Below are 72089 nucleotides of genomic sequence, written 5' to 3' on the forward strand. Positions count from 1 at the left end.
ATTAAAAATCTCCAAACAAACAAAAGCCCAGGGCCAGACGGCTTCCCAGGGGAATTCTACCAATCATTTAAAGAAGAACTAATTCCTATTCTCCTGAAACTGTTCCAAAAAATAGAAATGGAAGGAAAACTTCCAAACTCATTTTATGAGGCCAGCATCACCTTGATCCCAAAACCAGACAAGGATCCCATCAAAAAAGAGAGCTATAGACCAATATCCTTGATGGACACAGATGCGAAAATTCTCACCAAAATACTAGCCAATCGGATTCAACAGTACATTTAAAGGATTCTTCACCACGACCAAGTGGGATTTATTCCAGGGCTGCAAGGTTGGTTCAACATCCGCAAATCAGTCAATGTGATACAACACATCAATAAAAGAAAGAACCAGAACCATATGATACTCTCAATAGATGCTGAAAAAGCATTTGACAAAGTACAGCACCCCTTCCTGATCAAAACTCTTCAAAGTGTAGGGATAGAGGGCACATACCTCAATATCATCAAAGCCATCTATGAAAAACCCACTGCAAATATCATTCTCAATGGAGAAAAAGTGAAAGCTTTTCCACTAAGGTCAGGAACACACCAGGGATGTCCATTATCACCACTGCTATTCAACATAGTACTAGAAGTCCTAGCCTCAGCAATCAGACAACAAAAGGAAATTAAAGGCATTCAAATCAGCAAAGAAGAAGTCAAGTTATCATGCTTTGCAGATGATATGATACTATATGTGGAAAACCCAAAAGACTCCACTCCAAAACTGCTAGAACTTGACAGGAATTCAGTAAAGTGTCAGGATATAAAATCAATGCAAAGAAATCAGTTGCATTTCTCTACACCAACAACAAGACAGAAGAAAGAGAAATTAAGAAGTCCATCCCATTTACAATTGCACCCCAAACCATAAGATACCTAGGAATAAACCTAACCAAAGAGGCTAAGAATCTATACTCAGAAAACTATAACGTACTCATGAAAGACATTGAGGAAGACACAAAGAAATGGAAAAATGTTCCATGCTCCTGGATTGGAAGAATAAATATTGTGAAACTGTCTATGCTACCTAAAGCAAGCCCTATATAATTCTTACTTTAAGGAACAAGTTGCTTTTATAATTTTTAAATTATTCTACCATTCAAGTATTTCCATTTAAATTAAATTCAATATCATTTAAAAAATAATCAAAAGTGCAGCCAGTATTCAATTCCTGGGCTAAATAATTTTAGAAAGCTTTGTGTTATTGAACCTACAGGGTTTTTCTGTAGTTTTAACTCTTTCTTTCTGTGATTTTTCCCATTAGTCACGTAAGTGACTGCAATATAACAGACATTGAGGATAAAGAAGGACTGAATAGAACAATCCTTGGCCTCATGAAGTTGAGAATCTAGCAAGGTAGTCAAACAACTCAATCATTCAGAGACAATTTATTGAGTGCCTGGCCTAAGATGAGCACAACAAAACCCCAGCTCAGAGGAATCATTTTAATGTGAGAGATAGATAATAGGTAAGCCAACTTAAAAAAAATTGTACTGGTTTTTCTTTAATAGTGATGCATATTTGAACTAAATAAGCACATTTTAAAAAGAGCAGTGATTGAGAAGAAGAGGTTTTTTAACTGAGTGGTCCGAAAAGGACTCCCTTAAAAAGTCTGTTTTGAACAGATTTCTGAATAATATCAGCTATGAAGCTGTGTAAAGATCTCAGGGGTGGGTGATTTTTTCCAGTCAAAAAACTGTAAAGGCTCCAAAGTCACAATACAGCTGTAAGTTTCTCTAATAAAGTAACTTCTGACAAAGGATGAGAAGAAATAACTAACCCAGGTTTAAAAGAAAAGGGACAGACTTTCTATGGAATTAATATTTAATTAAAGCTCTAAAGGACAAAAATACACTAGAGCAAAATCCTGGTGATGCTGATATACCTAATGAAAGATCATAAACAAGGTGTGGGTAGCAAAGAGTGTGTGGGAATGTTGGTAAGCACAGTGGGGAAGAGTCATCCCTGAACATGTTCTTAAATGAAGCAATTCTTGTGTTGTTTTAAAAGGTAAATTGGAGTTTGTCTAAGTGATTAGAGAAGGATGCCTCAGCTTATGGAACTTCGAAGCCATAAAGATGTGATAAACTACTGCAGATATTTTCATGTATATTTGTTGTTGCTTCTAGTACTGGTGATCTAAAAACTCCTACTTAAGACAACTAAAAATCCAGACAAAATAGCTTTTAAAGTTAAAAATATCAGAATGATTATAAAAATAAGTGAGGGATTACTGGGCCAAAATACGTAATACAATGAGAGCCTAGAGATATATTCCCTGAAGCCATTTTAGCTATAAGAGCATTTGAAACTGCTAAAACACACTGAGCTGTGTTTTTCATAGACTCTTGATACCAGAGAAACAAAATTCAAAATCCAGCAACAATCAAGTTTGAGGACTTTGGTACAACCCAAATTTAAGTTGAGATCCCCAAAGAACAAGGAGAAGCAGAAATAAGACTATAGCCTGCCTTGCCTTCTGTGTAAACTGAGAAAGTCAGTCACTGAATTTGGAGTATGATTGTCTTGTAGAGTCTCAGATATAATAGAAAATCCTGCCAAGGAGGACCATACCATTATGATAGCTCTTAATTATCCCTACTCAATAAGAGTTTCAAATATAATGTCTTGAACATAGCAAAATGTAACAAAGCATGCAAAGAAAAATCATTAACAAGATTTGATAAACAAAATGGGATTAAGTATGATATTAAAATGATCAATAAAGATTGTAAAATGGCTTGATTACTCTGCTCAAAGAAATGAGAGGGGAAGCAAATTGAACAAAAAACTGAAACTAAAAATGATATTGAGAAAGATTTTATAAATGAACCAAATGGATACTCTAGAACTTTAAAGATATGACAGCTAATTTAAGATACCACAGGGGTGCCTGGGTGGCTCACTTAATTAAACCTCCAATTCTTTTTCCTTTTATTTAACACCTTAATTTTATTTTATTTCTTTCATTTTGGCTCAGGTCATGATGTCAGGGTTGTGAAATAGAGCCCAGAGTTGGGCTCTGTGCTGAGCCTGGAGCCTGCTTAAGATTCTTTTCTCTTCTTTTTCTATCCCTCCCTGCACTCTTGCTCGCTCGCTCTCTCTTGCTTGCTAATAAATAAATAAATATATAAATATATAGATAATAGACAAAGCAAAATAAAAGCAGATTATGGAAATAAATATAAAGATTTTGAAATGAAAACAAGTTCAAAATAAAATAGAGAAGACCTACACAGCTAAAAGTTCATTCAAAAATCTACTATTAAAGAAGTCAGTATGACACAATGTTAAGATATCAAAAGATTTGAGCATGTACTTTACAGAAAGGGTAATCCAAATGGCCACTCATATATAAAAACTGTTTATCTTTATTATGAATCTGGAATTAAATTAAATTAAATTAAATTAAATTAAATTAAAATTAAAATTAAATTAAAACCTAGAATGGCATACTATTACACACTTATCATATTGGGCAACAGTAAAAATGTCTTGCAAGAATGTGAAAGTATGACAGTGCCCATAATAAAAACATTTGAGGTAAGTTGTACAATATTTAGAAAACTTAACAATAAAAATAAAAAAATATTGGTCCATTCCTAGAAACACAACATGGAACTAAATGAATATTTTCACCAGGATATGCAAACAGATGATTATAGTTATTTCATTCATAACAGCAGATCAGCAGTGGTATATTTGCACAATGTTACATTAAATAAGAGAGAATATTAACAACCTGGGAGGAGGGGCTAGGTTGTTATCATAAAGAGATCTTCTATGGTGCTGATTATGTTCTATTTCTCAAAATCTTTAAGTTAAAAAAGTTTTCCAGTTTATATCTAGATAGATAGAGAGATAGATAGATAGATGATAGATAGACAGATATCCCAGAAGCTGCAATGCTAGGCTAGGACCAGGCTTTAAAGGGCTTTTCTATACTCTACTAAATACTTTAAACCTTTCATTATATCATAGCTCAGTGTTCAAATCTCCATTGGTTTCCTCAGTTTCCTAATATTTCTCTTAAGGTGACCTGATCTAGACTTTTGATCACCTTTGTCTAAATATTTCTATTTTAACAAAGTCCTTTTTAACACTCAGAGACTGAAACTTAGAAAAATACTCTGTTATCTCACTAGAGTGGAAAATATATAGTTACCCATTAACTAATGATATCCATGTCTACATTAGATCCATGACATTTTTAATTCTTGGGAGCTTTTGGTTAAATGAATTTTTTAAGCTTCCTTTAAATGAAGCTTTAAGCCACCACCACATGAATAAAATTGAAGAACTAAATGAAAACAAGCCAAGTATTTACAGAGTAATAGAATGTGCAGTGGAAAGAGTACAATTCTGAAATCATAAAGCCTAAATTAGTGTGATGCATCTTTACTAGCCATGTAATCATAAACCAGTTATCTAAATTGTGTTTCCTCGGTTTTTTCACCCATGAAATGGTGATGATAATACTTATTATGCAGAGTTGTTGTGTGGCTGTAATGAAGCATGGAGCATGAGAGTCTCATATTCCATGCTAAAATGATAGCTATTTTTATACTTATAATAATTCTAATAATAGTAATTAAATTGTTCAAAATGATAATATTCATTTATATTGAGGCATTGTATTGACTATTCATAGACACATTTACCAAAATAAATTTCATTTTACTTTACCCCCCCTGAGGATATATATTTTCTAATTCAATATGAATCTCATTATGAATAATAATTATCATGATAAATATGCTGATTTTTCTTCTATTTATTTTTAGGGAAGTATCCTAAACTGTTGAACATAAAGAAACTTAAGCAAGTCTGTCTTATTCAAAATTTGCATGCTGCTTTCTTATGAAACTAGATTATAGAGTTGTATGAAATAAATTCATGCAGTTAAGATATTTATGTTTGGAAAACTGGGTGGTCAGTTTAGTATCTCAAAAGAAGATTTTAAATTTAAACCTTAAAAATGAGCTCTTTCAGCCTTATTTATAGACCATCCTTCATGCTTCATAAGTATTCCTTCATTGTAAACTAAGTAATAGTTTTTGTCACAGTGTATATAACTAAAATGGATTTTATATTCTATTATTTCAGAGTTAGTTGCAGTTTCTACTTCCTTACTTCCTTTTTTGAAAAATAGATTAATTCTACAAAAAGTTTTTTCCAGCTTTATTGAAAAATAATCGACATATTATAATTTGTAAATTTAAGAAATGATTTCTTATAACATTGCAAACTTTTAACATTGTGTAAATTTTGTACAATTTGATAAATTGGTATACATCTGTATTGCAATATAATCTACATAAAAATGTTAATACATCTACTATCTCATATAGTTGCCACTGTTTTTATGCATGTATCGTAAGGAATTTTAAGATCTACTCTCTTAGCAACTTTTATGTATATAGTACAGTAGAGATAAACTTCAGAGTTCTTGTGGGTTTTGTTCCAGACCACCTCAATAAAGAGATTATCTCAATAAACTAAGTCAAATTATTATTGTTTTTTTGGTTTCCCAGTGCATATAAAAAAATAAACACTATACTGTACTGTTCAAAAGCATTATGTCTTTAAAGAAAAACAATGTATATACCTTAAGTAAACTAGTTCTGAGTTTTTAGTGGGTCATAATTACTGATCACAGATCACCATAATAAATACAATAATAATGAAAAAACTTGAAATATTGCAAGAATTACCAACATGTGACAGAGAGACACAAAATGAACAAATGTTGTTAGAAAAATGGAGGCAGCAGACCTTTTTTATACAAGAATCCTATAAAATTTCAACTTGTAAGAATGTGATATATGCAAAGTTTAATAAAGGGAAGCACAATAAAAAAGTATGTATATATTATTAACTATGATCATCATGCTGTACATTAGATCCCCAGAACTTTTTCATATTATAGTTGCAAGTTTGTACCCTTTGACCACCTTACTCCACCCCAGGTTCACCCCTTGTCAACTCAACTCTAAGTTTCTATTAGTTTGCCTTTTCTTCAGATTCTGTATGTAAGGGATATCATAATACATAAATTTAAAAAATATATAAAATCTTTGAAATATTTCACTTAGTATAATACCTTCAAGATCCATCCATGCTGTTGTAAATGGCAGTATTTCTTAATTTTTCATGGTTAAGTAGTAGTATTCCATAGTATATATTTACCATACTTATTTTATTCATTCATCCATTAATGGATACTGAAGCTATTTCCATCTCTTGCTTAGAGTTAATAATTTTATAATGAACATAAGAGTGCAGATATGTCTTCGAATAGTGACTCCGTTTCCTTTAGATATATACCTAGAAGTGGGATTACTGAATCATATGGTAATTTTACTTTTAATAATATGAATCATCTCCATACTGTTTTCCATACAAATTTATATCCCTATCACAGTGCATAAGTTCCCCATTTTCCCCAATATTTAACAAAATTTTTAGTTTTAATTTTTTGGTAGTATATATTCTAATAGGTAGTAATATCTTGCTGTGTTTTCCAGAAGTAAACAACAACAACAACAACATAATGACTTTGCCCTGAGTTTTTACATTGAGCACTTTTTAATGCTCCTGTTGGTCATTTATATAACTTTTTGAAAAAAAAACTCTATTGAGATCCTTTTGCTATTTTTTAAATTATATATTTTTTTCTATTTGTATCTGTTGGTTATTAACCTCTTTTCAGATATAAGATTTGTAAGTATTTTCTTCCATTCTGTGGATTGTGTTTTTATTCTCTCTCTCTCTGTCTCTCTTTTTCGGCAATTCAGAAACTTTAGTTTGATGTAATACCATTTATTTATTTTTGGTTTTTTACTTGTGTTTTTGGTCTGGTATCCAAAAAACTATTGGCAAGACCAATGTCAAGGAGAATTTTTCCTATATTTTCCTTTAGGAAATTTAGTTTCATGCATCACAGTTAAGTCTTTAATCTATTTCAAGTTAAGATTTATGAGTGATATAAGGCTCCAGTTTCATACTGTTTTATGTGACTATTCAGTTTTAAATATCATCTATTGAACAGACTATCCTTACCCATTACATATGTTGGCCCCTGTCAAATATTAGGTGACTGCATGAAAGGATTTATTTCTGGACTCTCAATTCTGTTCTACTTGTTTATTGGTCTGTTTTTATGCCAGTATACTTTATTGTTTTGAGCTTGAGGGCTTTGTAGTATAATTTCAAATCAAGAAGTGTAATTTCTCTTCTTCATTCTTTCTCAGAACTGCTTTGATTATTTGTTGTCTTTTATGGTCTCATATAAATTTTAGGATTCTTTACTTACTTCTGTCAAAAAATAATATTGGATTTTTTTTTTAAAGATTTTTTATTTATTTATTTGACAGAGAGAGATGACAAGCAGGCAGAGAGGCAGGCAGAGAGAGAGGAGGAAGCAGGCTCCCTGCTGAGCAGAGAGCCTGATGCAGGGCACGATCCCAGGACCCTGGGATCATGACCTGAGCCGAAGGCAGCGGCTTAACCCACTGAGCCACCCAGGCGCCCCTAACTTTGGATTTTTGATAGGAATAGAATTTACAGATGGTTTCCGGTAGTATGGACTTTTTAACAATGTTAATTCTTACCGTTCATAAATATGGGCTATCTTTCCATTTGTATCTCCTTCAATTTCTTTATCAATGTCATAGTTTATGGGGTACAGATCTTTCATCTTCTTAGTTAAAACTTTTCCTAAGTATTTTATTATTTTTGATGCTATTGTGAATTAGATTGTTTTTCATCATTAGAGTGTAAAAATGCTCCTGTCTTGTGCTTACTTTGGCAGCACATATACTAAAATTGGAATGATGCAGAGAAGATTAGCGTGATCACTGAACAAGGATGACATGAAAAACTGGGAAGCATTCCACATTAAAAACAAAACAAAACAAAACAAAATTCTTGTCTTTTATATATTGATCTTGTATTTGGCAGCTTTACTAAATTTGTTTATTCAAATATTTTTGTGACGTTTTTAGGATTTTTTTACATGTAAGTTCATGTTATCCAAAAAAGGAAAATTTTATTTCTCCTTTTTTTTTTTGGAGTCTTTTATTTCTTTGTGCTCCTTGTTTCTCTGGCTAGGACATCCAGTACTATGTCAAATGAGAGTAGTGAAAGTGGACACACTTGTCTTGTTTCTGATCTTTAAGGTGAAAACTTTCAAACTTTTTTGATTGAATATGAGATTAGCTCTGGGCTTGCAAAATGTGTTTTTTAATTGATTTTTTAAAATTTTTTATAAACATATAATGTGTTTTTATCCCTAGGAGTACAGGTCTGTGAATCACCAGGTTTACACATTTCACAGCACTCACCATAGCACATACCCTCCCCAATGTCCATACCCCCACCCTCCTCTCCCAACACACCTCCCCCCAGCAGCCCTCAGTCTGTTTTGTGAGATTCAGTGTTTTATGGTTTGTGTCCCTCCCAATCCCATCTTCTTTTATTTTTCTTTTCGTACCCCCCAAACTGCCTATGTTGCATCTCCACTTCATCGTATCAGGGAGATCATATGATAGTTGTCTTTCTCAGATTGGTTTATTTCGCCAAGCATAATACCCTCTAGTTCCATCCACGTCATCACAAATAGCAAGATTTCATTTCTTTTGATGGCTGCATAGTATTCCATTGTACATATATACCACATCTTATTTATTGATTCATCTGTGGAAGGACGCTTAGGTTCTTTCCATAGTTTAACTATTGTGGACATTGCTGCTATAAACATTTGGGTGCATGTCCCCCTTCAGAATGCCACGTTTGTATATTTAGGGTATATACCCAGTAATACAATCACTGGGTCATAGGGTAGTTCTATTTTCAGCTTTTTGAGGAACCTCCACGCTGTTTTCCAGAGTGGTTGCACCAGCTTGCATTCCCACGTACAGTGTAGGAGGGTTCCCCTTTCTCCACATCCTCGCCAGCATCTGCCATTGACTGACTTGTTCATTTTAGCCATTCTGAAAGGTGTGAGGTGGTATCTTATTGTGGTTTTGATTAGTATTTCCCTGATGCCGAGTGATGTGGAGCATATTTTCATGTGTCTGTTGGCCATTTGGATTTATTCTTTGCAGAAATGTCTGTTCATGTCTTCTGTCCATTTCTTCATTGGATTATTTGTTCTGAGGGTGCTGAGTTTGATAAGCTCTTTATAGATTTGGGATACTGGCCCTTTATCTGGTATGTCATTTGTAAATATCTTCTCCCATTCTGACAGTTATCTTTTGGCTTTGTTAACTGTTTCCTTTGCTGTGCAAAAGCTTTTTGATCTGATGAAATCCCAATAGTTCATTTTTGCCCTTGCTACCCTTGCCTTTGGCGATGTTCCTAGGAAGAAGTTGCTGCTGCTGAGGTCAAAGAGGTTGCTACCTGTTCTCTCCTCAAGGATTTTGATGGATTCCTTTCTCACATTATGCTTCTTCATCCATTTCCAGTCTATTTTCATGTATGGTGTAAGGAAATGGTCCAATTTCATTTTTCTGCATGTGGCTGTTCCATTTTCCCAACACCTTTTGTTGAAGAGGCTGTCTTTTCTCCATTGGACATTCCTTCCTGTTTTGTTGAAGATTAGTTGACCATAGAGTTGAGGGTGTATTTCTGGGCTCTCTATTCTGTTACATTGATCTATGTCTGTTTTTGTGACAGTTCCCTACTATCTTGATGATGACAACTTTGTAATAGAGCTTGAAGTCTGGAATTGTGATGCCAACAACCTTGGCTTTCTTTTTCAATATTCCTCTGGCTACTCGAGATATTTTCTGGTTCCATATAAATTTTAGGATTATTTGCCCCATTTCTTTAAAAAAAAAAAAAGGATGGGATTTTGATAGGGATTGCATTAAATGTGTAGATTGCTTTAGGTAGCATAGACATTTTCACAATATTTGTTCTTCCAATACAGGAGCATGGAACATTTTTCCATTTCTTTGTGTCTTCTTCGATTTTTTTCATGAGTGCTTTAGAGTTTTCTGAGTATAGATTCTTTGTCTCTTTGGTTAGGTTTATACCTAGGTATCTTAGGGTTTTGGGTGCAACTGTAAATGGGATTCACTCCTTAATTTCTATTTCTTCTGTCTTATTGGTATAAAAAAAATGCAACCAATTTCTGTGCATTGATTTTATATCCTGACACTTTACAGAATTCCTATACAAGTTAGAGCAGATTTTGAGTGGAGTCATTTAAGTTTTCCACATACAGTATCATATCGTCTGCAAACAGTGATAGTTTGAATTCTCTTTTGCCAATTTGGCTTAATTTCGATGCCTTTAATTTCTTTTTGTTGTCTGATTGCTGAGGCTAGGACTTCTAGTACGATGTTGAATAGCAGTGTCATGATAACGGACATCCCTACTGTGTTCCTGACCTCAGCGGAAAAGTATTCAGTTTTTCTCCATTGAGAATGGTATTTACAGTGGGTTTTTCATAGATGGCTTTGATAATATTGATAATATGTAATTTCTATCCCTACACTTTGAAGAGTTTTAATCAGGAATGGATACTGCACTTTGTCAAATGCTTTTTCAGCATCTATGGAGAGTATCAGATGGCTCTTGTTCTTTCTTTTATTAATGTGTTGTATCACATTGATTGATTTGCAGAAGTTTAACCAACCTTGTAGCCCTGGAATAATTCCCACTTGGTCGTGGTGAATAATCCTTTTAATGTACTATTGAATCTGATTGGCTAGTATTTTGGTGAGAATTTTCGCATCTGTGTTCATCAAGGATATTGGTCTGTAGTTTTCTTTTTTGATGGGATCCTTGTCTGGTTTTGGGTTCAAGGTGATGCTGGCCTCAGAAAAAAAGAGTTTGGAAATTTTCCTTCCATTTCTATTTTTTGGGAACAGTTTCAGGAAAATAGGAATTAATTCTTCTTTAAAAGTTTGGTAGAATTCCCCTGGGAAGCCATCTGGCCTGGCTTTTGTTTGTTTGGAGATTTTTGATGACTGTTTCAATCTCCGTACTGGTTATGTGTCTGTTCAGGTTTTCTATTTCTTCCTGGTTCAGTTGTGGTAGTTTATATGTCTCTAGGAATGTATCCATTTCTTCCAGATTGTTGAATTTGTTGGCGTAGAGTTGCTCATAGTATGTTCTTATAATTGTTTGTATTTCTTTGATGTTGGTTGTGATCTATCTTCTTTCAATCATGATTTTATTTATTTGAGTCCTTTCTCTTTTCTTTTTGATAAGTCTGGAAAGGGGTTTATCAATCTTATTAATTCTTTCAAAGAACCACCTCCTAGTTTCGTTGATTTGTTCTATTGTTTATTTTTGTTGGTTGTGGGTTTTTTTTTGTTTCTATTTCATTGATTTCTGCCATGATCTTTATTATTCCTCTTCTCCTGCTGGGTTTAGGCTTTCATTGTTGTTCTTTATGCAACTCCTTTAGGAGTAGGGTTATGTTGTGTATTTGAGATCTTTCTTATTTCTTGAGAAAGGCTTGTACAGCTTTATATTTTCCTCTCAGGACTGCCTTTGCTGTATCCCACAGATTTTGAACATTTTTGTTTTCATTATCATTTGTTTCCATGAATTTTTTCAATTCTTCTTTAATTTCCTAGTTGACCAATTCATTTTTTAGAAGGATGCTATTAGTCTCCATGTATTTGTGTTCTTTACAAATTTCCTCTTGTGATTGGGTTCTAGTTTCAGAGCATTGTGGTCTGAGAATATGCAGGGGATGATCCCAATCTTTTGATAATGGTTGAGATCTGATTCATGACCCAGGATGTGGTCTATTCTGGAGAATGTTCCATGTGCACTAGAGAAGAATGTGTATCTGTTATTTTGGGATGGAATGTGTTGAATATACCTGTGATGAACATCTTGTCCAGTGTGTCATTTAAGGCCTTTTTTCTTGTTGATCTGTTGCTTGGATGATCTGTCCATTTCAATGAGGGGAGTGTTAAATTCCCCTACTATTATTTTATTATTGTCGATGTGTTTCTTTGATTTTGTTATTAATTGGTTTATTTAGTTGGCTGCTCCCATGTTAAGGACATAGATATTTAAAATTGTTAGGTCTTCTTGTTGGACAGACCCTTTGAGTATGATATAGTGTCCTTCCTCATCTCTTATTATAGTCTTTGGCTTAAAATCTAATTGATCTGATATAAGGATTGCCACCCCAGCTTTCTTCTGATGGCCATTAGCATGGTCCATTGTTTTCCACCCCCTCTCTTTAAATCTGGGGGTGTCTGAGGTCTATGAATAGTATCTTGGGCAGCATATTGACGGGTTTTGCTTTTTATCCATTCTAATACCCTGTGTCTTTTGATTGGTGCATTTAGGCCATTTACATTCAGGGTAACTATTGAGAGATATGAATTTAGTTGCATTGTATTGCCTATAATGTGACTGTTACTGTATATTGTTTCTGTTCCTTTCTGATCTACTACTTTTAGGCTCTCTCTTTGCTTAGAGGACTCCTTTCAATATTTCCTGGAGAGTTGGTTTGGCGTTTGCAAATTCTTTCAGGTTTTGTTTGTCCTGGTAGCTTTTTAATCTCTCCTTCTATTTTCAATGATAGCCTAGCTGTATATAGTATTCTTGGCTGCATGTTTTACTCACTTAACACTCTGAAGATATCATGCCAGGTCTTTCTGGCCTGCCAGGTCTCTGTGGATAAGTCTGCTGCCAATCAAATGTTTTTACTGTTGTACAATACAGACTTCTTCTCCCAGGTTGATTTCAGGATTTTCTCTTAGTCATTAACAGTTGTAAATTTTACAATCAGGTTACGGGGTGTGGACATATTTTTATTGATTTTGAGGGTCATTCTTTGTATCTCCTGGATTTTGATGTTTGTTCCCTTTGCCATATTAGGGAAATTCTCTAGAAATTTCTCTCCAATATACCTTCTGCTCCCCTCTCTTTTCTTCTTCTTCTGGCATCCCAATTATTCTAATGTTTTGTCGTCTTATGGTCTCACTTATCTCTCAAATTCTCTCCTCATGGTCCAGTATTTGTTTGTCTCTCTTTTGCTCAGCTTTTTATTCTCCATCATTTGGTCTTCTGTATCACTAATTCTTTTGCCTCATTTATCCTAGCAGTAAGAACTTCCATTTTTTATTGCACCTCATTAATAGCTCTTTTGATTTCAACTTGGTTAGATTTTAGTTCTTTTATTTCTCTAGAAAGGGCTTTTATCTCTCTGGAGAGGGTTTCTTTAATATCTTCCAGCTAGAACCCTGAGAGTTGTCATTCTGAACTCTAGTTCTGTCATATTACCAATGTCTGTTTTGATTAGGTCCCTAGCCTTTGGTACTGCCTCTTGTACTTTTTCTTGTGATGAGTTTTTCCACCTTGTCATTTTGAGAAGATAAGAATATATAAAGGAGCAAATAAAATGCTAAAAGGGTGGCAAAGACACCAGGAAAATGTGCTTTAACCAAATCAGAAGAGATCCCAAGTTGTGGGAGAACGAAAGGGGATAAAAAAGAAGTTCTAGGGGGAAAAAAGGTTTAAAAAAAGAAAACAAGGAAAAATATTACAGAAGAAAAAAATTATATATATACTAGACTTGTGAATAGAACAGGGTCACTCACTTAATTTTGGGAGTATTTTGGTCTCTTAGAAGAAACTACCTCCAAAGATTTTAAAGGATGAAAAACATAAAACAGTAGGCACAATGACGGGATGGAACAAACCTATAAATATGAGTTAAAAATTTAATTTCTAAAAAATAAGTTGATAGAGCAAGTTGGTGGGGACAATAAAGAAAAATAAACTGGAGAGAATTTGCTCATGCTGGACAGTAGAAAAATCTTGGAGCTAGATTTAGGGTATATTTTGGTCTATTAGGAGAAGTTATACCCATAATTATTTAGAAGAAAAAACCCTATGTGTAAAAAAATATATAGTTAGATACAATGGAGGATAAAATATGACTATAATAATGAAGGTTCAAAATAGATTATTATTTTTGTAAGGTATTTTTAAAATAAACTCGTTAAAAAATCATTGAAAGACGAATATGTAAAAGTTTAAAAAAAGTAGCAGAAGAAAAAAGAAAAAATATATAACTGCAAGACTAAAGAATCATTGGGAGAAAGCCATGAATTCCTTGTTTTGCTTTCTCCTCCTCTGGAATTCCACTGTTCTCTTTAGTAAGTGAAGTTGATCTTGACTGGGTTTCTTGTTGGTCTTCTGGGGAAGGGGCCTTTTGTATTGATTCTCAAGTGTCTTTGCCCGAATGGATTTGTCCTGCCCTTACCTAGGGTAGGGCTAAGTAATCCGGGAACTTTTGATCCCTGAAGGCTTTCCGTAGAGTTCTGGATGATGAAATGATAATGGCGGCCTCACAATCCGGCCCAGAGGAGTGGAGAGCTCAGGGCCCTGCTCCTCAGTGCACCTTCAGAGAAAAGTGCTTAATCACCCCCATCTTCCCGGCCTCTGGCCATGCTTGGAGAAAAGCGCTCTGTCATTCGCACTTGAAGAAATGTCCTTGGTCATTCTCATCTCCCTGGCCTCTGGCCGTGCTTGGAGAAAAGGGCTCAATTACTCCTGTCTCCCTGGCCCTTGGCCATGCTCCAAGCTCACCCTGCCTATTCCTGGTTCAAAGTAACCCTGGGTTGAGAGCTCACTCCTCAGCTTTGTCTCTGTAGCCGGCTTCCCCACTCTAATACCTGTGAATTCTGTGACATTCAGATACCCCTGGTCCTTCTGTGACCCTGAGGGACCTGGGGCTATGCTGACCCCACTTGGGCTTCACTCTGATTTAGCCTCTGGGGTGATATCCTTCAGTGGATCAAATTTAAAAAGTCCTGATTTTGTGCTCCATTGCTCCACAGCTTGCCTGGAGCTGGTCCCACCCCCCGCAGTCTACCTTCCCTTTCTTTGGGTTCACTTTTCCGCCGGTTCTACCTTTCAGAAAGTGATCAATTTTCTCTTTCTAGAATTGTTGCTCTCCTTCTCTTTGATCTCCCATTGGACTTGTAGGTGTTTGCAATGGTTAGATAAGCTATCTACTGATCTCCTGCTACCTGATGTCGTCTCAGCCTGCTACTTCTCGGCCAATTTGAATCCTTCCACGGAATATGTGGTTTTCATTGTATTGATGTGTATTCTTTCTGTACCCAGTTTGGTGAGTATTTTTATTATGAAAGGGTGTTGAATTTTGCCAAATGCCTTTTCTGCATATATTGAATTGATCATATGAGATTTCATTGATCATTCTATTAATATAATGCATCACATTTACTGATATGTGCTGGTGAATTCAGTTTTGTAGCATTTTGTAGAGAATTTTTACATTTTTTATTTATCAGGGATATGATCCAGTAGTTCTTTTTGTTGCTGATTTGTAAAGTGCCTCGGAGTATTTCAACCACTTCAACTTTTGGGAAGGGTTTTACAAGTGTTTGTATTATTTCTTCTTAAAATGTTTGGTAGAATTCACTGTGGACATCATCTGATTCTGGACTTTTATTTGTTAGAAGGTTTTTATTACGAATTCAATCTCCTTATTCCTAATTGGTCTGTTCACATTTTTTATGTCCTTATGATTCAGTCTTGATAGGTTGTATGTGCCTAGGAATTTGTCCATTTCCTCTAGGCTTTTGATTTGCTGGCATTTAACTGTCTGTTATCTTTTATATTTCTGTGGTATCTGTTATAATGTCTCCTTTTACATTTCTGATTTTATTGAGTCTTCTCTCTTTTTTCTGAGTTAGTCTAGCTGTCTTTTTTTATTTATCATTACCAAGTCTAATTTTATTTACCATTTTAAAAAACTTTCTAATTTCTTAATTCTATATTTCATTTATTTCTGCCCTAATTTTTATTTTTTTAATTGCTTTTGCTACTTTTAAGTTTACTTTTTTCTTTCTGTACTTTTTTGAGCTGTTATATGGTTCTTTATTTGAAATGTTTTTTTAATACATTTATAGCTATAAAATTTCCTTTTATAACTGCTTTGCTGCTTCTCATAATTTTTTGGTATATATTTTTTTATTTTCCTCAAGATGTATTTTTATTCCCACTTTGTCTTCTTTTTTTTGATTTTTTGTTTGTTTAAAAATGTGTATGTCTGTGTATTTTTAAATTTTCCAAATTTCCTTCGGTATTGATTTCTAGCTTCATATTATTTTGGCTGGAAATATACTCGATATGCTTTCGATATTATTGATTTTGGGGGGACTCTTGTTTTGTGGTTTAAAATGTGATCTATCCTAGACAATTTTCCACGTGTGTTTGAGAAGAATATTTATTATGATACTATTGGATGGAATATCCTGTAAATATATTAGTTTCATTTGACATAGTTCTTATTTGTTTGTTTGTTTTGTTTTGTTTGTTTGTTTGGTTGTTTGAGAGAGAGCAGGGCGGAGAGAATGAGCAAGGGGTAAGGGCAGAGACAGAGGGAGAAGATACCCTCCTGAGCAGGGAGCCCAATGTGGGACTCTATCTCAGGACCCTGGGATCACAACCTGAGACAAAGGCAAAGGCTTAACTGACTGAGCCACCCAGTTGTCCAGGCAGTGTTTAAATTCACTATTTTCTTATTGATTTTCTGTTTGGATGATCTATCCATATGTAAGAGTGGGGTATTATTGTCCCCAGATACTATTGTATTGCTATTTATTTCTCCTTTTTGTTTTGTTAGTATTTGTTTTATAGATTTATGGGGCTCAATATTAGGTACATGATATTTACAGTTACTGTATGGATGAATTGATGACACTTTTCTTATTGTATAATGACTGTGGTGATTTTTAGCTTATATAAACCCTATTTTGTCTGTTATAGTTATTGCTACCCTTGTTTTCTTTTGTTATCATTAGCTTGGAATATCTTTTTCCATCCCTTTACTCTCTGCCCATGTGTGTCCTTAAAGCTAAAGGCATTTTTTATACGCAACATATTGTTGGATCTTGTGTTTTTTGTTTGTTTTTTAAATCTATTCTAGCCTTTCTATGATTTCCAACTGGATGATTCCATTCACTTACAGTTAAAGTAATTATTGATAGGTAAAGACCTAACTATTGCCTTTGATTCTTTTTATATTTCCTGATTTATTTAAATTTTAGTTAATATATAGTGTAATATTAGTTTCAGGATTAGAATTTAGTAATTTGTCATTTACATATAACATTCAATGCTCATCACAAGTGACCTCTTAATAATTTTTACTGACTTAGCCCATTCTCCTGCCCATCTCCCCTCCAGAAACAATCAGTTTGTTACTTATAGTTAAGCGTATTATGGCTTGTCTTCCCCTCCCTTTTTAAAAATTTTTTTCTTTCCCCAGTGCTTATCTGTTTTGTTTCTATGTTAATTGTTTGCTCTTTTGTAGATGCTCTGCTTTTTATTTCCTGTATTGTTCTCTTTGTAATCTGATGACTTTTTGTGGCAGTACGTTTTAACTTCTTTATCAAAATCTTTTGTGTATCTACTACATATTTTTTTATATTTACCATTAAGTTTATATAAAATATGTTAGTTATAACATTCCATTATATGTTGAAAGCAACTGAACTTCAATAGTGTACAGAAAATTTATACTTCTATAACAAGAGGTTATTGATGTTTTTACATTTTGATCATTTTTATATTGTACTTTTAATAACAAATGATTGCAGTTATAGTTATTTTTAATAAGCTTGTTTTTTAACTTTTAAACTAGATTAGTAAATGATTTCTATATCACCATTACAGTATTGGAGAATCTGGTTTTGACTATACATTTACCTTTAGCAATAAATAAGGAACCATCCATGCATCCATGTTGTCATCTTGATTACATCACCGTCCCCAAATCTTCAGTAAGTGTTACTTTATATTTATCTATTTTTAAAGATTTTGTTTATTTGACAGAGAGAGAGAGAGCTCAAGTTGGCAGAGTGGCAGGCAGAGGAAGATCTAGAGGCAGGCTTATTACCCAGCAGTGAGCCCGATGCAGGTCTTAATCCCAGGACCCTGGGATCACGACCTGAGCCAAAGGCAGCTGCTTAACCGATTGAGTCACCCAGGGACCCCTAAATTTTACTTTAGTTAATATATGACCATTTTTTATTTCTACTAATAGACACATCAATTTTATTGCTTTTAATATTAAGGTCTTCTCCTTAACATCATTATCATCTAATTCTTTTTCAATTTTAAAAGTGTTGTTTACATTTGTGGTGGTAAGTATGTAATTCATGTATGTGGTGGTATGTAAGTAATTCAAATATGAATTTTAAACTCTAGATCATATGCTCCATTGTGGCAGATATTTGTCTTATTCATCCCACCCACAAAAAATTAGTACTCAATAGGTCTTTGTTGATTGACTGAATGAATTAAGTGTTCTGACACTAGCATAGCTGACCAAACCAGAGATCAAGGAGAAAATATAATGATTGTCAAATGGGTGAACCTGAGATAAAAAGACATTTTAGCTTCGTTAGTTTGATATACACTCCAGATAACATTCCAACTCTGCATGGATTTTTGGAAAGCAAACAACTCCTCTCCTAAATAATAAATGTATTAATTGCCTTCCTTATGAGTCCTGACAGCAGTCAGCTTTGTGGGTTTCTGATTCCATTCCAAGAGGTTGAATGTCTGTTTGATTTATGTCATAGGCAACAGTGTCATGAGGAAAGACTTGTAGGATAAAATTTCTTAAAGATGGGAACACATATGGCTGCCTATGGACTGTGAGGTGGGTGTTAATGAAAATGCATTGAGCAGTAAGGGAAGGGCAGCTCACAACCATAGGAAAGGTGCCCTGTGTCTTTGTTTTGTTTTGTTTTGTTTTACAAACAGATACCATTTCCCCTCCCCATGGAAATTTTCAAATTTACTTTTCTCTAACAACCACAAATACTTGGGACATTATGAACACAATATGGGCCTTAAAGGATAAAAATAAACAAAAATTTAAGTAAATGTTAAGTGTTTATCATTATTTCAGCCATGTTTTTCTATGTTTAACTTCTCAAAGAAATTACACAGTCTGGTTTCTAAATATTATACCAAGCTGTTAAACTAATGCAAAGGGTTTTATGGAATTTTTTATAACACCATCTAGATTTTCTACATTGGCTGTCACTCCTGAAAATTCTCAGTTTATAAATGTGCATGCATTGAGGCAGCATATATTTACATTATAGTAAATATTCACTGGTTATTTACCTGTTTTATTACTGTATTTTGATCCTTTCTAATTGTTCACTTTCTTCCATGTTTCCCCCTTATTTCTACAAATGTCAATCCACCACATGTTATGTAAAGTGAAACAGAAGAACAGCTGTTAGTAGAAAGGATTAATAGGTGATTTGATGTTACTCTGTGAGATATTAAGTAATAGTCAAGGTATTTCCATATCATCATTTTAATATATTTCAGTAATACAGCATAGTTGTTATGCTTTAATTAAACCTTCATTAAGTCTTTATATATATATATTTTTTCCTAACTCACAAATCAGCCCTTCATGTCCCATTCAAAACCCACTCAATTTATGGAATAATTGTTTTGTCTTCCCCACACAATCTTCATTTAACTTATTGCTCTGGTGTGCTCCTTTGTCAGCACATATATTAAGTTATTGCTCTGGGTATGTCTGTGTAAGCATTCTTAGTTCAGAGACCTAAGGAGGAGGTCCAAATTGAAGAAAAACAAACAGAAAAAAAGAAAATGTTCTCAGCCATTTCTTGCAGTTTCATTTGCAGGAACCACAAAAGCAAAGATATTAAAATGTGTTTTTTTCTTATTTTTTAAAATTAAGTTTAAATTTTTTATTGGATTATGCTCCCTTAAACTCATCTGATACCATGAATAGAAAACCAAAGCAATCCACCAAACATTCTTTCATGATGTTGCCTTTAAACATGTTGCCTTTACAAAGTTTACAGAGTAGTCTCATCTGTAGAGTAGATGAGCCTTGACTCAAAAGTGTCATCAAGGACTGTGGTGACACTTGCCTTGCCATCCGCCCGCTATTCCTGCCATGCCAGGCTCTCCTGCTTCACAACTGTTTCCCGACTGCAAAGCCAATGGCTCCTTCTCTTCTCCCTGGGCGGCGTGCTGTGCCTTCCCCAGACATGCTAGTGGGGAGTGCAGTCACAGACGTGTCCCTTTCCTTAAGGCTCTTTCCACGGGCTTAACCACGCTTCACTCCCAGGCAGAGGGGATGCCCGGGCTAAGATGATTTCGCTCCATACAGGTTTCTCCCACGATGCTCCAGAGACTATGTTCAGGCAAGCAGCATCAGCATCCCCCAGAACCGACACTGATTTCCCAGTGAATGCTGTGCTTTCGCAGAGGGGATGCAGGAACAAAGAGGCATTTGCTCTATTCGGGTTTCTCCCACTGTGCTGTGAACACTAGGTTAAGGCAAGCAGCAACAGCAGCCCGCAGAACCGACTCTGATTTCAGAGAGACTGCCTTGCGCACGCAGAGGCTTTGGGCTTGGCGCGAACCGCACTTCGCCGCTGCTTCCTCAGGAAGGCTTTGGGTGTTCGCTCTTTCGCATCAGGGAAGAAAATCTGGGGGAGAGCTGGTGCCTCTTGGGCCTTGCTTTCATTGGCTCTATGTTGGCGCCCTGGGTTCAACCTGCCAGGCCGAACTAAGCAGACATAGCCACAACCTGCAGCAGCATGCGTGGCCTAGGATGGCACTCTATGCACACTACCATCTCCCGGTATAGGCAACACTTGGCCTTTTGCTCTGGTGCTCAGGCGGACTAGGGGACTAGGCCAGTGCCTTCCCCACAGGAGAGGAGAGGCGACAGGATCCCTGCACACTGCCTGTGCACTGGGATGGAGAGCTGTGGGGGACTTATCTCACTCCTTCCCCAGCCAGCCCGGCCACCGCGAATGCTTCCACATCCTGGAGGAAGATCTTATCTGACGACCCGTTCCTTTAGGGAGCTACTTCTGTGTGTTCAGGTTATGGTCCTGGTGGCAAGCACATGTCTGAACCAGGGACATGTGGCCAAGGAGCTGCTTTCCCCTTGGGCTCAGGGGCCCAGGACAGGCATGCCTTCTGCCCAGACTCCTTCCTCACAGTGGAGCACGCGCCCCTGCCCTAGTCGTCCCCTCGGGTCTCCTTCTCAGCCATGTTTCCGTCTCTCCACACAGAGAGAGGGTGACACTTGTCTTACCACCGACCAGCCAGGCTTCCGTCTCTCCGCGCAGGGCGCGGGAGACACTTGTCTTGCCACCGCCCGCTGTTCCTGACAGGACCGGCTCTCCTGCTTGGAGACTGTTTCTGAAAACAGGGCCAACGACTCCTTCTCTTCTCCGGGGCAGCGTGCTGCACCTTCCCCAGACATGCTGCTGGGGAGCGCAGTGACAGACGAGTCCCTTTCCTTAAGGCTCTTCCCACAGGCGCAACCAAGCATCTCCCTCAGGCAGAGGGGATGCCCGGGCAAAGCCGATTTCGCTCCATGCGGGTATATTACACTGAGCTGTGGAGACACGCTTAGGCAAGGAATAGCCGCATCCCACAGACCCGATTCTGATTTCCCAAAGAATCCTGTGCTTTCCCAGAGGGGATGCCCGGGCAAAGAGGCTTTCGCTGTATGCGGGTTTATCCCACCTTGCTGCCAAGACTAGGCTAAGGCACCCAGCAAGAACAGCCCACAGAACCGACTCTGATTTCCCAGTGACTGCTATGCTATCGCAGAGGTTTTCAGCTTGGCGAGAATGGTACTTCTCTGCGGCTTCCTCAGCAAGGCTTTGGTCGTTCGCTCTGTCGAGTCAGGGATAAAGAGCTGGGGCAGAGCTGATGCCTCTTGGGCCTTGCTTTTCTGGGCTCCATGTTCTAGTCCTGGGTTCACCCTGCCTAGCCGAAATAAGCAGACACAGCCTCGACCCTGCAGCAGCGTGTGTGGCCTAGGATGGCACTCTGCTCACAATTTCATCTCCCGCCGTAGGCAAGACCAGCCCTTTTGCTGTGGTGTTCAGGTGGACAGGGACTAGGCCAGTGCCTTTCCAGCCGAGAGGAGATGCGACACGATCACTGCACACCGCCGCGCCCTGGAATGGGGAGTAATGGGTAACTGTCCCTCCTTCCCCGGGACACTCGCTGCCTCCGCCAATGCTGCTACATCCTGGAGGAAGATGGCATCTGACTGCCCGTTCCTCCAGGAGCTGTTTCTGCGAGTTCAGGGCTGGGCGCCTGGTGGCAAGCCCACGTCTGCCCTATCGTCAGGTGGCCAAAGAGCTGCTGTCCCCTTTGGCCCAGGGGCCCAGGACAGGCATGTCTTCTGCCCAGACTCCTTCAGAGTGGAGCACGCGCCCCTGCCCTTTTCGTTCCCTCGTGTCTCCTTCGCAGCCAAAGTGTCTCTCAGGCAAAGTGAATGACGGGGCAATGAGGATTTCGCTCCATGCGGGTTTATTACATCGTGCTGTGGAGACTAGCTCAGGCAAGCAGCAGCCGCATCCCATAGCCCCGACTCTGATTTCCCAAAGAATGCTGTGCTTTCCCAGAGGGGATGCCCGGGCAAAGAGGCTTTCGCTCTACGAGGGTTTCTCCTACCGTGCTGCGAATACTAGGCTAAGGCAAGCAGCAACAGCAGCCAGCAGAACTGACTGATTTCTCAGCAAATGCTGTGCTTTCGAGAGGCTTTAGGCTTGGAGCCAACAGCAATTCGCCGCCGCTTCCTCAGCTAGGCTTTGGGTTTTCCCTCTGTCGCGTCAGGGAAGAAGTGCTGCCGGAGAGCTAATTCCTCTTTGGCTTTGCTTTCCAGGGCTCCATTTTGTCGTCGTCGGTTCAAACTGCCAAGCCGAATTAAGCAAACAGAGGTACAACCATGCAGCAGCGTGCGTGTCCTAGCATGGCACGGTATGCCCACTACCATCTCCTGGCGTAGGCGAGGTTTGGCAATTTGCTCTGGTGCTCAGGCGGACTGGGGGACTAGTCCAGTGCCTTCCTCACAGGAGAGGAGAGGCGACAGGATCCCTACAGATCGCCGTGCCCTGGGATGGGGAGCAGTGGTGGACTGTCCTCACTCCTCCGGACAACACGTGCCATACGAAAGCTTCCACATCATGGAGAGAACGGCTTCTGATGGTCCTTTCTTTCAGGGAGCTACAACTGCGAGTTCAGCATAGGCGCCTGGTGGCAAGCACATGTCTGCACCAGGGACAGGTGGCCAAGGAGCTGCTGTCCCCTTGGGCCCAGGGGCCCAGGGCAGGCCTCCCTTCTGCGGAGACTCCTTCTTCAGAGTGGAGCACGCGCTCCTGCCCTAGTCGTCCTCTCATGTCACCTTAGCAGCCAGGCTCACATCTCTCCGCACAGGTAGCGAGTGAAACTTGTCTTTCCACCGACACGCTGTTCCTCACAGGTCCGGCTCTCCTGCTTCTCGACCGTTTCCGGACAATATCACCAACGGCTCCTTCTCTTGTCCCGGTATAGCCTTCTGCACCTTCCCCAGACATGCTCCTGGGGAGCGCAGTGACAGACGTGTCCCTTTCCTTAAGGCTCTTTCTAAAGACGCAACCACGCTTCTCTCTCAGGCAGAGGGGATGCCGGGGCAAAGAGGATTTCGCTCCATGCGGGTTTATTACACCGTGCTGTCGAGACCAGCTCAGGCAAGGAGTAGCAGCATACCACATACCCGACTCTGATTTCCCAAAGAATGCTGTGCTTTCCCAGAGGGGATGCCCGGGCAAAGAGGCTTTCGCTCTACGAGGATTTCTCCTACCGTGCTGCGAATACTAGGCTAAGGCAAGCAGCAACAGCAGCCATCAGAACCGACTCTGATTTCTCAGCAAATGCTGTGCTTTCGAGAGGCTTTAGGCTTGGAGCCAACAGCACTTCGCCGCCGCTTCCTCAGCTAGGCTTTGGGTTTTCCCTCTGTCGCGTCAGGGAAGAAGTGCTGCGGGAGAGCTAATTCCTCTTTGGCTTTGCTTTCCAGGGCTCCATTTTGGCGTCGTCGGTTCAAACTGCCAAGCCGAATTAAGCAAACAGAGGCACAACCATGCAGCAGCGTGCGTGTCCTAGCATGGCACTGTATGCCCACTACCATCTCCTGGCGTAGGCGAGGTTTGGCAATTTGCTCTGGTGCTCAGGCGGACTGGGGGACTAGTCCAGTGCCTTCCTCACAGGAGAGGAGAGGCGACAGGATCCCTACAGACCGCCGTGCCCTGGGATGGGGAGCAGTGGTGGACTGTCCTCACTCCTCCGGACAACACGTGCCATACGAAAGCTTCCACATCATGGAGAGAACGGCTTCTGATGGTCCTTTCTTTCAGGGAGCTACAACTGCGAGTTCAGCATAGGCGCCTGGTGGCAAGCACATGTCTGCACCAGGGACAGGTGGCCAAGGAGCTGCTGTCCCCTTGGGCCCAGGGGCCCAGGGCAGGCCTCCCTTCTGCGGAGACTCCTTCTTCAGAGTGGAGCACGCGCTCCGGCCCTAGTCGTCCTCTCATGTCACCTTAGCAGCCAGGCTCACATCTCTCCGCACAGGTAGCGGGCGAAACTTGTCTTTCCACCGACACGCTGTTCCTCACAGGTCCGGCTCTCCTGCTTCTCGACCGTTTCCGGACAATATCACCAAGGGCTCCTTCTCTTGTCCCGGTATAGCCTTCTGCACCTTCCCCAGACATGCTCCTGGGGAGCGCAGTGACAGACGTGTCCCTTTCCTTAAGGCTCTTTCTAAAGACGCAACCACGCTTCTCTCTCATGCAGAGGGGATGCCGGTGCAAAGAGGATTTCGCTCCATGCGGGTTTATTACACCGTGCTGTCGAGACCAGCTCAGGCAAGGAGTAGCAGCATCCCACATACCCGACTCTGATTTCCCAAAGAATGCGGTGCTTTCCCAGAGGGGATGACTGGGCAAAGATGCTTTCGCTCTATGCGGGTTTCTCCCACCGTGCTGCGAAAAGCACAGCATTCTCCACAGCACGTTGTAATAAACCCTCATGGATGTGAAAGCGTTCGCGGATGTACAGGGTGTCCGGGGAAGGTGTGGGGACAGTCCCTCACTGCTCTCCATCCCAGTGCACGGGCGGTGTGCAGAGATTCTGTCGCCTCTCTTCTCCTGTGGGGAAGGCACTGGCGTAGTCCCCGAGTCCGCCTGAGCGCCAGAGAAGGGTAGTGTGCATAGAGTGCCATCCTAGGCCACGCATGATACTGCAGGGTTGTGGCTGTGTCTGCTTAGTTCAGCCTGGCAGGGTGAACCCAGGGCGTGAACATAGAGCCCGGGAAAGCAAGGCCCAAGAGGCACCAGCTCTTCTGCAGCTCTTCTTCCCTGACGCGACAGAGAAAACGCCAAAAGCCTTGCTGTGGAAGCAGCAGCGAAGTGCGGTTTGCGCCAAGCTGAATAGTACTGTGAAAGCATAGCAGTCGCTGGGAAATCAGAGTCGGTTCTGTGGGCTGCTCTTGCTGCTTGCCTTAGCCTAGTATTCCCAGCACGGTGGGAGAAGCCCCCATACAGCGAAAGCCTCTTTGCCCAGTCATCCCCTCTGGGAAAGCACCGCATTCTTTGGGAAATCAGAGTCGGTTCTGTGGGATGCTTCTGCTGCTTACCTGAGCTAGTCTCCACAGCACGGTGTAATACACCCGCATGTAGCAAAATCTTCTTTGCCCGGGGATAACCTCTGCCTGAGACAGAAGCGTGGTTACGCCTGTGGAAAGAGCCTTAAGGAAAGGGACACGACTGTCACTACGCTTCCCAGGAGCATGACTGGGGAGGTGCAGCACGCTTCACCGGGAGAAGAGTAGGAGCCGTAGGCCTTGTTTTCAGAAACGGTCTCCAAGTAGGAGAGCCGGTCCTGTCAGGAAAAGTGGGCAGTTACAAGACAAGTGTCACCCGCTCCCTGTGCAGAGAGAGGTATGCCTGGCTGTTAAGGAGATACGAGGGGACGACTAGGGCAGGGGTTCGTGCTCCACTGTGAGGCAGAAGTCTGGGCAGAAGGCATGCCTGTCCTGGGCCCCTGAGCCCAAGGGGAAAACAGCTCCTTGGCCACCTGTCCCTGGTGCAGACATGTGCTTGACGCCAGCCGCGTACCTGAACTCGCAGAAGTAGCTCCCTGAAAGAACGGGCAGTCAGATGTCGTCTTCCTTAAGGAAGTGGAAGCGTTCGTGGAGGCACGGGGTGTCCGGGGAAAGAGTGAGGTAAGTCCCCCACAGCTCCCCATCCCAGTGCACTGGCGGTGTGCATGGATCCTGTCCCCTCTCCTCTCCTGTGGGGAAGGCACTGGCCTAGTCCCCGAGTCCGCCTGAGCACCAGAGCAAAAGGCCAAGCGTTGCCTATACCGGGAGATGGTAGTGTGCATAGAGTGCCATCCTAGGCCACGCACGCTGCTGCAGGTTGTGGCTGTGTCTGCTTAGTTCGGCCTGGCAGGTTGAACCCAGGGCGCGAACATAGAGCCCACGAAAGCAAGGCCCAAGAGGCACCAGCTCTCCCGCAGCTCTTCTTCCCTGATGCGATAGAGCGAACGCCCAAAGTCTTCCTGAGAAAGGAGCGGCAAAGTGCAGTTCGCGCCAAGCCCAAAGCCTCTGCGCGTGCATAGCAGGCTCTGCGAAATCAGAGTCGGTTCTGCGGGCTGCTGTTGCTGCTTGCCTTAACCTTGTATTCACAGCACAGTGGGAGAAACCCACATAGAGCAAAAGCCTCTTTGATCCTGCATCCCCTCTGGGAAAGCACAGCATTCGCTGGGAAATCAGTGTTGGTTCTGTGGGATGCTGATGCTGCTTGCCTGAACATAGTCTCCGAAGCATGGTGGGAGAAACCCGTATGGAGCAAAATCCTCTTAGCCCGGTCATTCCCTCTGCCTGGGAGAGAAGTGTGGTTAAGCCCGTGGAAAGAGCCTTAAGGAAAGGGACACGTCTGTGACTGCACTCCCCAGTAGCATATCTGGGGAAGGCACAGCACACCGCCCGGGGAGGAGAGAAGGAGCCCTTGGCCTTGCTTGTCGGGAAACGGTCGTGAAGCAGGAGAGCCTGCCATGGCAGGAACAGCGGGCGGGTGGCAAGACAAGTGTCACCACAGTCTTTGATGACACTTTTGAATCAAGGCTCATGTACTCTACAGATGAGACTACACTGTAAAAATTTTAAGGCAACATGTTTAAAGGCAACATCATAAAAGAATGTTTGGTGGATTGCTTGGGTTTTCTATTCATGGTATCAGATGAGTTTAAGGGAGCATAATCCAATAAAAATTTTAAACTTAATTTTAAAATAAAAGAAAAAAATTTTTTAATATCTTTGCTTTTGTGGTTCCTGCAAATGAAACTACAAGAAAGGGCTGAGAACATTTTCTTTTTTTTGTTTGTTTTTCTTCAATTTGGACCTCCTCCTAGGTCTCTGATCTAAGAATGCTTACACCGACTCTGTAGTGCAGACAGGACAAAATATCATATTACAAAATATTCTATTCCTATCCTTTTGTATACCTAGAACAATAAGTTAATATATGTGCTGCCAACGGAGCACACCAGAGCAATAAGTTAAATGAAGATTGTACTAGGAATATAAAACAGTTATTCCATAAAATGAGTGGGTTTTGAATGGGACATGAAGGGCGGACTTGTGAGTTTGGAAATATATATATATATAAAGACTTAATGAAGGTTTAATTAAAGCATAAAAACTATGTTGTATTACTGAAATATATTTAAATGGTGATATGGAAATACCTTGCCTATTACTTAATATCTCACAGGGATATTTTAATTAAGGATATTTTAATTAAAGCATAAAAACTATGTTGTATTACTGAAATATATTAAAATGATGATATGGAAATACCTTGACTATTACTTAATATCTCACAGAGTAACATCAAATCACCTATTAATCCTTTCTACTAACAGCTGTTCCTCTTTGTTTGACTTTACATAACATGTGATGGATTGACATTTGTAGAAATAAGGGGGAAACATGGAAGAAAGTGAACAATTAGAAAGGATCAAAATACAGTAATAAACCAGGTAAATAACAAGTGAATATTTACTATAATGTAAATATATGCTGCCTCAATGCATGCACATTTATAAACTGAGAATTTTCAGGAGTGACAGCCAATGTAGAAAATCTAGATGGTGTTATAGAAAATTCCATAAAACCCTTTGCATTGAGCAGTTAAACATAGAAAAACATGGCTGAAATAATGATAAACACTTAACATTTACTTAAATTTTTGTTTATTTTTATCCTTTAAGGCCCATATTGTGTTCATAATGTCCCAAGTATTTGTGGTTGTTAGAGAAAAGTAAATTTGAAAATTTCCATGGGGAGGGGAAATGGTATCTGTTTGTAAAACAAAACAAAACAAAACAAAAACACAGGCACCTTTCCTATGGTTGTGAGCTGCCCTTCCCTGACTGCTCAATGCATTTTCATTAACACCCACCTCACAGTCCATAGGCAGCCATCTGTGTTCCCATCTTTAAGAAATTTTATCCTACAAGTCTTTCCTCATGACACTGTTGCTTATAACATAAATCAAACAGACATTCTACCTCTTGGAATGGAATCAGAAACCCACAAAGCTGACTGCTGTCAGGACTCATAAGGAAGGCAATTAATACATTTATTATTTTTTTAAGATTTTATTTATTTATTTGACAGAGAGAAATCACAAGTAGATGGAGAGGCAGGCAGAGAGATAGGGGAAGCAGGCTCTCCGCTGAGCAGGGCTCGAACCCAGGACTCTGAGATCATGACCTCAGCCGAAGGCAGCGGCTTAACCCACTGAGGCACCCAGGAGCTCCAATACATTATTTAGGAGAGGAGTTGTTTGCTTTCCAAAAATCCATGCAAAGTTGGAATATTATCCAGAGTGTATATCAAACTAACGAAGCTGAAATGTCTTTTTATCTCAGGTTCACCCATTTGACAATCATTATATTTTCTCCTTGATCTCTGGTTTGGTCAGCTATGCTAGTGTCAGAACACTTAATTCATTCATTCAATCAACAAAGACCTATTGAGTACTAATTTTTTGTGGGTGGGATGAATAAGACAAATATCTGCCACAATGGAGCATACTTACCACCACAAATGTAAACAACACTTTTAAAATGAAAAAGGAAAGATGAATAGATGATAATGATGTTAAAGAGAAGATCTTAATATTAAAAGCAATAAAATTGATGTGTCTATTAGTAGAAATAAAAAATGGTCATATATTAACTAAAGTAAAATTTAGGGGTCCCTGGGTGACTCAATCGGTTAAGCCTTTGCCTTTGGCTCAGGTCGTGATCCCAGGGTCCTGAGATAGAATCCCACATTGGGCTCCCTGCTCAGGAGGGGGTCTTCTCCCTCTGTCTCTGCCCTTACCCCTTGCTCATTCTCTCTGCCCTGCTCTCTCTCAAACAAACAAACAAAACAAAACAAACAAACAAACAAGAACTATGTCAAATAAACCTATCATATTTACAGGATATTCCATCCAATAGTATCATAATAAATATTCTTCTCAAACACACGTGGAAAATTGTCTAGAATAGATCACATTTTAAACCACAAAACAAGAGTCCCCCCAAAATCAATAATATCGAAAGCATATCGAGTATATTTACAACCAAAATAATATGAAACTAGAAATCAATACAGAAGGAAATTTGGAAAATTTAAAAATACACAGACAAACACATTTTTAAACAAACAAAAAATCAAAAAAAGAAGACAAAGTGGGAATAAAAATACATCTTGAGGAAAATAAAAAAATATATACCAAAAAATTATGAGAAGCAGCAAAGCAGTTATAGAAGGAAATTTTATAGCTACAAATATGTATATAAAAAAAGATTTCAAATAAAGAACTTAATATAACAACTCAAAAAAAGTACAAAAAAACAAAGTAAACTTAAAAGTAGCAAAAGGAAGGAAAAACATAAAAATTAGGGCAGAAATAAATTAAATATAGAATTAAAAAACTAGAAAGTTTTTTAAAATGGTAAATAAAATTAGACTTGGTAATGATAAATACAAAAAAAGACAGCTAGACTAAATCAGAAAAAAGAGAGAAGACTCAATAAAATTAGAAATGTAAAAGGACACATTATAACAGATACCACAGAAATATAAAAGATAACAGACAGTTAAATGCCAGCAAATCAAAAGCCTAGAGGAAATGGACAAATTCCTAGGCACATACAACCTATCAAGACTGAATCATAAGGACATAAAAAATGTGAACAGACCAATAAGGGGTAAGGAGATTGAATCCGTAATAAAAACCTTCTAACAAATAAAAGTCCAGAATCAGATGATGTCCACAGTGAATTCTACCAAACATTTTAAGAAGAAATAATACAAACACTTTTAAAACCCTTCCCAAAAGTTGAAGTGGTTGAAATGCTCCGAGGCACTTTTCAAATCAGCAACAAAAAGAACTACTGGATCATATCCCTGATAAATAAAAAATGTAAAAATTCTCTACAAAATGCTACAAAACTGAATTCACCAGCACATATCAGTAAATGTGATGCATTATATTAATAGAATGATCAATAAAAACTCATATGATCAATTCAATATATGCAGAAAAGGTATTTGACAAAATTCAACACACTTTCATAATAAAAATACTCACCAAACTGGGTACAGAAAGAATTCACATCAACACAATAAAAACCACATATTCCGTGGAAGGATTCAAGATGGCGGAGAAGTAGCAGGCTGAGACGACATCAGGTTGCAGGAGATCAGCTAGATAGCTTATCGAACCATTGCAAACACCTACAAGTCCAATGGGAGATCAAAGAGAAGGAGAGCAACAATTCTAGAAACAGAAAATTGATCACTTTCTGAAAGGTAGAACCGGCGGAAAAGTGAACCCAAAGAACGGGAAGGTAGACCGCGGGGGGGGGGGCAGCTCCCGGCAAGCTGTGGAGAAACTGAGCATGAAATCAGGACATTTTAAGTTTGATCCACTGAAGGATATCACCCCAGAAGCTAAACCAGAGTGAAGCCCAACTGGGGTCAGCATAGCCCCAGGTCCCTCAGGGTCACAGAAGGACCAGGGGTATCTGAGTGTCACAGAACTCACAGGTATTAGAGTGGGGAAGCCAGCTACAGAGACAAAACTGAGGAGTGAGCTCTCAACCCAGGGTTACTTTGAACCAGGCATAGGCAGGGTGAGCTTGGAGCATGGCAAAGGGCCAGGGAGACAGGAGTAATTGAGCTCTTTTCTCTAAGCACGGCCAGAGGCCAGGGAGATGAGAATGACCAAAGACATTTCTAAAAGTGCGAATGACAGAGTACTTTTCTCCAAGCATGGCCAGAGGCCGGGATTATGGGAGTGATTAAGCACTTTTCTCTGAAGGTGCACTGAGGAGCGGGGCCCTGAGCTCTCCACTCCTCTGGGCCGGATTGTGAGACCGCCATTATCATTTCATCATCCAGAACTCTACGGAAAGCCTTCAGGGATCAAAAGCTCGCAGATTACTTAGCCCTACCCTAGGTAAGGGCAGGATAAATCCATCTCGGGCAAAGACACCTGAGAATCAATACAAAAGGCCCCTTCTCCAGAAGACCAACAAGAAACCCAGCCAAGATCAACTTCACTTACTAAAGAGAACAGTGGAATTCCAGAGGAGGAGAAAGCAAAACAAGGAATTCATGGCTTTCTCCCAATGATTCTTTAGTCTTGCAGTTATATATTTTTTCTTTTCTCTTCTGCTACTTTTTTTTAACTTTTTCCAATTCGTCTTTCAATGATTTTTTAATGAGTTTATTTTAAAAATATCTTACAAAAATAATAATCTATTTTGAACCTTCATTATTATAGTCATATTTTATCCTCCATTGTATCTAACTATATATTTTTTTACACATCGGGTTTTTTCTTCTAAATAATTTGAGGTATAACTTCTCCTAATAGACCAAAATACACCCTAAATCTAGCTCCAAGATTGTTCCACTGTCCAGCCTGAGCAAATTCTCTCCAGTTTATTTTTCTTTATTGTCCCCACCAACTTGCTCTATCAACTTTTTTAGAAATTAAATTTTTACTCATTTTTATAGGTTTATTCCATCCCGTCATTGTGCCTACCCTTATATGTTTTTCATCCTTTAAAATCTTTGGAGGTAGTTGCTTCTAAGAGACCAAAATACTCCCAAAATTACGTGAGTGACCCTGTTCTAGTCAAAAATCTAGTATATATATAATTTTTTTCTTTTGTAATATTTTTTTCCTTGTTTTTTTTTTTAACCTTTTTTTCCCCTAAAACTTCTTTTTTATCCCCTTTCGTTCTCCCACAACTTGGGGTCTCTTCCGATTTGGTTAAAGCACAATTTCCTGGGGTCTTTGCCACCCTTTTAGCATTTTATTTGCTTCTTTATATATTCTTATCTGCTCAAAATGACAAGGTAGAAAAACTCACCACAAGAAAAAGAACAAGAGGCAGTACCAAAGGCTAGGGACCTAATCAAAACAGACATTGATAATATGACAGAACTAGAGTTCCGAATGACAACTCTCAGGGTTCTAGCTGGGCTCGAAAAGGGCATGGAAGATATTAGAGAAACCCTCTCCAGAGAGATAAAAGCCCCTTCTAGAGAAATAAAAGAACTAAAATCTAACCAAGTTGAAATCAAAAGAGCTATTAATGTGGTGCAATAAAAAATGGAAGTTCTTACTGCTAGGATAAATGAGGCAAAAGAATTAGTGATACAGAAGACCAAATGATGGAGAATAAAAAGCTGAGCAAAAGAGAGACAAACAAATACTGGACCATGAGGAGAGAATTTGAGAGATAAGTGAGACCATAAGACGACAAAACATTAGAATAATTGGGATGCCAGAAGAAGAAGAAAGAGAGAGGGGAGCAGAAGGTATATTGGAGAGAAATTTCTAGAGAATTTCCCTAATATGGCAAAGGGAACAAACATCAAAATCCAGGAGATACAAAGAATGACCCTCAAAATCAATAAAAATAGGTCCACACCCCGTAACCTGATTGTAAAATTTACAACTGTTAATGACTAAGAGAAAATCCTGAAAGCATCCTGGGAGAAGAAGTCTGTATTGTACAACAGTAAAAACATTTGATTGGCAGCAGACTTATCCACAGAGACCTGGCAGGCCAGAAAGACCTGGCATGATATCTTCAGAGTGTTAAGTGAGTAAAACATGCAGCCACGAATACTATATACAGCTAGGCTATCATTGAAAATAGAAGGAGAGATTAAAAAGCTACCAGGACAAACAAAACCTGAAAGAATTTGCAAACGCCAAACCAACTCTCCAGGAAATATTGAAAGGAGTCCTCTAAGCAAAGAGAGAGCCTAAAAGTAGTAGATCAGAAAGGAACAGAAACAATATACAGTAACAGTCACATTATAGGCAATACAATGCCACTAAATTCATATCTCTCAATAGTTACCCTGAATGTAAATGGCCTAAAGGCACCAATCAAAAGACACAGGGTATCAGAATGGATAAAAAGCAAAACCCGTCAATATGCTGCCCAAGAAACTCATCATAGACCCGAAGACACCCCCAGATTTAAAAAGAGGGGGTGGAAAACAATGTACCATGCTAATGGACATCAGAAGAAAGCTGGGGTGGCAATCCTTATATCAGATCAATTAGATTTTAAGCCAAAGACTATAATAAGAGATGAGGAAGGACACTATATCATACTCAAAGGGTCTGTCCAACAAGAAGACCTAACAATTTTAAATATCTATGTCCTTAACATGGGAGCAGCCAACTAAATAAACCAATTAATAACAAAATCAAAGAAACACATCGACAAAAATAAAATAATAGTAGGGGAATTTAACACTCTCCTCATTGAAATGGACAGATCATCCAAGCAACAGATCAACAAGGAAAAAGGCCTTAAATGACACACTGGACAAGATGGACATCACAGGTATATTCAACACATTCCATCCCAAAATAACAGATACACATTCTTCTCTAGTGCACATGGAACATTCTCCAGAATGGACCACATATGGGTCATGAATCAGATCTCAACCATTATCAAAAGATTGGGATCATCCCCTGCATATTCTCAGACCACAATGCTCTTAAACTAGACTCCATCACAAGAGGAAATTTGGAAAGAACACAAATACATGGAGACTAATAGCATCCTTCTAAAAAATGAATTGGTCAACCAGGAAATTAAAGAAGAATTGAAAAAATTCATGGAAACAAATGATAATGAAAACAAAAGTGTTCAAAATCTGTGGGATACAGCAAAGGCAGTCCTGAGAGGAAAATATAAAGCTGTACAAGCCTTTCTCAAGAAATAAGAAAGATCTCAAATACACAACATAACCCTACTCCTAAAGGGGTTGCATAAAGAACAACAAAGAAAGCCTAAATCCAGCAGGAGAAGAGGAATAATAAAGATCATGACAGAAATCAATGAAATAGAAACAAAAAAAAAACTAAAACCAACAAAAATAAACAATAGAACAAATCAACGAAACTAGGAGGTCGTTCTTTGAAAGAATTAATAAGATTGATAAACCCCTTTCCAGACTTATCAAAAAGAAAAGAGAAAGGACTCAAATAAATAAAATCATGATTGAAAGAAGATAGATCACAACCAACATCAAAGAAATACAAACAATTATAAGAACATACTATGAGCAACTCTACGCCAACAAATTCAACAATCTGGAAGAAATGGATACATTCCTAGAGACATATAAACTACCACAACTGAACCAGGAAGAAATAGAAAACCTGAACAGACACATAACCAGTACGGAGATTGAAACAGTCATCAAAAATCTCCAAACAAACAAAAGCCCCGGGCCAGATGGCTTCCCAGGGGAATTCTACCAAACATTTAAAGAAGAATTAATTCCTATTCTCCTGAAACGGTTCCCAAAAAATAGAAATGGAAGGAAAACTTCCAAACTCTTTTTTTCTGAGGCCAGCATCACCTTGAACCCAAAACCAGACAAGGATCCCATCAAAAAAGAGAGCTACAGACCAATATCCTTGATGAACACAGATGCGAAAATTCTCACCAAAATACTAGCCAATCGGATTCAATAGTACATTAAATGGCTTATTCACCACGACCAAGTGGGAATTATTCCAGGGCTACAAGGTTGGTTCAACTTCTGCAAATCAATCAATATGATACAACACATTAATAAAAGAAAGAAAAAGAGCCATCTGATACTCTCCATAGATGCTGAAAAAGCATTTGACAAAGTGCAGTATCCCTTCCTGATTAAAACTCTTCAAAGTGTAGGGATAGAAGGCACATATTATCAATATTATCAAAGCCATCTATGAAAAACCCACTGTAAATACCATTCTCAATGGAGAAAAACTGAATACTTTTCCGCTGAGGTCAGGAACACAGTAGGGATGTCCGTTATCATGACACTGCTATTCAACATCGTACTAGAAGTCCTAGCCTCAGCAATCAGGCAACAAGAAGAAATTAAAGGCATTGAAATTAAGCCAAATTGGCAAAAGAGAATTCAAACTATCACTGTTTGCAGATGATATGATACTGTATGTGGAAAACTTAAAGGACTCCACTCAAAATCTGCTCTAACTTGTATAGGAATTCTGTAAAGTGTCAGGATATAAAATCAATGCACAGAAATTGGTTGCATTTTTTATATAAATAAGACAGAAGAAATAGAAATTAAGGAGTAAATCCCATTTACAGTTGCACCCAAAACCCTAAGATACCTAGGTATAAACCTAACCAAAGAGACAAAGAATCTATACTCAGAAAACTCTAAAGCACTCATGAAAGAAATTGAAGAAGACACAAAAAATGGAAAAGTGTTCCATACTCCTGTATTGGAAGAATAAATATTGTGAAAATGTCTATGCTACCTAAAGCAATCTACACACTTAATGCAATCCCTATCAAAATCCCATCCATTTTTTTTCAAAGAAATGGAGCAAATAATCCTAAAATTTATATGGAACCAGAAAATACCTCGAGTAGCCAGAGGAATATTGAAAAAGAAAGCCAAAGTTGTTGGCATCACAATTCCAGACTTCAAGCTCTATTACAAAGTTGTCATCATCAAGATAGTAGGGAACTGTCACAAAAACAGACATAGATCAATGGAACAGAATAGAGAGCCCAGAAATACACCCTCAACTCTATGGTCAACTAATCATCAACAAAACAGGAAGGAATGTCCAATGGAGAAAAGACAGCCTCTTCAACAAAAGGTGTTGGGAAAATGGAACAGCCACATGCAGAAAAAAGAAATTGGACCATTTCCTTACACCATACATGAAAATAGACTGGAAACGGATGAAGAAGCATAATGTGAGAAAGGAATCCATCAAAATCCTTGAGGAGAGAACAGGTAGCAACCTCTTTGACCTCAGCAGCAGCAACTTCTTCCTAGGAACATCGCCAAAGGCAAGGGTAGCAAGGGCAAAAATGAACTATTGGGATTTCATCAGATCAAAAAGCTTTTCCACAGCAAAGGAAACAGTTAACAAAGCCAAAAGATAACTGTCAGAATGGGAGAAGATATTTACAAATGACATACCAGATAAAGGGCCAGTATCCCAAATCTATAAAGAGCTTATCAAACTCAGCACCCTCAGAACAAATAATCCAATGAAGAAATGGACAGAAGACATGAACAGACATTTCTGCAAAGAATAAATCCAAATGGCCAACAGACACATGAAAATATGCTCCACATAACTCGGCATCAGGGAAATACAAATCAAAACCACAATAAGATACCACCTCACACCTTTCAGAATGGCTAAAATGAACAAGTCAGTCAATGGCAGATGCTGGCGAGGATGTGGAGAAAGGGGAACCCTCCTACACTGTACGTGGGAATGCAAGCTGGTGCAACCACTCTGGAAAACAGCGTGGAGGTTCCTCAAAAAGCTGAAAATTGAACTACCCTATGACCCAGTGATTGTATTACTGGGTATATACCCTAAAGATACAAACGTGGCATTCTGAAGGGGCACATGCACCCAAATGTTTATAGCAGCAATGTCCACAATAGTTAAACTATGGAAAGAACCTAAACGTCCTTCCACAGATGAATCAATAAATAAGATGTGGTATATATGTACAATGGAATACTATGCAGCCATCAAAAGAAATGAAATCCTGCTATTTGTGATGACGTGGATGGATCTAGAGGGTATTATGCTTGGCGAAATAAACCAATCTGAGAAAGACAACTATCATATGATCTCCCTGATACGATGAAGTGGAGATGCAACATAGGCAGTTTGGGGGGTACGAAAAGAAAAATAAAAGAAGATGGGATTGGGAGGGACACAAACCATAAAACACTGAATCTCACAAAACAGACTGAGGGTTGCTGGGGGGAGGTGTGTTGGGAGAGGATGGTGGGGGTATGGACATTGGGGAGGGTATGTGCTATGGTGAGTGCTGTGAAATGTGTAAACCTGGTGATTCACAGACCTGTACTCCTAGGGATAAAAACACATTATATGTTTATAAAAATTTTAAAAAATCAATTAAAAAACACATATTGCAAGCCCAGAGCTAATCTCATATTCAATCAAAAAAGTTTGAAAGTTTTCACCTTAAAGATCAGAAACAAGACAAGTGTGTCCACTTTCACTACTCTCATTTGACATAGTACTGGATGTCCTAGCCAGAGAAACAAGGAGCACAAAGAAATAAAAGACTCCAAAAAAAAAAAAAAAGGAGAAATAAAATTTTCCTTTTTTGGATAACATGAGTTTACATGTAAAAAAATCCTAAAAACGTCACAAAAAATTTGATAAACAAATTTAGTAAAGCTGCCAAATACAAGATCAATATATAAAAGACAAGAATTTTGTTTTGTTTTGTTTTTAATGTGGAATGCTTCCCAGTTTTTCATGTCATCCTTGTTCAGTGATCACGCTAATCTTCTCTGCATCATTCCAATTTTAGTATATGTGCTGCCAAAGTAAGCACAAGACAGGAGCATTTTTACACTCTAATGATGAAAAACAATCTAATTCACAATAGCATCAAAAATAATAAAATACTTAGGAAAAGTTTTAACTAAGAAGATGAAAGATCTGTACCCCATAAACTATGACATTGATAAGGAAAAGAAATTGAAGGAGACACAAATGGAAAGATAGCCCATATTTATGAATGGTAAGAATTAACATTGTTAAAATGTCCATACTACCGGAAACCATCTTTAAGTTCAATTCCTATCAAAAATCCAATGTTAGGGGCGCCTGGGTGGCTCAGTGGGTTAAGCCGCTGCCTTCGGCTCAGGTCATGATCCCAGGGTCCTGGGATCAAGCCCTGCATCAGGCTCTCTGCTCAGCAGGGAGCCTGCTTCCTCCTCTCTCTCTGCCTGCCTCTCTGCCTGCTTGTCATCTCTCTCTGTCAAATAAATAAATAAAAAATCTTTTTTAAAAAAATCCAATATTATTTTTTGACAGAAGTAAGTAAAGAATCCTAAAATTTATATGAGACCATAAAAGACAACAAATAATCAAAGCAGTTCTGAGAAAGAATGAAGAAGAGAAATTACACTTCTTGATTTGAAATTATACTACAAAGCCCTCAAGCTCAAAACAATAAAGTATACTGGCATAAAAACAGACCAATAAACAAGTAGAACAGAATTGAGAGTCCAGAAATAAATCCTTTCATGCAGTCACCTAATATTTGACAGGGGCCAACATATGTAATGGGTAAGGATAGTCTGTTCAATAGATGATATTTAAAACTGAATAGTCACATAAAACAGTATGAAACTGGAGCCTTATATCACTCATAAATCTTAACTTGAAATAGATTAAAGACTTAACTGTGATGCATGAAACTAAATTTCCTAAAGGAAAACATAGGAAAAATTCTCCTTGACATTGGTCTTGCCAATAGTTTTTTGGATACCAGACCAAAAACACAAGTAAAAAACCAAAAATAAATAAATGGTATTACATCAAACTAAAGTTTCTGCATTGCCGAAAAAGAGAGACAGAGAGAGAGAGAATAAAAACACAATCCACAGAATGGAAGAAAATACTTACAAATCTTATATCTGAAAAGAGGTTAATAACCAACAGATACAAATAGAAAAAAATATATAATTTAAAAAATACCAAAAGGATCTCAATAGACTTTGTCTTTCAAAAAGTTGTATAAATGACCAACAGGAGCATTAAAAAGTGCTCAACGTAAAAACTCAGGGCAAAGTCATTATGTTGTTGTTGTTGTTGTTTACTTCTGGAAAACACAGCAAGATATTACTACCTATTAGAATATATACTACCAAAAAATTAAAACTAAAAATTTTGGTAAATATTGGGGAAAATGGGGAACTTATGCACTGTGATAGGGATATAAATTTGTATGGAAAACAGTATGGAGATGATTCATATTATTAAAAGTAAAATTACCATATGATTCAGTAATCCCACTTCTAGGTATATATCTAAAGGAAACGGAGTCACTATTCGAAGACATATCTGCACTCTTATGTTCATTATAAAATTATTAACTCTAAGCAAGAGATGGAAATAGCTTCAGTATCCATTAATGGATGAATGAATAAAATAAGTATGGTAAATATATACTATGGAATACTACTACTTAACCATGAAAAATTAAGAAATACTGCCATTTACAACAGCATGGATGGATCTTGAAGGTATTATACTAAGTGAAATATTTCAAAGATTTTATATATTTTTTAAATTTATGTATTATGATATCCCTTACATACAGAATCTGAAGAAAAGGCAAACTAATAGAAACTTAGAGTTGAGTTGACAAGGGGTGAACCTGGGGTGGAGTAAGGTGGTCAAAGGGTACAAACTTGCAACTATAATATGAAAAAGTTCTGGGGATCTAATGTACAGCATGATGATCATAGTTAATAATATATACATACTTTTTTATTGTGCTTCCCTTTATTAAACTTTGCATATATCACATTCTTACAAGTTGAAATTTTATAGGATTCTTGTATAAAAAAGGTCTGCTGCCTCCATTTTTCTAACAACATTTGTTCATTTTGTGTCTCTCTGTCACATGTTGGTAATTCTTGCAATATTTCAAGTTTTTTCATTATTATTGTATTTGTTATGGTGATCTGTGATCAGTAATTACGACCCACTAAAAACTCAGAACTAGTTTACTTAAGGTATATACATTGTTTTTCTTTAAAGACATAATGCTTTTGAACAGTACAGTATAGTGTTTATTTTTTTATATGCACTGGGAAACCAAAAAAACAATAATAATTTGACTTAGTTTATTGAGATAATCTCTTTATTGAGGTGGTCTGGAACAAAACCCACAAGAACTCTGAAGTTTATCTCTACTGTACTATATACATAAGAGTTGCTAAGAGAGTAGATCTTAAAATTCCTTACGATACATGCATAAAAACAGTGGCAACTATATGAGATAGTAGATGTATTAACATTTTTATGTAGATTATATTGCAATACAGATGTATACCAATTTATCAAATTGTACAAAATTTACACAATGTTAAAAGTTTGCAATGTTATAAGAAATCATTTCTTAAATTTACAAATTATAATATGTCGATTATTTTTCAATAAAGCTGGAAAAAACTTTTTGTAAAATTAATCTATTTTTCAAAAAAGGAAGTAAGGAAGTAGAAACTGCAACTAACTCTGAAATAATAGAATATAAAATCCATTTTAGTTATATACACTGTGACAAAAACTATTACTTAGTTTACAATGAAGGAATACTTATGAAGCATGAAGGATGGTCTATAAATAAGGCTGAAAGAGCTCATTTTTAAGGTTTAAATTTAAAATCTTCTTTTGAGATACTAAACTGACCACCCAGTTTTCCAAACATAAATATCTTAACTGCATGAATTTATTTCATACAACTCTATAATCTAGTTTCATAAGAAAGCAGCATGCAAATTTTGAATAAGACAGACTTGCTTAAGTTTCTTTATGTTCAACAGTTTAGGATACTTCCCTAAAAATAAATAGAAGAAAAATCAGCATATTTATCATGATAATTATTATTCATAATGAGATTCATATTGAATTAGAAAATATATATCCTCAGGGGGGGTAAAGTAAAATGAAATTTATTTTGGTAAATGTGTCTATGAATAGTCAATACAATGCCTCAATATAAATGAATATTATCATTTTGAACAATTTAATTACTATTATTAGAATTATTATAAGTATAAAAATAGCTATCATTTTAGCATGGAATATGAGACTCTCATGCTCCATGCTTCATTACAGCCACACAACAACTCTGCATAATAAGTATTATCATCACCATTTCATGGGTGAAAAAACCGAGGAAACACAATTTAGATAACTGGTTTATGATTACATGGCTAGTAAAGATGCATCACACTAATTTAGGCTTTATGATTTCAGAATTGTACTCTTTCCACTGCACATTCTATTACTCTGTAAATACTTGGCTTGTTTTCATTTAGTTCTTCAATTTTATTCATGTGGTGGTGGCTTAAAGCTTCATTTAAAGGAAGCTTAAAAAATTCATTTAACCAAAAGCTCCCAAGAATTAAAAATGTCATGGATCTAATGTAGACATGGATATCATTAGTTAATGGGTAACTATATATTTTCCACTCTAGTGAGATAACAGAGTATTTTTCTAAGTTTCAGTCTCTGAGTGTTAAAAAGGACTTTGTTAAAATAGAAATATTTAGACAAAGGTGATCAAAAGTCTAGATCAGGTCACCTTAAGAGAAATATTAGGAAACTGAGGAAACCAATGGAGATTTGAACACTGAGCTATGATATAATGAAAGGTTTAAAGTATTTAGTAGAGTATAGAAAAGCCCTTTAAAGCCTGGTCCTAGCCTAGCATTGCAGCTTCTGGGATATCTGTCTATCTATCATCTATCTATCTATCTCTCTATCTATCTAGATATAAACTGGAAAACTTTTTTAACTTAAAGATTTTGAGAAATAGAACATAATCAGCACCATAGAAGATCTCTTTATGATAACAACCTAGCCCCTCCTCCCAGGTTGTTAATATTCTCTCTTATTTAATGTAACATTGTGCAAATATACCACTGCTGATCTGCTGTTATGAATGAAATAACTATAATCATCTGTTTGCATATCCTGGTGAAAATATTCATTTAGTTCCATGTTGTGTTTCTAGGAATGGACCAATTTTTTTTTTATTTTTATTGTTAAGTTTTCTAAATATTGTACAACTTACCTCAAATGTTTTTATTATGGGCACTGTCATTCTTTCACATTCTTGCAAGACATTTTTACTGTTGCCCAATATGGTAAGTGTGTAATAGTATGCCATTCTAGGTTTTAATTTAATTTTAATTTTAATTTAATTCCAGATTCATAATAAAGATAAACAGTTTTTATATATGAGTGGCCATTTGGATTACCCTTTCTGTAAAGTACATGCTCAAATCTTTTGATATCTTAACATTGTGTCATACTGAATTCTTTAATAGTAGATTTTTGAATGAACTTTTAGCTGTGTAGGTCTTCTCTATTTTATTTTGAACTTGTTTTCATTTCAAAATCTTTATATTTATTTCCATAATCTGCTTTTATTTTGCTTTGTCTATTATCTATATATTTATATATTTATTTATTTATTAGCAAGCAAGAGAGAGCGAGCGAGCAAGAGTGCAGGGAGGGATAGAAAAAGAAGAGAAAAGAATCTTAAGCAGGCTCCAGGCTCAGCACAGAGCCCAACTCTGGGCTCTATTTCACAACCCTGACATCATGACCTGAGCCAAAATGAAAGAAATAAAATAAAATTAAGGTGTTAAATAAAAGGAAAAGAATTGGAGGTTTAATTAAGTGAGCCACCCAGGCACCCCTGTGGTATCTTAAATTAGCTGTCATATCTTTAAAGTTCTAGAGTATCCATTTGGTTCATTTATAAAATCTTTCTCAATATCATTTTTAGTGTCAGTTTTTTGTTCAATTTGCTTCCCCTCTCATTTCTTTGAGCAGAGTAATCAAGCCATTTTACAATCTTTATTGATCATTTTAATATCATACTTAATCCCATTTTGTCTATCAAATCTTGTTAATGGTTTTTCTTTGCGTGCTTTGTTACATTTTGCTATGTTCAAGACATTATATTTGAAACTCTTATTGAGTAGGGATAATTAAGAGCTATAATAATGGTATGGTCCTCCTTGGCAGGATTTTCTATTATATCTGAGACTCTACAAGACAATCATACTCCAAATTCAGTGACTGACTTTCTCAGTTTACACAGAAGGCAAGGCAGGCTATAGTCTTATTTCTGCTTCTCCTTGTGCTTTGGGGATCTCAACTTAAATTTGGGTTGTACCAAAGTCCTCAAACTTGATTGTTGCTGGATTTTGAATTTTGATTCTCTAGTATCAAGAGTCTATTAAAAACACAGCTCAGTGTGTTTTAGCAGTTTCAAATGCTCTCATAGCTAAAATGGCTTCAGGGCATATATCTCTAGGCTCTCATTGTATTTCGTATTTTGGCCCAGTAATCCCTCACTTATTTTTATAATCATTCTGATATTTTTAACTTTAAAAGCTATTTTGTCTGGATTTTTAGTTGTCTTAAGTAGGAGTTTTTAGATCACCAGTACTAGAAGCAACAACAAATATACATGAAAATATCTGCAGTAGTTTATCACATCTTTATGGCTTCGAAGTTCCATAAGCTGAGGCATCCTTCTCTAATCACTTAGACAAACTCCAATTTACCTTTTAAAACAACACAAGAATTGCTTCATTTAAGAACATGTTCAGGGATGACTCTTCCCCACTGTTCTTACTAACATTCCCACACACTCTTGGCTACCCACACCTTGTTTATGATCTTTCATTAGGTATATCAGCATCACCAGGATTTTGCTCTAGTGTATTTTTGTCCTTTAGAGCTTTAATTAAATATGAATTCCATAGAAAGTCTGTCCCTTTTCTTTCAAACCTGGGTTAGTTATTTCTTCTCATCCTTTGTCAGAAGTTACTTTATTAGAGAAACTTACAGCTGTATTGTGACTTTGGAGCCTTTACAGTTTTTTGACTGGAAAAATCACCCACCCCTGAGATCTTTACACAGCTTCATAGCTGATATTATTCAGAGATCTGTTCAAAACAGACTTTTTAAGGGAGTCCTTTTCGGACCACTCAGTTAAAAAACCTCTTCTTCTCAATCACTGCTCTTTTTAAAATGTGCTTATTTAGTTCAAATATGCATCACTATTAAAGAAAAACCAGTACAATTTTTTTTTTTTAAAGTTGGGTTACCTATTATCTATCTCTCCCATTAAAATGATTCCTCTGGGCTGGGGTTTTGTTGTGCTCATCTTAGGCCAGGCACTCAATAAATTGTCTATGAATGATTGAATTGTTTGACTCCCTTGCTAGATTCTCAACTTCATGAGGCCAAGGATTGTTCTATTCAGTCCTTCTTTATCCTCAATGTCTGTTATATTGCAGTCACTTACGTGACTAATGGGAAAAATCACAGAAAGAAAGAGTTAAAACTACAGAAAAACCCTGTAGGTTCAATAACACAAAGCTTTCTAAAATTATTTAGCCCAGGAATTGAATACTGGCTGCACTTTTGATTATTTTTTAAATGATATTGAATTTAATTTAAATGGAAATACTTGAATGGTAGAATAATTTAAAAATTATAAAAGCAACTTGTTCCTTAAAGTAAGAATTATATAGGGCTTGCTTTAGGTAGCATAGACAGTTTCACAATATTTATTCTTCCAATCCAGGAGCATGGAACATTTTTCCATTTCTTTGTGTCTTCCTCAATGTCTTTCATGAGTACGTTATAGTTTTCTGAGTATAGATTCTTAGCCTCTTTGGTTAGGTTTATTCCTAGGTATCTTATGGTTTGGGGTGCAATTGTAAATGGGATGGACTTCTTAATTTCTCTTTCTTCTGTCTTGTTGTTGGTGTAGAGAAATGCAACTGATTTCTTTGCATTGATTTTATATCCTGACACTTTACTGAATTCCTGTCAAGTTCTAGCAGTTTTGGAGTGGAGTCTTTTGGGTTTTCCACATATAGTATCATATCATCTGCAAAGCATGATAACTTGACTTCTTCTTTGCTGATTTGAATGCCTTTAATTTCCTTTTGTTGTCTTATTGCTGAGGCTAGGACTTCTAGTACTATGTTGAATAGCAGTGGTGATAATGGACATCCCTGGTGTGTTCCTGACCTTAGTGGAAAAGCTTTCACTTTTTCTCCATTGAGAATGATATTTGCAGTGGGTTTTTCATAGATGGCTTTGATGATATTGAGGTATGTGCCCTCTATCCCTACACTTTGAAGAGTTTTGATCAGGAAGGGGTGCTGTACTTTGTCAAATGCTTTTTCAGCATCTATTGAGAGTATCATATGGTTCTGGTTCTTTCTTTTATTGATGTGTTGTATCACATTGACTGATTTGCGGATGTTGAACCAACCTTGCAGCCCTGGAATAAATCCCACTTGGTCGTGGTGAAGAATCCTTTAAATGTACTGTTGAATCCGATTGGCTAGTATTTTGGTGAGAATTTTCGCATCTGTGTCCATCAAGGATATTGGTCTATAGCTCTCTTTTTTGATGGGATCCTTGTCTGGTTTGGGGATCAAGGTGATGCTGGCCTCATAAAATGAGTTTGGAAGTCTTCCTTCCATTTCTATTTTTTGGAACAGTTTCAGGAGAATAGGAATTAGTTCTTCTTTAAATGATTGGTAGAATTCCCCTGGGAAGCCGTCTGGCCCTGGGCTTTTGTTTGTTTGGAGATTTTTAATGACTGTTTTAATCTCCGTACTGGTTATGGGTCAGTTCAGGATTTCTATTTCTTCCTGGTTCAGTTGTGGTAGTTTATATGTTTCTAGGAATGCATCCATTTCTTCCAGTTTGTCAAATTTGTTGGCATAGAGTTGCTCATAGTGTGCTCTTATAATAGTTTGTATTTCTTTGGTGTTAGTTGTGATCTATCCTCTTTCATTCATGATTTTATTTATTCGAGTCCTTTCTCTTTTCTTTTTGATAAGTCTGGCCAGGGGCTTATCAACTTTATTAATTCTTTCAAAGAACCAGCTCCTAGTTTCGTTGATTTCTGCTCTGATCATTACGATTTCTCTTCTCCTGCTGGGCTTAGGGTTTCTTTGAAGTGTGTAAACCTGGCGATTCCTAGACCTGTACCCCTTGGGATAAAAATATATGTTTATAAAAAATAAAAAATTTTAAAAAAAGAATTATATAGGGCATCTCTTCTAGAAGCAAAATTTTCAAATGTCAAACATCTGAAAGCATAGAAAGAGAAGTAAGAATGTGAATTGTACTTCAATGCTCTATTCTTTATATTCAGCAAACAGCTACCTTCACACTTTTCCAATTTTTTCAACTCTTTTGACAAAGCCTTCAGAGGAGTTACTGCTGATGACAATCATCACAGCCTAACAGGAGAAATTTTATAAAGAAAAATAATAGCATGTTTTTCCCAAATTGTTAAGGATATGGTGAAACTCTGTCGGATTCAAAGGAGGAATGTGCAATTCCATGCTCTATATAATAATAACTTATTTTAATAGTGGCTTTGCTATTGTTCAGATATATCCATTTACTGAAACCACTAACAAGTAATCAAAAACAAACAAATTAACAGGGGTTTGAGACAGGAATTATCTAATCTAAAATTAGCACATGTTCACAGAATACACAACACATATCCCAAGTACTACTATAGGTTTCAAGTAATAGTCAAAACAATAGTAAAAATTCTTCAGACCCTACCAGTCAAATCATAAATGGGACCTTAACTGTAAATCCTTATCTTTAGATCAAAGCGGGTAATTGGGTGCTGAAGATACATTATAGAACTAATATGTTATAGAACTCTGAAATGAGTCATTTATTCCACCACTTTTCCTGCACAGCTGCTGACCCATGTTTTGGTTCCTGGAAATAGCTGCTACCCTGTCATACTTCTTAAAAGCACATATATTGATAACTCGACTCATTCCTCCATTCCTCTGTGACTGTCACTGTGTTAAAATGTGGAGCCAGCTGACTCACTTGTGGTGGTAACTTGTAGAAATAATAAAGTAGAGGAGTTTGCAAAGTATTTTGTTATTTCTAAAAATGCAAAAACCAAGTTACATTGAAATCATAAGGGGTGTTTCAGGGAGAGCTGTAGGATGTGGTTTCTTGTGTAATCCACAGAGATTAGCTCCAACACATATTTAAACTCTCCTCTAGGAACAACCTTAATGGTAAAGCAAGAAGATAAACAGATGTATACACACCCTGGCACAAAATTTTCACTTATGTTTGGCTTCCTAGTCTCCTCATGTTACTTATTTATCTTAACTTCTCTCTGAAATCAGGGAACACAGAATCTCAATCAGTTGACATTTTTCTACTGAATTACCCAATAGTCTGATCACACCCCTAAGACTTTTTTAAATTAGTTCACTCATAATCCCAAATCTGCTTTGCCTCCTCAGCTCAGTACACTGTAATTTGATTTCAAAATGAGGACAGTTGTGAGTAATGCCACATTCATTAATCTATTTTACAATTCCTTGTACTTAGAACTATGAAAATATGTTAATAACATCCATTCCAATAAGCCACCCTAAATTTATTATCATGAAACAAGACCTCAAGAAAGAGAATTCAAAATCATCCATGTATTTGCAATGTGTTGCAATAAAGCCTTTATCAATAGACTTCCCTGTGCACATGGTGGTCAAATTGCTGGTGAAAGCCAGCCAGATCTATTACAAGCTTTCTCATGGCTTCTAGGTACCCCAAGTGAGCCTTTATTGATACTGGGAAGGAATAAAGCAGAGAAGGGATAAACAGTGATGTAAGAATTGGCTAGACAAAAGTAATGACCCTCGTTACAAAGTGAGTATTTTAAAGCAAAAGAGCCTGTTGGGAATATTGTTTTATAAAATAGTGGTATTTTTTTTACTAACTTTTTAAAATTCAATTAGTTAACATATAGTGTACCATTAGTTTCAAATGTAGATTTCAGTTATTCATCCATAGCATATAATAGCTAATGCTCAGTACTTACTCTTATAGCTTCTTGAAAGCAGAATTTTAACCCACTGAGCCACCCAGGCGCCCTTGAAAGCAGAATTTTAGATCATATTTTCTGATTACTTCCATGTAGTACAACACTTTTCTGCTAGCAACCTTCAACACATACTGTTTGTTCGAGGAATTTCTTTAATAATAAATAAATAGGAATTTATTTAAATTTATAAATATATAAAATAAATAGGAATTTATTTAAATTGATTTAAATATTGCATGCTGTTTCATTGTTCATAAATAAGGTGATGATATTATAGCCATTAGTTGGTAGCACTGATATATCACTTTCTCTTTACTTCTCAGTTCATTCTCTGTACACAAAATAGATACATATTTTAAAAGAATCTGAATCTGTGGCAAACTTTTAAAAAACCCTAAACAATAAAGTTTATCATTTTAAGTAATCTCAATTATCTTCCTCAATTGTGATAGTATATCCTTCTATCTAGGCCAGATATTGTATGAGGGATTTGAAGAGACATTTCCAAATTTCATTTTTCTCATCTGCAAAATGCTGATCATGATCCTACAATAAAATACACTTACAATTTTTTTATGAGAATTTATTTATTTATTTATTTATTTATTTTAAGATTTAAATTATTTATCAGAGGGAGTGGGCGAGAGCGCAAGCACAGGCAGACAGAATGGCAGGCAGAGGCAGAGGGAGAAGCAGGCTCCCGGCCGAGCAAGGAGCCCGATGCGGGACTCAATCCCAGGACGCTGGGATCATGACCTGAGCCAAAGGCAGCTGCTTAACCAACTGAGCCACCCAGGAATCCCTTTTGATGAAAATTTAATCTGTATAAACAACATATTTGCTGTAATGCGTGGTTCATGGAAAACATCTTATTTAATTATAAGCAACATCAGTATTAGAAATTAAGTAAATGTGTCTATAATATTTCAAGTTTTAACACATGATTCCAGTGCTTTGCCTTATTTTCTCAAATCCCTTTACCATTTTCACTGACAGAGTCAAATGTACTTTTTCTACTAGTAGCCAGCTCTTTGTGTTTTGTCAGATAAATGCCCTTGTGAATTATTTATAATAGAGATATGAGCAATAATAATAATAATAATAAATAGCAATGAAAATGTTAAAAAAAAAGTATTCTTAACTAATTAGGGTTCTTAGACATCATTTAGAGGAACCACCTCTGGCAAGCAAATTAATCTGCAAAACATTCCCAGAATTAACAAGTCAATCAGATACAGGGTTGTCCGCAGACTGAAAGGTGAAGCAAAAGGACTAGGTTTGGAAAATAGGTTAGGACAGTGAAAACAATGATCAAATTTTTGGGCAAAATTAATTCTTACGTGTCCTTTCAATGGAGTCCTGGGCATTATGTAGCAGAAACTCTGGAGATTATCTCAATCCTTTGGAGTCACACCGTTTATTAGCTTGCTATTGACAAAGTTATTTACAAACTGTAGAGCAACAGGTTTTAATATAGAAAACTGATGGTAATGCACAAGATTCTTGTTAACAATAATGCAAGTTAATGATTTTTCATTAGAAAACATAAATTCTATAACCCAAATTATGGGCCCAGAGCACTTTTGCTGCACAACTCTGCTTATATCCCAAAGTACCATGTGAACTAGTTTTAATATCTGATTCTCTTATTAATTTTTGAATAAAAATTCTTGACACAAGTATTTTATAATTGTGTGATAATCATGCACTTAATTTCTTGGAGAAAAAAACACACTTTAGCATAACTATGTTCATTCACAGAACCAGCCTTGATAACACACTTCTATATGTTAGAAATGATATAATAAATGTAGAATATTGGGCACTTGTTTGGTATTCTTTGCCAGGTTTTGCACTATCTAAAAAGAGATCAGTGAACTTGGACTGGAGTTAGTAGACATGGAAGAAAATAAAATATTACAGAGAAGAATACTCTGTGGTCCACAACCTAAACGGGCTGGGATTCCCATCATTTGGATCCCTGTAGCTTTACAAAAGTCAATTAAATTTTTGTATCTCCCATTAATGTGATTCCCCAGTACTTTTTCAAACATCTCTTGTAAAGTATTGTTTCCCAGAAAAAAGGGATTTTGCACATGTACCTGCCTTTGTCTCTGGTCATGATCTCAGTCAGGATCCTGGGATCAAGCCCCATATCGGGCTTCCTGCTCATTAGGGAGTATACTTCTCAGTCTCTCTCTGCAGCTACCTCTCCCTGCCCCACTCATGCTCTCTCTCTCTCAAATAAATAAATACAATCTTTAATTTTTTAATTAAAAATAAGATAAATAAAATAAAATAAAAAGTCTGGTCTTACTGCCCCATTTAGCTCCCTTTTTTTGAGTTGTATTTAAAGCAGCATGAGAGAACATGAGGCTCTCAAACTTAAAAAAAAAAAGGAAAAATTTGAGTTTTGTTAGGATTTAAGATCTTGTCTGCTATACAAAAACGTTAGCTTTGTTAACATGTGAAAATTAACAAAAGAGAATAAGGTAGAATTCTAATAATTTTTGTAGAAATTAAAAATTTCCTCCAACCCAATTACATACAGACCCATTAAGTAAATTCATTCCAATGTCCCAAACCAACCTTTTCTGATAGTAATGCATCTGTGTAAACAGGGTCAACCCAAGGAATGTATAAATATTATTATTTGTTTCCTGTATCTTCCACAGTCACATCTGGGTATATTGGTAGCAATATCCATCTTATAAGACATGATATCATAAGGAAGGGTATTCTGTCCATTTGGAATGACTGAAAATCATTGTAATTTTATCTTGGTGCAGTAGCTTGAGATGGCACAGTGTGGGTTATGAATATATATATTTTTTTACTGGGAAGAAGAGATTATAGAGATATTGGTTATCCAAGAGAGACTGACAGGTGTTGATAGTTGCCAGGTCAATATCCATCTACTTTTTCCTTTAATATCAGAAAGCACTGAGGGACTGACAACAGGAAACTTAAAACAACATCAAATATTTTATTGTCTCTTTTCTAGTTACATTGTAACCATATGACAAAGTATCAGTCTTACAAGATATCATTCTCTTTTACCTCTATCTTTCTGCCAGAAATGTGGGCTTAATAGTGAGAACTCCAACAGCAATTTTTGCAACCGTGAATAAAAAGCCATGAAAACCTTTAAGACAGTTCACTGGACTTTCTTAAGACTCTGAACCAACACCAGAAAACACTCTCTGTAGTCCTCTTGTTAAATGAAAAACTATGGTTAAACCACTTTTGACAGTCTACTACATACAGCAAAATGTAAATCTTAATTGAAATATGTTCTCTCAGCTGTGCTTAAGCAACTGAGTCCTGAGCTTTTCAGGTTTTCAGTCTGAAAGAGTACACCTCTGGTGCTCTTAAAGGGAAGAGAAAGGACGCCCTGTTCTCCATATAAATTAAAGAAGAGAAATCTGTGCATTTAAGTGGGCCATATAAAATTTATCAAGCAATTATCTCCTAACTACTTCCTATCCAAATTACCTGATATGCTCTCCCTACTCCTTTATTCAATGTTACTGCCTTTTCCAGGATTCTGTATCACATCACAACATGTCTTCTGTTATTTCCTTCTTGCAAGCTAGATTTGTTTTCTCCATCTGAAAAAATCAATAATCATTGTGTATTTCAATTCCCATTTTCCTCAAATGCATTGATTCTTCTTATCTATTACTCGTTTCTCATACTCTGTGTCTTTGTCTTTATGGGGTTTGTGCTTTGCTTTTCCCCATCCTTTACTGCCATTATATAATCAAATCTAATAGCTTCTTAGAGAAAGTTAAAAATTCCTGCATAGCCACAAGTGAACACAAAGTCACTGATTTTTAGCAAACCTAAGAGATAGTCAGACATCCATTCAATTTCTTTTTTTTAAAGATTTTTTTTATTTATTTGACACAGAGAGATGACAAGCAGGCAAAGAGGCAGGCAGAGAGAGAGGAGGAAGCAGGCTCCCTGCTGAGCAGAGAGCCCGATTTGGGGCTCGATCCCAGGACCCTGGGATCATGACCTGAGTGGAAGACAGCGGCTTAACCCACTGAGGCACCCAGGCGTCCCTCCATTCAATTTCTTAACTGAGTCTCAAATGCATCCTGAGTTCTAACCTAAACCTAAGTTCTACTTCTTACACGTTGTTATATGACCAAACTCTTTCAGTTCAGTATTTTGTAACATTTAAATATTAATCAATTGATGCTTTTCTGTGAATTTCTATGAAAATAATTTGAATACAGTAGATTTATTGTTATATTTGTAGATTTATAATCAAATTTTCATCAGTTGAAGTTTTTGGAAATTTCAGATATAGTGATTAACCTAAAATGATACTGCCTCAAATACCTCTGATATCAAGGCCCAACACCTGATTATAGCCACACCTGTGGTGGATAGTTCCATGGGAAATCACAGTTATGTAACACTGATAGCATCTCATGTTCTCTCTCTCATTTTAGAATGTCTCCAACACAACCCAAAAGTGTAGGAGAATTAATGTCCTCTGAGGACAGCTCTCAGTGAAGTGGAAATAAGAACCATAGATAAAATTGTCAGTTTTCAGGTCTTCATGAGGACAACTTAAAGAAGTTTCTCAGGAACTTTCAGTAAAAGCAAGCCTTCATTTTCTATCCACAACAATTATATCAACAATGTACCTTTTTGACAAAGTTGCTTCTTCACTGTCTCACTTTCCCATTCTTTTCTACCTTGGATAATCCCCCAGATAAACTAACAGTACTCAAATCCTTTGTCCTACACTTTGCTCTCAGGATAAATGGAGCCAAAAGACTTAGATTAATATCAAGTTCTGAATGGGATCTTAGAGCTATTTCTGTCCACATTTTCATAAACATAGGGACCTTTGAATTATCAGGCTATAAATAAGTTCCAAATGGAGGGGGCAAAAGCAAAAAGTAGAAATTTTTATGTTTGATTTTTTAATCATGATTAAAATATTAACATTAAAAAGTGTGGATATTTGTAAAACAATGTCATAATGTAAGAAATAAGTTGCATAGTCCTTTTGAGAATATTAAACCAAGTGTTCAGGTGCCATCTAATTTCTTGTTTAATCCAGAACTTTGGTGTGCATTATCTTGAGGAATAGGATTTTGAAGTCCGGACAGACTAACAGAAAACTGATCCAAATGTGTGTGTTTATATTTCTGCTTTTGTTGTAAAAATCAAAGTCTGATTGCTGGTTTAAAATGGTAAAACTAATAATGTTCATGGACTCTATTATAAATTTTCTAATTGTATGGGAAGAATCCAAGAAAAATATAATTAGTTGATTTGCAAATCCTCAAAGAGCTACAGATTCAGGTAGTGGTATGTTCTGATTCAACAGCATCATAATGCTGCATTTTATATGTGTGGCTAATGGATATTTTCATGAATGTTTGCTAGCTAGTCAGCCAATACAGAGAAATATTAGGTAGGGTAATTACTCACAGTTGTGTTTAATAAAATGAGAGAAAATTATCAAATGACTCTAATAATAATAATCCTAGAGCAGGCTAAATAATTCAATGATAATTACAAGTATTAATCTAGCTTTCTTCCCTGATTATGACTCTTCTCTCCTTTATCATAATGGGAGTAGCAGATTGTCTGCAATGAGTTGTGAAAAGCCAGCAGTGACTTTGGCAGTGAAGGCCTCCCATCAATTTTGATAGGTTAAAATGATTCTGGTTGGTCTTGAGTAAATGTGTCAATTTTTTTTTCTGTGTGTATCATAAAAGAAAGAAGCAATAGTAAATTCTTGCTGTTATTCCATCGAGCCAATAAAATCATACTGCCAACAAGAGGCTGTTGACACCGTAAGTGTAGTTAACTTTCTTGAAATACTAGGCCTGGAAATAAAATTCCAATATTTCACATAACCTCTTTTTTTTTTTTAAAGAAAAAAAACAAAACAACTATACTGCTTACATTTAGGGCCCCGCTGTTGTGTAACTATTTTTGAACATGGCTACTGTCAATGTCTATATATATATTTTTTTCTGTGCAATAAATTCATTTAGAGATAAATTTGGATTGCAAATTATTTTGGGGGAGGCATGGTATTTGTGGCTAGTTTTACAAGTTAAAAGGACTAAAAGAAAGAAGAAAAACATTTTTCATTACAGCATATTTACATCTGTCCAAAGTACTTATTTACTATAACACTGACTAATGTATAATACTGTACACAAAGAAAGAAGTTAAATGAGTTATAATTCATTCGAAGTATAGCTGGCCATTTTAAAACTTACCACTGCATCTTTCTGGTATGAAATGTGATATCTGGCAATCTGGTCCAGTTCATTACATCAGGTCATTTGTATGTTCTTATTACCATTTTGATAGCATAGCACATTTTGATAGCATAGACATTTTACAATGGAACTATGATGCATATATTTTCAAAAGTATAGACATACATGAAGCTATGAGGTCAAAAAAGATGAATGTCCGTAGTACCATATAGACTCAACAAATAAAAGTATCCAAGGCTCTGAGTGAGATTTATGAATATTGTATAAGATTAGGCCAACATGTGGTTTTGATATAAATAATCTGTTCTTAAATTAGAATTACAATCGTTGAGTACAGTGTTGAAAATGGCAGATAGATTTTAGCTCTCTTTGCTGACTAAGGAAAATGGAAAAATGTTTAGTTTGGTCAGATTTTCACTTAACTTCTGAAAAGAGAGAACCCTTCTGAAATAAGAATCCTTAAAGATATAACCCCATTGGCACAAGTTTTCAAGAAACTTGATGTTGTAGACAATTATATGGCACACGTACTGTTCTAGATGCTTCATGCCAATAATATGTAAGCCATACCAAGGCTACATATTCATATAGAGATGTTCCTCAGCTTACAAGGGAGCTATGTACAGAGAAACACATAAAAAATTGAAAATGCATTTAATACCCCTAAACTATGAAATATCATAGCTTACCTTAACCTTATTTAACATACTCAGAACACTTACATTTGCCTGCATTTGGGCAAAATCATCTTAAGCAAAGCCTATTTTATAACAAAGTATCAAATAGCACATGCAATTTATTAAATATTACACTTAAAAAAAAGAAGAATGGTTATATATAGAATGGTTGTAAGTATATCAGGTGTTCACCCCTGTAATCTTCTAGCTGACTGGGAGCTGTGGCTCACTGCCCCTGCCCAGCATCACAAGACAGCACCATACCACATGTCACTGGCCCATATAAAGACCCAAATTCAAAATTCAAAGTACAGTTTCTACTGAATCACTTTCACCTTCACATCATTGCAAAATATATCATAAGTTGAATCATTGTAAATCAGGAGCCATCTTATTTGAAAGTTAAATCACAGTCACCCATATACACACCAAAAAAAGGCCTTCATGTAGGGCCATCTATGGATCTCTAAACAACATAGCATGACATATCAACAGCAAAAAATGGATGTGAAGGGGACAATTGCTTTGCGTCAGTACTCTGAGCAGTAACATACATGGCCTTACTCACCTAGCAGAACTCCAGAGCTAGCTGTTGGCAAGGAATTTTACAAATGTTTGCTGAACAGATTAAGCACTATTATTTTTAAATTAGTGTGCATGTCTGTTTTCTAAAGATATGTTACTTTATTTTATTGACTTATTACAAAACCCAATAAGTTCCTCTTATTTAAGTGGCAGGTAAATAGAATTCTTTTTAATTTAAATCAAATGGCTTTTTAGGGAAAATATACTGAAAATTCTGAAACTTGTATTGCTTATGAATCTTTTATCGGAATCCTTATCAAGTTGTATTTTTCAAGTTTGTCCTAAATAATATTCAATGAATTGAAAATATTTTTTGGATTTTATTCAAGACTATTAACACACAATTTCACTTTGTTAAATATAGTGCTAAAGTTTCAACCAAAACGTTGTGTCTTTTTTTTTTCCACTACCACGTCCTCCATCTACTGACTGGATTCTCTCCCCAACTAGCACATATATACCATTGTCTATATTTAGGATAAGTAAGGGTCATCTTCTGTCTTTATTCTATTTGTTGTATGCTTCTGAACTTGTTGAATTTTAATATAGTCACACCATAAGCATCACATATTTTGTTCCCCTTTAAATAGTTATCAGTGCCCAACCAGAGCATACCTTCAATGCTATCAATATACTTACTCTGATATATTATTTTTGTATTTTTGTAAATTAAAATAATTAAACTACAGAACAAGAGTTTCAGGTGGTAGCTGTTGTAAGTTTTACCCAAACTGACTTTGTCAAACTCGCTTTTGTCATGATATATGTCAAGTAGTTTTCTCAGGTTTATTTTTAGAATATCCTTGTATAATGAATATTTACACTGATATCTAGTATAAAAATCTTGCAATTTATTTTAGAAACATTAAGATATTGAAAATCAATCTATTTCTTTAATTCATTGAAGACATTTTTGGCTTGTTTCCAGTACTTTCTTACTGGTTAAAAAATGAATTTGAAGTAGTCTGAATTTCATTATTATATGGCACTTTCCCTTTGATGAATACAAAGACAATATTCTATATTAGCTATCTGAGAAGAATTTATTTTTAAAATTTTATTTATTTGTAAGAGAGAGAGTGAGAGAGAGCACAAGCAAGGGGAGCAACAGGGTAAGGGAGTAGCAAACTCCCGGCTAAGCAGGGAATCTGTTGCAGAACTCAGTCCCAGGACCCTAAGATCATGACCTGACCTAAAGGCTCAGGCATTTAACTGACTGAGCCACCCAGGTGTCCCAATCTGAGAAGAGTTCTGTATGTTATTCCTATCAATATGCAGTTTAACGTCTAGGTAATTAACTTAATATTTTAGTGGCTATTATATAGATAGCACTATGTTCCAGGCAGAGAGTAAGATAGAAATATTAAATCAGGGCGCCTGGGTGGCTCAGTGGGTTAAGCCTCTGCCTTCGGCCCAGGTCATGATCCCAGGGTCCTGGGATCGAGCCCCGCATCGGGCTCTCTCCTTGGCGGGGAGCCTGCTTCTCCCTCTCTCTCTGCCTGCCTCTCTGCCTACTTGTGACCTCTCTGTCTCTCTCTGTCAAATAAACAAATAAAATCTTTAAAAAAAAAAGAAATATTAAATCAACCATATTCTATACATTCTAAATGAAAATAATTAATCAATCATAATAAATCCTTCTATTTATGGAATATCAACTTATAAGCTTTCCTCCATATGAACAATGCCAAACACCAGAATAAAGGGTCATCTAATACAAATAAAGGATAGAATTAAAGAATTCTGGTAAGCAATTTAATTTTGAAAAATGGTGTTATATTGTTGCTGAGTTGTGGTTTTCAGTTACATAATATCTAATAAGTGCAGAAGTAGCATGAGTGTTACGTGAGATGAGAAATGGTATATAATTAAGATATTTTTAATAGTACAGATAAATACAAATTTGTAAACATAGCATTATGGAGGAATAAAAATAAACGATAGCTATTCACTCTAAAGTGAATAAATCTTGGAAAGTTAATAGAGAAGTAAAACAAGGACAGTGCAAAAAGTATGGTACATTTTTATGAAGTTCAAACAAATTCTGTTAAACCATAGATGGACTTAAAGATACTATTATGTATCAAATATTGTAAAAATTAAGCAAGGAAATAGCAAACATAAAATAACCAAAGCATACAAACTTGGATAGATATAATAGGTGTGATCATGTTCTACTTTATAAAGAGATGAGTTAATAGATAAATAAAAGTAACTAGAATTTTTAGAAGTTAATAAAACTTCGCCTGTTATTTCTTACTAATATAAAATATACGGTTTTCTAACAAAAACGTTTATCTTAAAAATATTTAAAAATAAATTTCAGGCTACTCATAAGGTTATATTTACTTTTCCACTGAAGGAAAAGCTGGTTGTTGTAGTTGTAGTTGTTTGTTTGTTTTAGCCTCCTCCTTGTTTTTATTATTATAATGTGGAATGAGGAATGTTGGATTGAAAAGTGAATTATTTTATAGACAAAAATCATTACCTGATTCACCTCCTGGTACAGCAAATGGAACTCCTGAAAACATGCCCTTTTGCCTTACGGAAGAGTAACAGTTATGCTTACTTCTGAAACATACTTGGTGGTGGCCCTATGTAGTGACACCATAGTAAACATTTTGAATATTTGCAATTAATTTGTATAGTCATAGGGCTCCAAAGGGCACTTCTGGTATCTTAGCAGGTATTTCAATAAAGCTAAAAGTTGCCTGACTGTTTAAAAATAGTAAGGCACAAAACATGGCAGAAGTATTGTCCTCAGATATTATTTTTTTCTATATGCTCCTGATTCCAGACATGACAAGTTATTTTTTTAATTTTTTTTAATAAAAGATTTTATTTATTTATTTGATAGAGATCACAAGTAGGCAGAGTCAGGCAGAGAGAGAGGAGGAAGCAGGCTCCCTGCTGAGCTGAGAGCCCGATGTGGGACTTGATCCCAGGATCCTGGGATCATGATCTGAGCCAAAGGCAGAGGCTTTAACACACTGAGCCACCCAGGCGCCCCCATGACAAGTTATTTTTGATAGATATATATACAATGTATTTTCCAGTTATAAGAAAAATGGTTCTGCTATTTTTAACCTTTTTTTAAAATTACATAATATTTTTAAATTAAAATTTTATTTTTTAATGTTTTACTTTTCAATATACTTCTTAGAATATAAAACCTATTCCATGTTGTAAGAAGTTTACCACTTAAAAATGGTAATTTTCTCATTGTATCTTCCCCTCACATTGCTTTATTTTGAATAAAAAATTCACAATAAACATAACTGATGCTTTCCTTCTGATGGTCCCTCTGTTGGTCATATTGTATATGAGCCATGACAATTAGTTTTACAAAATTTATTGATGTTTGTTGATATGTTTTATCATAACTAATTTTCCCTCCCTTAGCTAGATTTCCCAGCTTTCAGACAGGTGGACACTTCAATAAACCATATCCAAGGGATGTATCAAGTACTTCTTAGACATTCTCTCAGATCCTTGAGGTCTCATTTTGCCTAGGGATTTGCAATAGGTTCTGCCAGAGGCACCACTGTGACGAGTGATGTCCATGGTCTATCTCCTGCTAAGCTCAAGAGATCACTGCTTTCCAAGTTTATCTATATAATTAATGCATTCCAGCAAGTTCTTTTTTTTTTTAATATTAACAAACTTATTTTAAAGTTTATATGGAGAGGCAAAGACCCACAATAGTCAACATAGTGTTGAAGGAGAACAAAGTCTGAGGGCTGACTTCAAAGTTTACCATAATGATAGGGCACGTGGGTGGCTCAGTGGGTTAAGCCTCTGCCTTCGGCTCAGGTCATGATCCCAGGGGCCTGGGATCGACTCCAGCATTGGGCTCTCTGCTCAGCAGGGAGCCTGCTTCTCCTCATCTCTCTCTCTGTCTGTCTCTCTGCCTATTTGTGATCTCTCTCTCTGTCAAATAAATAAATAAAATCTTAAATAAAAAAGTTTACCATAACGATAATTGTAAGCAAGATATTGTAATACCACAGAAAGACTAGATGAAAGGAACAGAATATATATTATCAATTATATTTTATATTAAATATAAAAACAAAAGCAATACAAGAGAGCAAAATACAATCTTTTAAACAAATGGTTCTGGAGTAATGGTGAAGCTAAAGGTAAAAATATAAAATAAAATAAAATAAATCCAGGCAGATATCATACACTCTTCACAAAAATTAACTCAGATTGGTTTATAAACCTAAACATGAAACATGTAGAAGGTAATATAGAAGAAAATTTAAATGGCCTTGGTTTTGGCAATAACTTTAGCTACAAAAGCACAAGCACTGAATTTAAAAATGTCTACTCTGTGAAACACAATGCCAAGAGAATAAAAAGGCAAAGCACAGACGATGAGAAAAATTTGCAAAATACACATCTGGCAAAGGACTGTTAATCAAAAATACACAAAGACCCCTTAAAACTCAACAATGGGGGAAAAAACCTGATTAAAAATGAGCCAAAAACCTTACCAGATACCTCACAAAAGAAAATATTACAGATGGCAAATAGCATATAAAAAGATGCTTCACATCATATGTCATCAGGAAAATGCAAATTTAAACAAAAAAGAGACACCAATACATACCTAGAATCCAGAACACTGACAACAGAACACTAAATGTTGGTGAGGATGTGGAGCAACAGGAACGTTCTTCTATATTTATTGAGAGTAAAAAATAGAAAACAACTTGGCAGTTTCTTCCAAAACTAAAAATATTCTTGCCAGATGATTCAGCAGTAGCAGTTCTTGGTATTTATCCAAAGAAGATGAAAATTATACCCACAAAGATGTCTATAGTACTTTTATTCATAACTGACAAAAGCTTGGAAGCAACCAAGATATCCTTCCATAGGTGAAAGGTCAAATAAAGTGTAGTACATGCAAACAATAGACTATTATTTAATGCTAGAGAAATGAATTATCAAGCCATGAAAAAATATGGATATAAATATTTAATAAATATTTGATTTTAGGCTTCTACCAGTCTATCAATAGTATTAGTATATTTTAACAGTGAATGCTCAGCATTCATGAATTTACCTAATAAAATATTTTGGGTTCAATATTTTAAATACTTCAACCTCTATGATTATATTCCTAATAATTTTGAATTGGGGTAAATAAATCTTAATTTTTGTAACTTGTTTCTTATTGCAAAACAGCTCAATGAGATTTTAGAAAATAAAAATTTACAAAAAAAACGTTTAGTTTACAATTGCCAAATAATTTAAAACTTTATCTTATATTCAAATACATATATTTTTCTAAATTGATTTATATGCTACTAAAACCAACAACTTTTATTTATACTAGATTTCATATCATGCAGTCAATGCCAGAAAGCCAACTGGCAATGATTTGTCTTAAATAGAGTTAAGATGGGTGTTATTACAATGCAAGATGGAAACATAGATAGTATAACAATTGAGTGTTACATAACTTTTCTGTTTTGTATCAAGTTACTAATCTACAAAAGGCTTTTATCGGTGACAGACTTGGGAATTTAACAAAACTTTTAAACTAGCGTGTGTGACTCATTCCTAGAAAACAACACAATCAATAACACTTTATTTAGATTAAATCATGACTATTTCTCCATTTGAATAAAAAAGGTAGCAACCCCAATAAGTTTATTGAACATGAAAAGTTGAAATGCTATAATGCTCCTAAGGAATTAAATGATCCAGTCATGAATTACAAAAAAAGGATATAAATTACCAAAGTGTTTGTATAATTGTAATGTACAACTGCCCATTATCGTACAATAGTGTAGGCTTGTACAAGAACTCTATAAAAGAACTCCACTTCTAAACTGTGGAAAATATGTTCCCTTTCCCCCTATATACAACTATTAAGCCATTCATTTAGCTTTTAAAATATCCACTTAATACAGGCTTTTTACTCATTTGAACAGGCAGCAGGGCTCTATTCTTATTGCTTACATCTGAAGGATAGACTTCTAGCGTAAGAGGTAAAGCCCATAAAGGAGCCCAATAATAACAACAAAATACAGTTTAGTGAGCCCTTACAATCTGCCAGCTACCTTTCTGAGAATACTTCAATTAATAAAACATATAAAATACCTGACCACAAAGAGCTTACATTCTTTTGAAATATAATAGTGAAATAAACCAATAATAGAGGGGTACCTCGGTAGCTCAGTCCATTGAGTGACTGCCTTTGGCTTGGGTCATGATCTCAGGGTCCTGGTATGTAACTCCCCAGCAGGCTTTCGAGGCAGTGGGGTGTTTTCTTCTTCCTCTGCGCCCCCTCCCAATTCTCTCTCTCTCTGTCTCAAATAAGAAAATAAACCAGTAATAGAATAATGATTGATGGTTGATGGTGATAAGTGTTACAAAGAAATACAGGAAAGGTAAAAGCCATTGGAGAATGCTGGGATGAAAGTTAATTTTATTTTGTGTTGGGAGGTTATATCTCATTTATGAGATGTTCTTTGCACAAAGACTCAGGAAGTGAAGGAGGGTGTTATACAAATATTAAAGGAAAAGATTGCTCTAGGCAGAGAAAGTAAGTATATAGACTTTGTGTGAACAGCTTGTCTGTTACTTTTGAGGAAAAGCAAGGAGGCCAATGAGGAGTTCATAGTGGTGGAGAGAGGAAGAAAGTATTGATGTATGACCTTCTAGTACAGTGAAATGCCTTCATTTTTTATTTACTATGAAAGGGGAAGATACCAAAAGATTTTCAACAGCAGAATAAAATCATCTGACTTGATTTTTAGGTTAAGTTGCTGTACCAAAATAAATTTGCAGGGAGAAAGGAGTGCAGTATGTGTGGAAGTGGGGTTATCAATCAAGTCAATAATTCAGGAACATATGATGGTGATTTTAGCATCATTGCTCACCAATAGAAGTGGTGAGGTATGGTTTTTATTTTGTGTATATTTTGAGGGTGAATATTCGGGTGAACAGAATGGGGTATGTGCAGGACAGACAATATCAACATTTATTTTACCTGTACAAACAGAAGGGTGGAGTCTTCATTCTCTTATATGGAGAGAACTCTGAGTTCAAATGTTCTTTCTGATTAAATGGCATAGTGATGATGAGGATTTAGTCAGACAGTGAAAGAGAACAGTAAGCATAGTGTTAAGCGGTAACACTTAACATAGTGTTAAGCGGTACATTTGAACATCAAAAAACATTGTGTTGGATCATGTGTTTATGTGAGTAAATAAATAAATAAAGCTTCCTGGGGTTCTGATAGAGGTAAAGAAGACTACTATATGATCCAAAGGGGCACGTGTACCGAATGTTTATAGCAGCAATGTCCACAATAGCCAAACTATGGAAAGAACCTAAATGTCCATCAACAAATGAATGGTATATATATGTACAATGGAATACTAGGCAGCCATCAAAAGAAATGAAATCTTGCCATTTGCGATGACATGGATGGAACTAGAGGGTATTATGCTTAGCAAAATAAGTCAATCAGAGAAAGACACTATCATATGATCTCCCTGATATGAGGAAATGGAGGTGCAATGTGGGAGGTTTGGGGGAAAGGAAAAGAGTAAATGAAACAACATGGGATCGGGAGGGATACAAACCATAAGAGACTCTTAATCTCTCAAAACAAACTGGGAGTTGCCGGGGTGGTGAGGAGGGTAGGGAGAGGGTGGTCGGGTTATGAACATTGAGGAGGGTATGTGCTGTGGTGAGTGTTGTGAAGTGTGTAAACCTGGCGATTCACAGACCTGTACCCCTGGGGCTAATAATACATTATATGTTAATTTTTAAAAAAGTAGAAGAAGAAGACTACTATAAATCCAATGGTTTTCAGCGAAGAGTGTGTAATCAGGCATATTTTATTAAAGTAACCAAGTAAAATGATGGTCGAAAATTGGAATAACAGAAAACATAAAAATCAGAGATTTTAAAAAGAGATATGGGACAGTGTAGAAAATATAGTCAATGATATTATAATAGTGTTATATGATGACAGATTGTGGCTATGTAGTGATCATAGAATAATGTATGGAGATATTGAAAACCTGAAACCAATGTAACACTGAATATCAACTCTACTCAAATAAAAAAAATAATAAAAATAAAACATTTTAATTTAAAAAGATAAAAAGAGGGAAAAGAATTTGAAAAGTGAATTTCAAAAAGAGTAAAGATGAGGCTAAGACATACTCTGAACCTTGAGGAAAACACCATTTTGAAAATTCTTCCCATTTTGAGAAAACTCAAATGAATCAATACCATAAAAGAACCCATTTTAACTGAGAGATGTAATGAATTCTCAAGAAATAATTTTATTGCAGGATAATTCTTCCCTATGAAACAGCATACAGAAAACAGGGGAAACACCTGGAAGCAAAATAAACTATACTGAAAATAAGAATTAGGAAAAAGATAAATGATGAAAGATAAGAAAATTAGACCTGTGACAGAGACCTAGTGAAGAGAATTTTTAGCTTGTGGTTTAATATTTTTGAGGATAATATAGAGTTCATAACTGCCTTTAGACAGGCTGGTTGTAGGCAGTTTAGGCAGACCCCTAAGACAGGCCTACTTTGGGCAGGTGGTGTTGGATGAGGCCATTGGGTTGGACAAGGACAAATCCAACCATTTGACTAAAGTGTCTGTGAAGATGTTGAAGTCAGATGCAACAGAGAAAGACCTGTCAAACCTAATCTCAGAAATGGAGATGATGAAGATGATTGGAAAGCACAAGGACACCATCAACCTGTTGGGTCCTGCACACAGGACGGTCCTTTGTACACTATCATGGAGTATGCCTCCAAAGACAACATACAGGAGTACCTGCAGGCCCAGAGGCCTCCTGACCTGGAGTACTGTTACAATATCAGCCACAATGCAGCAGAGCAACTCTCCTCCAAGGACCTGGTATCCTGTGCCTATCAGGTAGCCTAAGGCATGGAGTACCTTGCCTCCAAGAAGTGCATACACCAAGACCTGGCCACCAGGGAAGTGCTGGTGACAAAGGATATGATGACCTCAGACTTCAGCCTTGCCAGAGATATCACCACATCAATTACTATAAAAAAACAACCAACAATGGACTGCCTGTGAAGTGGATGGTCCCTAAGGCCATGTTTTATTTTTATATATATAGGATATATTTGTATTTTTAATATTCTAGTATTGCTGTCACGAAAAAATAAATCTTCAGAATGGTGGGGAGGACATAGATTGAAAAAATAAAGAAAACCAATTATGGTTAGAGAGCTTTAAAATGTATCAGGGCTATAGAGTCACAGAGAATTTCTAAAAGCTGAAGAACTTGGGGAAGACTTCATGAAGACAGTATCTTATAAGTTGTACTTACATGAAAGAAAGTATTTTAATTGACAAAGAAGTAGTTTGCCAAAACAATTCTTCTATTTTTTCCAGGAGTAACAGAAAATGTATGATACTTGGACTTCATGAAATCATATTTATAACTGAGAACATTTGTTCATATTATATATAAAATATACTATATTTTACTTTAAATATTTATATTAGATACGCATTTCATTTTATTGTATAAGTATCTATTACATGTCATTTATTCTAGTACATATTGTGTTGCATTTTTATTATTCAATTGGCATTATACTAGCATATTATGGTGAAAAATAAAGCTGCCACCTGATTTCCTGAATAAATAAAATAAGCCAAATAAAACATAACACTTTAATGCTATCCAAAAAACTTATCTTTGAATTCTTGCTATTCTATTTTTTTTCTATTCCTCTGTTCTTCTTGTCTGGGAGCTGGTAATTTAGGTGCTGCACTCAGAAGCTAGGGAGATTGGGAGAGAAACAGACATTTCTGTTATCACAATCACAACTCTGTGTGACAACAAAATTGATTTGACCATTATCCTTTCCTCCACACCCAAAAATCATTGCAATAAATGACAGCTCTCTATCAAGTAGCAGCTTAATTTAGTGTAGTTTCATTAATTTATCATTTTATTTTATTATTTTTATGAAGTTTTTTCTTTTACTTTTAGTATAGCTAATAGACAGTGTTCTATTAGTTTCAGGTGTACAATATAGTGATTCAACAATTCTGTATCTCATTAGTCAATCTCATCATGATAAATGTACTCAAACTCTTTCACTTGTTACACCCATCCTCCCACCGACCTTCCCTCCTATATGCTCTATTTTAAATGAGTAACTTCAGTTAAAGGTTTTTTGTTTTGTTTTGTTTTTCCCTCACAGGAACATTTTTTACTTGAAGCATGCTTCAGGGCACATGGTTCTCAAAAAGATATGTAAAACGTTCCATCTAAGAAAAATAGGATACACATTTTCTTCAAGCATGCGCAGAAGAATCCCCTAGCTAAATTACATAAAAAGAGATATAACTGGGACACCTGGGTGGCTCAGTTGGTTAAGCATCGGCCTTAGGCTCAGGTCATGATCCCAGGGTCCTGGAATTGAATCCCACTTTGGGCTCCTTGCTCAGTAGGAGACTAGCTCCCTCTTTCTGCTGTCTCTCTCTCTCTCTCTCTCTCTCTCTGACAAATTAAATAAAATCTTAAATAAAAAGAGGAACATAACACATACTACAAATGTAAGAAGATTGAAATCATACCAAGTATATTTTCTAGCTGCAATGGTACAAAACTACCGATCAACTAGTGACAGAATTTAAATATACACCAACGTAACTTGGTAACAGAAAAAAGCAATATATAAAAAGGAAATCAGGAGGATGGGGAGGTAAGTAACACAGGCAAAGGAGATGGTGAGAGAAATGCTACACTGACAAGAAACAAAGGACAATGCACATATTTTTATATTATTGGAACCTAAAGAGCAAGGCAGAGAGCCAGAAGCTGGGAAGCAAGAGCAGACCAAGATGGCATTTTTAATGGTTATAAAAACAGGAAGAGTTTATAGCTAGTAGTTATTGATGGAACAAATATGACTCATATATTACTGTATTATTAGATCCACATCAAATAGATTTCAGAAAGAGACTCAAATATCCTTAAATGATGAACCACTATTGTTTATGAAATTTCCCCAATGGCAGGCCATACAAAGTAAATTACATAGTAGATAAAGAAAACATACTGCTTAGAATATGCTCATAGTCTCTTAATTTTTAAAGTACTTAATATTTCATGTAATGTAAGAACAGAATAATGAGAGAGTGCTAATATTTGTAAAACAAAAAAGTCTTTCTTTTTTTTTCCAGTCAGTTTTACATCTCAATCATAGCGTTTTTAATTGAGACTTGACATTTTTCTGCTCTTGTTAGGACTGTTATTAAGATAACAAGGTAAATGGGCACCTGGGTGGCTCAGTGGGGTAAAGCCTCTGCTGTCGGCTCAAGTCCTGCATCGGGCTCTCTGCTCAGCATGGAGCCTGCTTCCTCCTCTCTCTCTGCCTGCCTCTCTGCCTACTTGTGATCTGTCAAATACATAACTAAGATCTTTAAAAAAATTAAAAAATACACTTAAGATAACAAGGTAAAAAATGCTTCAATAATTTTCTATATTTAAGGTATCTTCTCCTAAACCCCTATGGTTCATTTTGTTTTCAATTTTATATCCATAATTTAAAACCGATTTCTAAAATAAAAATTCTGTATGTTTGCACTTGGGCTTCAAGTTTGTTTGCCTTTTGTTGAGTGTCTAAAATATACGTATGGTTTCAGAATATAGGGTGCCAGCAAGCAGTTACTGTATCTACATATAGCTGTATATTTCCAGCTGTTTTATAAAGCTTATCTTTATTTTTCAATATGCACGCAAATGAATTCTTTATTCCAGTGAAATTCACATGCTTTCACAGAGCCACTACAATCTCTAAAATGAAAAGAGTTTCTTGCTGTGGAGTAGAGACATAAAAATATGTTAACTGGGAGTTATTGTAAAGCTATTTTTTTCTAAGCAATATATTCTTGGTATAATTACCTTTGCTACATCAACCAGACAAACTTGGAATTTCAATCTTTATGAGAAAAATAAAATAAAACATGAATCTGTGTAAACTGGAAATGATAATAAAGCCAATTTTACCCTTATAAAAATATACTACAATCTAATTTTCTCTAGTAGGAATACTTGACTAGTATGAAGACACTGAAGATGAATATTATTAAGCTGAAACCGGACATGGAAGTTTTGGAAAAAAAGTTATTGTATTTAATTATTTAGAAATATAATCAATATTAAAGATAATCTGCTGCCAAAGGTGAAAATGTTGAGTTAGAGCTGTTATTATTTTACTTCCAATAAAATATCTTTGAAGCTGAAAATCAGATGGTAAATAGAAAAGACAAACTAAGACTCTGACAAAAGAATGGATCCATAACTTTTATAATGTGAATATCAAAAGTGGTTTGAACAGGAAATTGGGACTTCCACTTTCAGCTGCATGATGTACTTGCAATCCAGAATCCATGTCACTTACAGATCATATGCTGGATATCAGCTCCTAGAATTCTCTGCACAATAGCCAAGAGGCTGTCTTCAGTGCCTTTTGTAAGTCTCTTTCCTGATCCCACTCTCATAAGGCAGAGTAGCCATTGGTATATGTGCTCCTAGGCTTGAGACATGGCCAAAGGCAGCAGGATGGCAGGTAGGGCCGGAGCATACGTGCTGCACTGTTTTGTTGTACCAATGGTGGTGTCAGAGTCCTTGTTTGCATGGAGCATAACTGTAAAGTTGGAAAAGAAAAGTGGACTCCAAAGCAGAGACTTACACTTGAGCTCTTATACCAGCCACACAAATGGAAGAGATAACCTGATCTCAGGATTTATTTCACTTCCCAAAATAAGTATCTCCCTGAGTAATTTATAATCCAAAACCTATATACACTGTTACAAATTTGTACTATGTGAGTGGTCTGAAAATGGCCAAATTGAATGATAACCTTTAAGTGGATTGGAAATGACTATAGAAAACAAAAGTTACCCCTGAAAAAATTCAACCACCTCCATTCAAAAGGTGAGCATCTCTTTCTTCTCCCAAATCAGAAAAATTTTATGTCAGTTTCTCAAAATGAAATTAAACTTAAAAAATATTGTTTTAATGTTCTATTCCATATATACCATACTCACTGTGACCCTCTAAATAAGAGTGAATTAGGGACCTCCATCCAGTTGCTTGTTGTATGGCCTGCCAGTTAAGAATTTTTTTTAATGTTTTTAAATGTTTTCAGATAATCAAAAGCAGAATAAAATTTTGTTACTTGAGGATTATAAAATATTCAAATTTTAGTTTCTATATTGTTTTATTATTACGGAATTCCTCTCATTTGATAATTCATTATCTGTGGCTGCTCTGTGCCCCACCTCAAGAGTTCTGAGAACCAATCTGTCTACCCCTCACCTAGCCTGGACACTAAGAATGCAAAAGATCCTTATTGTCTACAGTAATTAATATGTGTTGATATTCCACAATCTTTATTAGCATACTTTTGATTTTCTAGGGCCCTTACACCCAGGCAAATAGTTCTATTATTCATTACATGATCTGAAAGTCCCATCAACTCTTCAATGAAAAGCGTCAAACAACAGTTTGGACCCTAAGATTCTTTGAGTTATTCACTTCAGAACTCTACCTTCCTGTCTTTCCCAATCCTGGATTGTTATATCATCATTACCAATCTTAATCCAATCAAGGTCTCACATTGAAAAATTTACCACAAACAGAATTTCCAATTCTCAACAAATTTACCTCCCTCCAACTGAGATGTTGCTAAAGCTTCACAGAAGTGTTCCCTCTCCTAATGATAAGTAGTAAACTCAGCTTTGCCTTGTTAACACAATGTATTGGTAATATTTAGGGAGACAGTTTCAACAATTTACTAGATGCCATCTATATGATATCTATATGGACTTGGCATTAAGGACCATATAGTCCTCAAAGTCTAAAATATGTACTAGCATTCCTTTTACAGAAGAAAATTTGTCAACCTCTGTATTATATGAATCATATTTGTCCCATTAGAATAAAAATTCCCTACTGAATCTCTTTGCAAAGGTGCATTATTGTTTTATTTATGTCAGACTACAAGAGTTAATTTCCTTGTGGATTCCAAAACAATTTCTGGGAAGGTGCTGCAGGGTATGGGGCAGATCATGGATTATGTTCATCTATCCTCCAAATTTGATATTTTTAGGTACTGAGTAAGGCACCTGCTTCTATCTGGTGGATGTCCCCCTCATTTTTTTCTATATGAAGAACTTTTAATCAGTGGAAAAGATCATATTTCTTATAAAAAATATAAGTGTATGATACAGTTTCCTACAAAATTTGGTGCAATCTTAGCAAGATTTGAAGCAATACACATATCAAAAATAAGTGGAGAGGGTTACAGCACAAGGATGGAGTTTGCAAATTATCAAAGTCCTTGGTGTCTTACCTTCATCTCCTTCTGTGGGAATATGTGAAGAACACTCCCAATGAGAACAAGCAGGCTATTTCTTCAGACATTCAGAGATAGCTATAGCTAGGGAGTCGGTCACCATCACTTGCATTTGGTAGAGACTCAAAGACTGTCAGGGGAATGGAAAACCTTATGGTAAGCAAATGGTGAGGCTTCAGGTATGCTCTGCTTGGAGATTGAACTGTTTCCATTTCTTCAGTTCTCAACATCTCAAGAGTGATCACAGACTATACCTGAGAGCTTGTTACTGAGATATTCTTAGCTTTCCCACTTTTTCAAAAAAATGCATTTTTCCTTTTTTCTTCATATTTTATTTACATTTTTGGACTAGACTGATTTTTTTCCATTTTATTTTATCTTATTTTATTTTATTTTATTTCTCTTCAGTGTTCCAGAATTCACTATTAATGCACCACACCCACTACTCCATGCAATGCATGCGTTCCATAATATCCACCACCAGGCTCACCCAACCTCCCACCCCCGCCCTCCAAATCCCTCGGTTCGTTCCTCAGAGTCCACAGTCTCTCATTATTTGTCTCCCCCTCTGTTTTCCCCCAACTCACTTCTCCTCTTCTTCTCCCAATGTCCTCCCTATTATTCCTTATATGGCACAAGTATGTTTCACAAGTAAGTGAAACCATATGCTAAAATTGACTCTCTCTGCTTGACTTATTTCACTCAGCATAATCTCTTCCAGTCCTGTCCATGTTGATACAAAACTTGGATAATCATCCTTTCTGATGGAGGCATAATACTCCACTGTATATATGGACCATATCTTCTCTATCCATTTGTCTGTGGAAGGGCATCTTGGCTCTTTCAATAGTTTGGCAACTGTGGCCACCACTGCTATGAACATTGGGGTACAGTTGGTCCTTCTGTTCACTACGTCTATTTCTTTGGGGTAAATACCCAGCAGTGCCATTGCAGGGTCATAGAGTAGCTCTATTTTTAATTTCTTAAGGGATCTCCACACTATTTTCCAAAGTGGCTGCACCACCTTGCATTCCCACCAACAGTGTAACAGGGTTCCCCTTTCTCCACATCCTCTCCAGCACTTGTTGTTTACTGTCTTGTTAATTTTGGCCATTCTAACTGGTGCAAGGTGGTATCTCAATGTGGTATTGATTTGAATCTCCCTGATGCCTAATGATTTTTTCATGTGTCTGTTTAGTCATTTGTTTTAGACTGATTTTTTTTTATTGGAGCTTCTCCATGTAAGGATTAAGAGGTCAGAAACCAGTCTATACTTAGGTTTTTGATCTCTAAATGGTAAAATATGATGCTATACTATATTTTATTTGGTATTCTAGAGATGGTTCAGAAGTAAGTGTTTGTTCATGGCTCCCAAATCATTATGTCCTGTGAACCATCTAAGAGAAAACTTGAAAGGAAAAACAACAACAAGAAAACAGCAAAACCCTCTTCAACTGTGTGAAAGATGAGGGTTAAAACAGGAGACAAAATCCTTAATTGTCTCACTTAAATAAACTCAAATAAGGATGAAAATGGTAGTTTCTTGAGAGAGGAAAATAAATATCTGGGGACATATTTCTCAGATGCCTTGGAAGAGACCCCAGAAAGTTAAAAATCAAACCCTACACAGTTGCAGACCCTGATCCTTCCACTAGATCACATAGGGAAATTGTAACATTGAGAAACAAGCGAAGGAGAGAAAACCTGTCCACCAGAACATTGACACCACCAACATAACACAGTAAAATTGAGATTATCTTCCATTTATAAAAGGAACTTTGTACCAATGCTTGGTAAGACTTTAAGTTCCTTTCTTGAAAATGCAAGGAAATTATATATACGATTGTCTTAATGTGACAAACTATCCTTGATTTCCTCAGGATCTTTTAAAAAACATTGCAGAAATAATGGTCATTTGTTGTTATCTATTTTTATTAAGTAGGAAAATAGTCCTTCACAGGGAAAGTCCTGATATTAACCCCTTATTGGCTATCTACTGTACTGTACTGAAAACAAATTAGAGTAACTCTTTTCCCTCAGATTAATTTAGATGAAGAAGTAGCATTTTGGGGAATAATTAATTAATTAATTAATTAATGTCTTGCAAGAGGCATTAAAGAGATGTTAAATTTAAATATATGGATGGACCTAGAGGACATTACACTA

At 36.5% G+C, this 72089-nt stretch overlaps 2 non-coding genes across 2 annotated transcripts; one reads left to right on the forward strand and one right to left on the reverse strand.

Annotated features, from left to right (window-relative positions):
* The first annotated feature begins 7841 nt into the window (after positions 1–7841).
* On the forward strand, positions 7842–7948 carry LOC131822314 (U6 spliceosomal RNA). The gene has a single exon (XR_009350192.1). It is a non-coding gene; the product is annotated as a U6 spliceosomal RNA (small nuclear RNA).
* Positions 7949–37782: 29834 nt separating this feature from the next.
* LOC131822315 (U6 spliceosomal RNA) lies at positions 37783–37889 on the reverse strand. Its single transcript, XR_009350193.1, has one exon. It is a non-coding gene; the product is annotated as a U6 spliceosomal RNA (small nuclear RNA).
* Positions 37890–72089: the final 34200 nt, after the last annotated feature.

This window comes from Mustela lutreola, chromosome X (genome assembly GCF_030435805.1).
Source record: "Mustela lutreola isolate mMusLut2 chromosome X, mMusLut2.pri, whole genome shotgun sequence".
NCBI classification, from domain to species: Eukaryota; Metazoa; Chordata; class Mammalia; order Carnivora; family Mustelidae; genus Mustela; species Mustela lutreola.